General features: G+C 39.2%; 1 protein-coding gene across 1 annotated transcript; it reads right to left on the reverse strand.

Moving 5' to 3' along the window:
* Positions 1 to 10,032: 10,032 nt before the first annotated feature.
* LOC103178501 (E3 ubiquitin-protein ligase pellino homolog 2) lies at positions 10,033 to 55,663 on the reverse strand. The gene is made up of 6 exons (XM_007893290.1): positions 55,539 to 55,663; positions 37,730 to 37,828; positions 20,748 to 20,849; positions 18,350 to 18,547; positions 16,346 to 16,534; positions 10,033 to 13,192 (listed from the first exon to the last, which is right to left on the reverse strand). The coding sequence occupies exons 2-6, from the start codon at positions 37,739 to 37,741 to the stop codon at positions 12,626 to 12,628; spliced, it is 1,068 nt and encodes a 355-aa protein (XP_007891481.1). The 5' UTR covers positions 37,742 to 37,828; positions 55,539 to 55,663; the 3' UTR covers positions 10,033 to 12,625.
* Positions 55,664 to 72,089: the final 16,426 nt, after the last annotated feature.

Below are 72,089 nucleotides of genomic sequence, written 5' to 3' on the forward strand. Positions count from 1 at the left end.
CTGGCGCTTCCTTCCTTCTCCCATCTTCTTCTACTCTAGTCTTCCGCTTACTGCTGCCCTCAGCTAACTCCGGCCTGATGAGTGTTCCTCGCCCTCTCTGAGTGACCATCAGTCATCAAACCTTCCGTTCCGATTCCCTTAACCCCTGGAACTCCCTCCCTCTATGACTGTCTCTTCCCTTCTCTTCCATCTTTGAGCCCCGTTTCAAATCCTATCTCTTCAAATGTGTCAGTGGCCACCTCCCACTTTTCCCTTGCTTGGTGTCCAACACAATCCTTGTGAAGCACAGCAATATGGAGGGTGCTACATGAATGCAAGTTGTTGTTGTTATAGGAAGATGTCCTTGCAGAAACATCCTTCACGCTCAAGGACAGACCTGCTGAAGGCCACGATACGCACGGTCGTTACAAGCTTCACACTTACATAACAAAAAAAACATTCATTCCCAGCAGCTGATACCGAACGGAATGACCCGCTCGAGTCCTGTTAATTAAAACATCCTCTGGATCAGATTATTCCAATAAAAAGAATCAATATTAATTTAAATGCATTGGTAGCTAAGAAATTGTCCCTCTTAATGAATGTTCCCATTAGTCATGCTCTAAGAAGCTACCCATCAACACTGCTCTTAGCGAATTATTACCTTCATAGATACAGATTTCAGGAAGGAAAGTGCAAAACGCTTTTGCAAGTCAATGAAAACTTTGAACCTTGTTGCCTTTGATGTGATAGAAAAAAGCATGAATTTGAACTCTGGAAAGGTGGCAAATCTGCTTGCAAACAAGGGTAATTTCTTTAGAAGAATGTATCCTTTTAAACACTTATCATCGTTTGATTAACACAGAACCAGTCGTTTAATTTAAGTATCTACTTTGAGGCATTGTTACGACCAGACATTTATCTCCTTATTATGAAAAAAGAAAGGCAACCACAATTTTCAATGCGTTAGTATAACCTGTAGCCATTACGCTCAACATCCACAGTTTTGCTGGTTAGTAGCTGCTTGTCAGCCTCTATCCACTTACCTTGCAAGTGCGAGGAGTCAGGTTTGTTTCCAGGGCGGGGCGAAACCCTCGGCATGCTTCCTTACTCCACACAACTCCGTTTACCTAGCAGTATATAAGAACCTGGTTGTGAGTTGATCAATGGATCACTTTCCATGGGTAATAATTCCCTCCCCCTAAAAAAATGTGGTCACTCAATCCATGACTGTTTATGGACACTGCTGTGCACAATTGGCTACCACATTTTGCCCACAAAATGCACAGTCAATTCACTTTATATACTTTGGAGACATCTCAATGATATGATAATGCGCTATATCAAATGCAAGGAATATTATTATTATTATTATTATTATTATCCCCTACCATTCAGCAAGACAGAAGCCATTTAATAAAAGCATTATATGGAACATGCTCTGTGTAAATTCTGCTCTGCTAAATTAACTGCGGGTCTTAATGCAAAATAATAGCAGGCATTACAACAATGATCTTTCTTTGAGGAGCTTTTTATTGCATCACCCAGTAAACTGAAATTAAATCGTATCAGTGGATTTTTTAAAGATAAATTTGCAATATTTTAAAATGATTGCATTGATTTAATGATCCTTGCATGGGATGTAGCGCCTCATCATTTTTAAATGTCTCAAGGAGCTTCACAGTTTTCTGTAAGGTGTAGTGACTGTGCATTTGTAACCTTATTGATTCAAGAAATCACAGATAAACCTAGGGTTCTTTTTGCTATGAAAAAAGCAAGGAGTTTGCCAACCACCTACTTTCATTATGTAACCATTATTAGTCATTATATTTTAATCATTTCCCACCATGGAGGACTTTGGGTTAAAAGAAAATGGTATTCCTCTAACTTATAGGTAGATAGGAATTAAACACAGTCAGCCTGAAATTCCACCTAGTTGTAATACACAAGATTATTTTGTCTTATAATTTAAGATTGCGCAGAATTGGGCTCATTTTTTAAAATCATAGAATCTTACAGCACAGAAGGAGGCCATTCAGCCCATCATTCCTGTGCTGGCTCTTTGAAAGAGCTATTCAATTAGTACCACTCCCCCAGCTCTTTCCAGTTAGCCTCGCAATATTTTCCTTTTCAAATATATATCCAATTCCCTTTTGAAAGCTATTATTGAATTTGTTTCCATCACCCTTTCAGGCAGTGCATTCTAGATTGTAAATATTTTTTTTTCATTTCCCCTCTGGTTCTTTTGCCAATGATTTTAAATCTGTGACCTTATTGCAGGCTTAATTTGGAAGCCGGTTTCTTTTTAAGAACTGCAGAAATCCAGCTGCCAAATTAAGACTGAATTTAAATACTTTTTCACAACTCTTCAAAATCTTACATTTTAGTCAGAATTGTTTTTTGCAGGCTAAGTCCAGGTGATGTTTCAGGCCTTTGTACCTTGTTATAAATTTAAAGGAAGTTAGGTTTTGAAAAATGTGAACAGATTATTCCATGAAATATTAAAGCACTTGATATATCGGACTTGTCAATAGAAAAAAAGGTAAATTTAAGGCAATGGCCAGAATTTTAATGCTGCAGTATCTGCATTGTGCACAGCTTTTTTTCTTGTGCCATCGCAATCCGTGTTTCCATTATAATTTTGGAGTACTGTACAGATAAGAATGGAGCACACCATGGGAGGAATAGCTGACTGAGCATTATAAGCACACAGCTATATTCTCCCTTATGTTACACCATTTGATTTTATCATACTATCCTTCCAATTGATATAGTGCCTTTCATTTGAGGGGGAAACATCTTAAAACATTTCACAGGATTTACAGTTAGTGTAGTGACTATGTATTTTGCAGGTGAACGCAGCCAATTTACACACAGCAATCACTCACAAACAGTCATGAAGTGAATGACCAATTTTATCTGGGGGAATGTTGGCCAGGACACTGAGAGAAATGTTGTTTTTCTTTTCAAATAGTGCCATGAGATCTTTAATATCCACCTGAACAAGCAGACAGGATTTCAATCAAACGCCTCAACCGAAGGACTGCACCTCCAGTGCAGTTAACCGCTCAGCAGTGCACTGGAGTGTCAGTCTAGACTATGTAAATTCAAAGTCCTGACAAAAGTCAGGACACTGAGAGAAACTCCCTTCTCTTTGCAAATAGTGCCTCAACCATCTGACTTAAGTGGCAAACCTGCTACCAATTGAGCCAGACTGACACCTAAGAGACCCACAACCTAACAATAATAATAATAATCCTTGCATCTGATATAGCGCTTCATCACGTCATTGAGACATCTCAAAGTGCTTCACAGAATATACTGTATTGGTTACAAAACACAGCAGCCAATTGCGCACAGCAATGTCCCACAAACAGTTGTACATTGAGTGACATTTTTTTAAGAGACTATTACCCAGAGAAAGCCTATCGACTAACAACCAGGTTTCTACTCACTGCTAGATATCTGGCACAACAAGTCACAAATTAGTTCTCTTTATATATTTTAATTTTAATTTGCAATGTGTGAATTGTGATAGTCTCTTTTGAAATGGGTCTTCACTTGGTTTTTAGGCAATTAAGATGTTTGAAATAACAACAGCACAGCCAGCCTATTATTTCAAAGTTGTTTGTTAGTGACATACATTAAACATTTAGCTGGTCACAAACCTACTGACATTCAATAAAATGAGCAACCGGCTGAGTACAAATCAATTCAGTGACAGTAAACTTACACGGTCATCAAAGATGTGGATAAATTAGAAACCCTCTCGCTCTCTGGAAACAAATACATACGTACGTGCTACAATCTATTTATTCAGAGGATCATAGAAATTACAGCACGTGATGAGAATATACAAAGCAGATCTTAAGATTGTGCTAACTCCTCCAATGTAACTGCAATAATAATATTCTTGGCATTTGATATTATGTTATTTGCAGTACAGCGCCTTTTCAACTACGTGATAAGACCCCACAACAAATTCAAGGATTATTATCATTATTGCAGGGTTTATTGTAAAATGCAATGACTGTGTATTTTGTAAGTGAACACAGCAGCAACGGCATTGTTCACAAGCAGGCATGAAGTAAGGACATCAGGAGAAACTTCTTTTTTGCACAGGGCTATGGGTTCTTAAACGTCCATCCGAACAGGCAGACGGAACCTCAGGTCAGGGTGAATCCTAATTCCTTGCTCTTCTCTTTCAAATGCTTCCTGTTTATATTTATGTATCCAATTTATTTTTAAATGCTATGGTCTCAGCCACAAAAGCTATTTTGACAAAGCATTCCATGTTCTAACAACAATAAAATTGCACAATTCAATTTCCCTGCAGCCATTTTCGGTTAATCTACAGCACAATACCTTCAAGACAGGATTCAAGCATTTGCTGCGATTGTGGAATAGCTCCAACAATTTTGTATAGACATTAAATGCTTTCAAAATTCTCATCAAGTAAAGTGCTTAAAATGCTCTTTGTGAAGACCAATGTATAATTGAAGGCTCCCAGGAGCAGGTAAGAGTATTCAGTAAGGAATGGATCCTGTAATTATTGGGTATTAATGGATCTCATCCAAGTGTAAACAAAACCATTTAATATAGTGTCAAACCTTATTTTGATATATTTCCCTCCTTTGATATACTGGCAGCTATTCTCTCGATACTACTTTTTCAATTCTTAACACTTTACGTATTACGCAGTCTGCGATTTGAAACAGACAGATGATAAATATATTCAAAGCAACACATCAGCACTGGAGGACTAAATGCTTTGTAGCATCATACGCTATTTAGCTGGCCAGCAACTTTCTGCCACTCAATGAAAACAGAGAGGGCAGACAAACGAATGAAATTCTCTGTGGATATTCGGGAATTTGGGAAGGGGAGGGAGGAAAGAGGGGTGAGGAGGTGCTGAGCAGCAGCAGGAAACTCAGTCATGTTGCTAGACAAAGGCGAAAAGCTGATCAACTCATTGAGAAGAAGAACAGACATACCAAAAGCACAGCCTTGGGGCAAAAATGTTTTATGTATACATTCAAAGATTGGTTTCCTCAAATGCTTAGATTCTTTCACTTTGAAATGTGTCCAGCATCACGTCTCTACAATCTGGAATTTAAACACACAAAACAGTGTCTCAATACAGATGGAGCTTTTCGAGTTGGCTCCTCGTTTAATTTGACTTTGGCTACAATTCCTATAATGGTAATAATAATCCTTGCATTTGATATAGTGTCTTATCACACATCGTCGAGAAGTCTCAAAACGCTTCACAGGACATATTGTAAAGTGGATTGACTGTGGGCGAAATGCAATTTATCAAGCAATTTTACAGTCAACCTTCAAAAATATTCAGTGTTACAAATACTTTGACTTCTGTCTTCATCTCAAACATTCCAGTGGTTAGGCAACAGCTTGTCTTTAATTACAAATTCACAACTACAGTAATTCCAAGCCTTTGGCGTAAAAAGCATTATTTCACAATTCCAACACATATATTTGTCTGGGTTATTCTTTTAGCAATTTATGTGGTGCAGAATTCATTGAAAATGACTTAAGACTGTTTCAGTAGTTGAAATAAGCAGCTGGGTTTTGTCCTGACTTTGGTATCAGAAGCATATCCTGCCTTTGATCAGAATTAACTGCTAAGATGTCTCAGTGTGTAAATACAGTCTGAACTGAACTGGGACATCTTTCCCATGTGAAGGGCGCTATACAAGTGTAGCTTGTTGTTGTTGAACTGCACAAAACAGGAAAGGCAACGTTTCCATTCTTGATCTTAGCAGCTGTGGTTGACTCCAGGCCACAGAAACAGAAGTCAGCTGAAGTTATCACTGTTGATCACTGTATAATGATCGCCACTGGAAAGTGCATGAATGTCACACAAAGACTGGATCATGCTCTTCATAGAATCATACAGCACAGAAGGAGGCCACTCGGCCCATCGAGTCTGTGCCATTAAAAGAGCTATCCAAATCAATCCCACTCCCCTGCTCTCTCCCGATAGTCCTGCAAACTTGTCCTCCCCAACGTCTACATGTGCTTTGGCTTGGCCCAGTAGTAACACTCTTGCCTCTGAGTCAGAAGGTTGTGGGTTCAAGTCCCATGTCAGGGCTTGAACTCACACACTCCAAGAACTTCACAGGATTTTACTGCAAAGTGTATTTGTATTTTTTGGCCAATGTGGCAGCAAACTTGCAATTTCCCACAGAGAGCCATGAAGTGAATGACCGATTTTACAATAGAGAACAACTGCTGTAATAAAAAGAACACTAAAGGATTTGGGGGATATCATCATTTTTTTACAGTAGAACCACATTTGATGATTAGAATGACTTTTAAGACATCCTCCCAACACTTTTAAGAACTGAAAGGGAGCAGAGAAAAAGTCACACATAAACCGTGTATAGAATTGATTTGCCTTTAGTGAAGAAATCAAAGATAAAACTTTTCATGTCTGGGAACTATGATAGAAACCAAAACTGCTCTGTCTGGGAATACAAGCTTCCAACAACTGAGAACCGCTGAGAGTGTAAAAGTATTCTCTTTTGGACAGCAGAATTACAACAACCAGCGAGCAAAGTGCTGCTATCAACTTATACAGTCCTGATATGTTGCAGTATCACAGCTTATAAGGTATCCTTGTTTATTGTGTGTAGTATAATTTTATTAACTCTGTCTGACTCTGCCAAGCACTGTAAAAGTGTGACCATCAGCTACTACACAAGGCCTCAAATCTGCCCCAAACTCTTTTAATGGTTCGAAATCATCTAACACATGGCCATCCCCGTTTCAGAATAAAACTCAGGAATCATTTGAACTTGTACCTGCAAGTTTCTATGCAATAAAATGCGGCAGCAGCTGCAACATTAAGCTGCATCAACTTCCCAAAAGCAAACACTCAAAAGCAATCTGAGCCCTGCTTGTCAAGCAAATGGCGCTCTCAGGTCAAGAGCGTGAAAGAGGAGTGAGAATATATTTTTAGAGGTGTTGGGTTTATTTTCCCATTGAGCTCTCCAGTTTGAATTTGTACCCAACATAATTTAACATAAATACCATAATAACAGTATAATACAACAACAACAACAAGATTCCATTTATAGAGCGCCTTTCACGTCAGGAGGACGTCCCAAGGCACTGTACAGTTGGGTCAGGACCCGAGCAGGGGGGAAATGGTCAGGGTGAGGGGAGGGAAGGGAGGGAGTGAGGAGGGGGTAGAGAGTCGAGAGGGGAGCCGAAGGCTCGGTCAAAGAGAAAGGTCTTGAGACCGGCCTTGAAGGAGGAAAGGGAGGAGGCAAGGCGAAGGCACTGGGGATAGAGTTCCAAAGCCTAGGGGCTGAGAGGTTGAAGGCCCGGCCACCGATGGTAGGGCGGTTGGGGCGGGGGATGTGGAGCAGACCGGAGCCAGAGGAACGGAGGGTACGGGCAGGTAGGTAGGGGATAGTAGGTCAGAGAGGTAGGAGGGAGCAAGGCCGTGAATGGTCTTGTAGGTGAGGATGAGGATCTTGAAATCGATCCTCTGGGGGATGGGGAGCCAGTGGAGGCGAGCGAGGGTGGTAGTGATGTGGTCCCGAAGCCTGGTGCGGGACAGTACACAAGCTGCAGAGTTCTGAATGACCTGCAGCTTGTGGAGGGAGGTGCCGGGAAGGCCGGCGAGGAGAGATTTCCCATAGCCCAGCCTTGAGGTGATAAAGGCGTGGCCCAGGGTTTCAGCAGCGTGAGGGGTGAGGTAGTGCCGTAGTCTGGCATAATACCAGCAAATTTCAATATCTGCCACCATTGTATCGTTCTGATATTCATGTCCTTGCACCATAGCCTTGCTGTGCAATCTGCTCCATTCAAATTCTCATGCCCTCTGCTTCATCCAACTCCCACTTGCTGCTCACTCTTCACCTCCCCGATAGCACCATTTCTGACCAAGCTATCAACCACTATGCCTCCCCACATCCCTTTGTCTCATCTTTAAAACCTCTCTAAACCTCTCACTTTGATCACAGCTTTGATAGTATTCTCATCATTCTCATCTTTGAAGAATATACATTCTACATATTCTCATCTTTCTTTCCACCATTCGGTGACCCACATAGTCATTGCAAAGCACAAATAAATTATCCTACCTCCAAGCGAGTAGAAGAAAGGTGTTTTTGTAGATTGGCTTTGCTGCATAGCTGCACATTGTGTGACAAAGGGAGAGAATGTTAGTTAAAAAAAGATTGATGGTGAATTTTTGTGCTCATGAGGGATGTCAGTGCTGGGGAATAAAACACTTTTATGTTTTCAGTGCTTCTTGCTTCGGAATACTAAAGAGTACATTTAGACTGGGTTTAAGGAGGAGTCTGGGAATGGAACCTTACTTTGCCTCTGACAAACCTATTCTGTGACTTTGTAAACACATTTTGAGAATAATAATCCTTACATTTGATATAGTACCTTTCATATCAGGATGATTCTCAAAGAGCTTCCCAGGATGTGCTGCACAGTGACTGTGTATTTTGTAGATGAACGCAACAGTCAAATTGCCACGGCAATGTCCAAATTGAAGTGTGTGACCAATTTGATTTGGGGGATTGTTGGCCAGGATTGTTGGCCACTGGGAGAAATTTCCTTCTCTTTTTGGAGTTTTTAGTTACCTGAACAGGCAGACAGACTTTAACATCTCATCAAAAGGACGGCACCTCAAATAATGCAGCAAACTCCCAGCAATGCAAGGGAGTCTCAACGGAGATTATATGTGTTCAAATTCCAGATATCAGGCTTTAATCCACTGCCTTCTGACTCACTGGTGTGAGTGCTACCAACTGAGACAGGTTGACACAAAAAAGGTGAAGAACGAAGACTGATTGCACAGGATACCACAAAGGTTGAAAGATTGTTAGAACAAATGAAATAAGAAATCAAGAAGTAACTGATGACAGGTTTGGTTGCAAATGTCCTTGTATTGTAAGAGGTAGAAAAGATTGTGTTGATAAGGAAAATCGCTAAGCGCTGTTGGAATCAGATAAGCAATATTTCTATTTAAAATGGACATAAATGACCCAAACAATTACAGGCCCATTAGCCTAAAACTGATGTGTAAAATTATGGACACGATTCTGATAAAGGACAGAGGAGTACTTTCACAGCAATAGATTAAAAATCTGCCATTATAGATTTAGGAGAGTCACAATAGTCATAATCTATTAAGAGCATAAAATTTGGTGAACTAAAGAACTTTCCTCATGTGATATACTTACAGAAAAGTTTCCCCATCAACTCGAGCAAAGGGTTCCCATTATTCAAGAAGGGTGACTAAACATGCAAGGGACTCCTTTATAAACTGTCAGTGGGTATTCAGGGTAACATGAATGTGGATTAGTAATTTGATAAATTAAATTCTAAGGAAATAGAAAGTAGTTGTAAAGACAGCTAGGTTGAAATGGGAAGAGTTGATTGAGGTATCTCAGTGGTCCATGATGGGCCTGGGAACTCCTCTCTCTTGATATATTTACGTCCTTGATTTGCAAACTAGGTACAAGGTTTGTAGATGATCCTTAACTGGGGTGAGTGTGGAATCAGAGGAGGCAGCCAACATCTTACAATGACAGCTCAGTGGGGTTCATACTTGAGCCAATCAGATATGCATATATGCATATATATATATATTATACAAAGTGTTCAATACAACAAATGGATCAGGGCAAAAATATGAGGCACAGGTACTCTGTAAATGGACAGATCTTTCCAAGAGATAAAAGACCTATGATTGTGAGATGACTCATTTCTCACCTTGTCCTGTATAGGGCATTAATAAACAAAGCAGATAGAGACCAATAAATAGTTGGAAAGGGTTATTAGAGAGGGTGGTCAAAGCCAGGGCACTGGACTCATTTAACAGAGAGTTTGATACTGTAATTAGAAGATGGAAGGGTTGATGTTCTCAAATAATGCAATCAAATGGGTCGAAAACCATTCTTCATCCAGACCTTTCATGATCTTTATGAATTATATGGAGCAAGTACTTGTACAGTTGTGCAACAATAACCCAACTTCCAAACCAAAATCTATCGAATACATAAATATTTCTGGAAATGCCTTTATTAGCAAGTGATAATACATCACAAGAAATCAGTTAGCATTTGAGGCACCAGCAAAATTATTTCCAAACCAGCCTTATGTAAAGCTACTACATTTTAACTAGAGAAATCTCAATGGCACACACACCTTGAGGCAATGGTCTGAAAACTTAAATCAGAAAGCCCTTCATTCTGTATATGGATAGAAATTAACATCTGGTGTGACAATTGATGAAAACACTCAAAAAGGCCATATTTCCACTGAGAATATTATTTGTGTTCTTTAAACTAGTAAACAAAGGTTACAGATTGAGTTAGGTGAAAGTCATGTGACAAGGTTGACAAATGCGCATAAGAGTAACAATTTAATAAGTAGGATGAATTTCTTCCGCAAGATTATTCTCTAATGCTTTTATTTCCTGTAATTTTGCCAGCAAAATCTATCATAGCATACGTAGTTGAGCGTTTAATACTTTGGTAAAATACTCCATTAGTAACAGTGGGAATAAATGCATACAGTATCGATTTTAAAAAAGGATGGAGGCAAGAATGCTGTTAGTTTTGTAAATTTGCTTTTAACAAGAAACCCAATGGCTACATTACAAATGACTTTGTAACTTCTTGTAGCATGATGAGTGAATGATCGTAAATTCACCTGAATTTTTGTGCAAGTAATCAGTTTCAGTTGTACCGAAAAGTGCCAAGGGTAGTGATAAAAGGTTAAAAAAAAATGATTCATTCGTTAGGGTAAAATCTTGTCACTTGACTCATGAAATCAACAGGGTGCAATAGAAAACATGGACAATCGTCAAGACCTGAAGCACATGATGAATGTACATGGTAATATTCAAGCCAAATGCTTACAACATGAAGCATCCTTAAAAATATTCTGTACACAATAAGCAAATAAAATAGCACAGTTGTAATATATTTAAAGGAAGTCGGTGCCACCCAACCTATAAAGTCTGTGTTCGGAATTCAAGACATCATAACTGCAAGCATCTTACATAATACCAAAACAAATTTTATAAATTAAAATAGGTCAATATTTCACTTATAGGACTGAGAGTTTCAAAACAAACTGTTTCAGGCAAGGACTTGGTGAGGGTGACAGTGATTTTTGCATTCACCAAAACCACCCCGAAGTAAACACAATAGGTGGTGGGGTGGGGGGAGGGGGATGTGTGGGAGGAAGCAATGTAAATGGTTTGATTGTGTCACGAATTATAGCTTATCCCAGGTTACTTTCATACTAATTTTAACAGAGATGCATTAAACCGCAAGTTACAACTTAGTTTTTGCGAATGTCTTCTCCAAACATTTACGAAAAAAAACATTTCAAAATGAGTGGTCTAAAAAAAAGTTATGTTTGTATTATAAATAAATACTTTCATTACAAGACAATTGTTAAGAGAATTTTGAATCCTGGATAGTTTTTCTACAATTTGACTTTGCAAACATTCCAGTTTATCACAACTTGCTTTAGGGTTAATCCACAGCTCTGGTGGCATTGATTTTCCATACTGTTCAGTAATATTAAGTACAATCTACCCTAGGATTAGTGAACCAAATAAGGAAACCATTACTGATCACAACGTAAATCAAATCAATGACTTTTCCACCTCGAGTTGCTCCTGACTTCTTTTGGTAGTTTGGTGCAATAATGTAAACTGATCTCAAAGGGGTGGAAGATAGAAGATTTGGGTAATAACACTGCACAGCAGAACTAAGCAGTATACTGAACATCACAGAGCCAATAGACTGGAATCCAGCAGCAATTATTGGTATTCTAAAAAAGTATGTAACATCACACACAAAAAGATGTCACAGGAACTTGAGAGAAAATTGTTGCACAAAATGGAAATTGATAGTCTTATTTTCATTTTCGGTTAATTTGTAACAGTTTTCTTTTCTGTTCTGTGAGAGAGATGGGGGGAAGGATTAGGGGCCGCTCCTAATTATATCATTCAACAATCCGATGCAAAATGCAACATTGCTTTGAATTTCAGGAACATTTCTTTGAAAAAAGATTTGCAAAGTTTTGAAAAAGAATATCTCAGCATTTAGTGATCTCTGGAGTAGAAACTTAACTGCTCAACATTTACGTGTGCACACCAGAGAAATGAAGCCAACTGACGTTGAATCATTGCCGAATGCCTTTACTGAAGAAAAGAACATGTCTAAAGAAAGGAAATACTTCACCTGCTTAGATTACGTAACAGCCATAAAATAATTTACAGCTATATTTGGACAGGCCAATTCAAGTACAGTATATACATAATATATTAAAATCATATAAATTATAAAACTATACAAAGGGCACAGTGTAGCAAAATAGGTTAGAATAAAGGGATTTTTTTTCTATTTTAAAGTAGTAGCTTTTAAAAATGACTCCTCCGAATCCTGCACCTACTGAAATTTCTGAATTGTTCTCAGAAGTACATCAGAAGTACCTTGTGTTCCTGCAATCTCTAGCGTCCCTACCCTTCCAAAACAAATGGTGATGCCAATCATCGAGCAACAGTGGCAGATCATTTTCACAGTATTTCCCCCTAAAAAGGATTTTCTTTTTCTTTGTGTTCTCCTCCAATTCCACATCAGTCAATTGGTCCCTGGAAAATTAGTTTAATGATGCCCTGTTCTCCATTGAGCTGTATAGCACAGAAAGGGCATGCTGCATGGAATGCATGAGTACCATGTGGTAACGGAATCTGTGACCAGTATTTTCCTGTTTTCTCAGAACACACGTGTCCACATGGGCTAAATGTATGCGTTGGAGGGCCTGCGTCCACGTAAAATCCAGCCTCGCAACCTAGCCAAAGAGGCACATATGGACCAACTGTTCTGCACATGGGGCACTCTCGCTCATTGGCTTCTGTGTCACTGCGATGTCCCCAATTGTGGTAACCGTGAACATGGCCACAGCTGAGATACGCCCAAGGCTGTTTCTCTTCTACGACATCCTTGCGATTGATGCTGGGAAATGCTAAAGTATTAAGCCCAACCGGGCACTGTGGTCTAGCAGCATTTATCTCCTGTCGAAGAGCCTCAATGTGTTTTTGAGTAGGCGTATGGAACAGGCCATCTGCCGTTCTCCACAGAAGCGTTGCTCCGCAGAGATCAACGAGGGAACCATCTTGAAGAACATTAGTTTCATTCTCCACCTAAGGAAATGGGTGCAATATGACAGATATTAAAAATTCCATTCTTTCAGAACAATCTCACCTAACAACTTTGCAGCTGTACCTTCAGCAGTGAAAAATAAAGGATAAATCCATAATCTTTACTACTATTTCTTACCAAACCTAGTAAAAATCAATCTCCTGATTGATTTCGGAGGTGTTTACAACAACAACAACAACAACATGGTGAAAGATTTTGATAAGGTGGATTTTGATAGGCTGTTGTTGTTGGTACGTCCAAAACAAGAGAACATAAATATAAGTTAGGTAGTGGATTGATGTAATAGGGAGTTTAGAAGGAATATCTTCACATACAGGGTGGTGAGAATGTGGAACTCTGGAAAGAACTGTGGTTGAAGCAAGAGAAAATTTAATGCATACATGAGGGAGAAGGGAATAGATGGGTGTAGGTGAGGGGAATAAGATGGGTAGAGGCTTGTGTGGAGTACAAACACCGGCACAGACTAGTTGGGTTGAATGGCCTGTTTCCGTTCCATGTTACCCTCTGGAACTCCTTTAGGCATGCAATGGCCAGTGTATTACAGCAGTGGTAAGCCCATATTACTGAGTTCCTGATCTCATTCAGAGGAGCATTCTGCTGAGTGGAGGCAACCTCCCCATTAGGAAGGAAATACAATGGGAGTTTCAGCCTCTTCATTCTCGCAATCTTTTGTAGAAATCAGCCCCAGTAGCAAATCCTTGGCACAAAATGTGCCCTCATTATCATGCATGGCCCAGGAGCAAAAGTTTAGTCTCCTAAACCATTACAATGTAAAAATCAAACAAGATTCATGTTTTTTAAATTATTTTTATGTTAAAACCAATTTTATTTGAACCATGAGAGTTAATAATAATCATAATAATTCTTGCATTTTATACAACATAAATTGACTGTATATTTTGTGGGCGCGTGAAAGAATTATTGGGAGGAGTTATTGGACCATACGTATGAAGGAGCTGATGCACCCTGGATTAATGACCATCTTTGTTAATTAACTGCAGCTCAGTAACTTCCGACATTAAATGGTGGAGCTGGTAGCAATCGGCAGTTTGGCAATTTGCCTTGAAAATGATCAGAAATAGAAACACAGAGAGTACAGGTCTAAACCTCCTGGCTTTTGATGCATGCAGAATCTCGGTAATGTAGCACATAGCCATTTTAGGTTACTGTGGGGAAGTGGTCATTTTTTGATGTTAGTGTAAATTGTTATTGTTGATTCAATTCAATTTATAATTTGGAATAGATCTGTGGATTTACACAAGAGAGCTGAGTTGATCCAATTTACCACAAAGATTTATACCACTGAGGCTTTGATCAATGCAACTGGCACAAAGCATGCAATTTAGACTTTAAGGTATAAAGTGAAACATGTTGGGCAGTTCAGTGAAACACTTGTAAGGTTTTTTTTAATGTTATTAAAGCAACCGTCTTTTACTATCTCCTGTCACTGGAGCGCTGCTAACTGGGTTAAGTGTAATGTTGCCAACGCAAGGGCAGTGGCTTTGTTTAATGCGGCTTCACTGTGCGCCAACATCCCTGATGAGCCATGGGCATTACACAGGGGGGAAAAAAAAAGCTTACACAGATGCCCATTTGCAGCCTAGAATTCTCAGGCTGCAGAATGCTGTCCAATTTATTTTAATGAGGTCAAAGTCCAATGTCATGTACCACATTTGCTCAACACCAACTGTTTAATCCAGTTACTCATTTAAAGGGCTTTGGCTGAGACATGAGCTCCCCATACAGCTGATTCTGCTTCCAGGGTATAGTGTTAATTTGGCCCCTGCTCTACAAAGCCTTTTTAACCAAGGATCCATATTCACATTGAGATGCCTGGCACATCTTCAGTTAATGTTCACAGTATCACCTGCAACCCTACTCCCGAGCAACTCCATCCGTTCTATCAATTCTGGCCTGTTTTGCACACATTCCCCACCCCACCCACCACTCGTCCCCACCACATTTGCGAGCGAGCTTCCAGCCACTTTACACTCATTGTCTAGAATTCTCTTCCTAAATCCCTCTGCCTCACCCACTCCCTTTCACCTTTCAAAACTAGTCTAAATACTTCTCTTTCCCTGCGCTTTCAGCCACCTCCCCTCCACCTTGGGCACTGCTCAGCATTTGCAATGAGCTTTGAGATACTCTCCTTACACGAAAGGCTGCTATATACTGCTCTTGTCGCTCCTTATGCTAACTGGATATTAGTCAAAGGACTGACGAGAAACTTGAAGGCTTGGGACCTGAGCAGCTGGAAGGAGTTACCTGGAATTTGGAAACACTTGGTCTCCTGCCTTAGATGGTATGCAGAGTGCTAAGCAACTAGTATTCCATTTGATGGGATTCCAAATCATGGTCTGGAGGCTCGATGCAATGAATTTGTCCCCTTCATGTTTAGTTGTGTTACCACAGCCACAAAGTTTCAAAAATAGACCATTTATATGGCATGTGTATTTATATTTATCACGGATTCAAAGTCCATGAACCCTACAGCTCCGAACTGGTTTTTGATCTTCTGAATAAGTCCATTAAGAAAATGAATTTAACCAAGGCCTAATCGGTAGGAAACAATTGATTTTGCATTTAACCTGCGAGTTCTGTGAATTAATGCCAATCTTGATGAGATATATCCTGAAAGCCAATATTCCATTATCAATTTAAACCCCGAACCTTCACCTCAATCTAGTAAGAACAGACTCCTGTAACAAGTCTTCAGAGTAGAATCAATTTGTTGTTGAGAATTTGCAAAGGTTCACAGTTGGCGTCATGGTTTGTGAACTAACCGAGTAACATTCAAATAGCATATGCAAATTAGAACATAAGAAAGCAGACAAAAGTATCATTCCTTCCGCATACCACACAAAACCTAATACGGAAACTATGGAATAGATCTAATAACAATCAAATTAGCAGTTATAAAACATACACATTCACAGTTTTTTATTTAAATAGTTGATATAAGAATGCTCATCCTGGTAGAATACGTCTATTATGCATTAACTACCAGAATACTACCAACCAAATATGTTTTCTTGTCTGCCATGTTAAACAGATCTTGTGCATTTCATGAGTTAACTGGTGCACATAGCACATTGGTGGACACCAACATGTTTATTCCAGTAATTTTTACATACCAGTTTTCCTCTTTGCTGAGCTGATCGTGTTTCCCTTAGTGTGTATACATCACCGCAAACAGAAATTTCCCGCCACACTCCAGGTTTAGACTCCTCTGTAAATCCTCCTCGTGGATGCATCACTAACACTCCATTAGTTGTCAGCCCATCCATGTGACCATCAGGATTTTTCCACTTCGCAGCTTTCTCCTAATAAAAGTGTAAGAACATATCCATCTGTAGTGAAAAATGTCATTCTTCATCGACAACTCTCCAATGCCTTCTTCTTTTATTAATAATGCTGGTTTTGAACTGTTACAATTTTTTATCTCTAGAAGTTACATTTAAATGTCAGGCGATGAAAAAAAGATGAGACTTGTGTGAGTGTTTGATGTGCATAATAATAATAATAATAATTATTGCATTTGATATAGCGCTTTTCACGTCTTCTCGACGTCTCAAAGCTCTTCACAGAATATGCTGTAAAGTGAATTGACTATATATTTGCAGGCGAAATGCATAATAACTAATAACAGAATAACGCATAAACTAGAATGTGACTAGGAAACCAGTTGTAGCAAGCACTGTATGAAGGTTCTCTGAGCAAAGCCTGGAATACATGAACCTGATGAAAAGATGATGAAGAAGCATGAAAAAAAGCCACATAGCATGTGGGATAGAGGGAATTGAGGGATGGTGGATGCTTGTAAAGTAAAAGATGCCCTTTGATACCAATTACATAGTAAAACGGTCAAGAATACTTTAGTTATAAAATGATGGTAGCGAATACCAGAGGGACAAAGATTCTCATGGCCTGAACTGCACATCCTACAATTTAAGGTCATGCAGAATTACGGAGAAATTGGTAAATTCATTTTTAATTTGGAATCCAAACTCTTCACCTTGGACACTTCACACCACCCCCTCCCGCACCACATTCTAAATGCTGCTGAAAATCCTTATCCATGTCTTTGTCACCTCCCAATTGGGAGGTTTCTGATGCACTCCTCACCTGTTTTTCCCCCAGCTCCGTTATCAATAAACTTCAGCTCATCCAAAATTCTGCGACTTATATCCTCACCCGTACCAACCTCTGTAGGTCTAGTCTTTGCTTTGCTAGACTCCACTGGTTCTCCGTCTTCTCGCCCTCACCTACAAATCCCTTCAGCTCTAGCATTTCCCTCTCTTTCCTGCACCTTCTTTGCTCGTCCCCTCTGATTTGCTAACTCGGGCTTCCCCAGCCCTACCCGTACCACCATTAGAGGCTGAGCTTTCTACGCTCCTACCTCTACAACTCCCTCTTTCAACCCATTTGTCTCACCCCTTTCTATCTGTTTTCAAGCCTCAGCTTAAAAACCTACCTGTTCGACTATGCCTCTGATCATCTCTTTCTAACTTTTTCTCTCTCCCCCACCCAGCACAGAGTCTGTGTTGCCAGTGTAAATGGGCTCTATGTGAAGAGCGCTATATAAATGCAAATTTGTGCTACAAGTTCTGAAAAAGAACTGAGGGAAACTGGCTTCCATGGTCAGATTAAATTTAAGAATTTTCCAACATTTTGTCTAATTTTAAGACAGTAATCGTATGCAAAATGTTAGGCCTCCGTTGTACAAAATATCATTTCATGAATTAAGTAAAGATGATTCTTTTGAATAGTAATGTGCGAAGATTTAAAATGGAATTTGAAAGGAAGTTCTCTGGGTTTGGCTTCACTATTAATGTTTTCCCAGTTCACATTTGTCTGCCTGTTCAGGTAGGTGTTAAAGATCCCTATTCAAAAAGAGAAGGGAGTTTCTCCTGGTGTCCTGGCCAACAATCCCCCAAATAAAATTGGTCACTCACTCCAATGCTGTTTATGGGATATTGCTGTGTGCAAATTGGCTGCCACATTTTGCCCATAGTCAATCCACTTTGCAGTATATCCTGTGAAGCGCTGCAAGGCATCTTGACAACGTGATCAATTGCTATATCAAACGCAAGAATTATTATTACAGTATTACTGTTCAGATAGTATTCTGTACTTACTCCAAGGAATATGTTTTTAGATGAATCAAATCCTGCTGCATAAATCCGTGCAGTATATGGAGGACTTCTGTCGCAAACTATCCTACATGCAAATCTGGAGATGGTGCTTTGGGTGATTTGAGTCTCATCATTACTCTGACTACCAGAAACAGTGTCGGTCACAACAAAGTCAATGGGGCTTTCTGTGGACCTCCCGATCTATGGAAAAACAAAGACACAAACAAATAATGGAATCAGGAAACTTCAATGAGATACATTTGCTAAGTAATGAAAAAAATGCAGCAGGATATTAAAACAAAAAGTGAATTTAATTCCGCTAATGAAATTACACAAGTGCAAATTGTTCTTCCACCTTCCTGCCACTGTGTTCCTTTCCAAATCGTTAGAAAGGAACACTAGAAAAACAGAGCAATAGTCAGAAAGGTATTATATTCCAATTATGGCTTATGTGGATGGCAGTAGAGTTGGTATAACAATATTTGCCTCTCATCAAAATGATTGTAGGTTTCAATCTTGCCTTCCCCTCACAAGGGTATTATTGTGGAGTCCTGTAGCTCAGTGGTTAGAGCACTCGCTTTGCAAGTGAGAGACCTGAGTTCAATTCCAGGCAGGGCAAAACCTTGGGCAAGTTTCCTTACTCCACACGCCTAATAATAATCCCTCCAAAAACTAAAAACAATAATAAATTGGTCATTTTCAATCTACGACTGTTTGTGGGACATTGCTGTGCGCAATTGGCTGCTGTGTTCGCCCACAAATATACAGTCAATTTACTTTACAGTGTGTTCTGTGAAGCGCTTTGGGATGTCCTCCTGACGTGAAAAGCGCCATATCAAATGCGAGGATTATTATTATTATTATTATTATGTTTCACTTACCAGAGGTCTGAAATTCCACCCATTCTTATTGTTAAGTAAAATTGTGTTGAATTGTGGAAAATTGTTAAATTATTTAAAAATTTTAATTTGAAAGCCGGTTCTGCTAAGAACTGTGGATGTCTGCTCCCGAATTAAAACAAAGTCTTTTCTTGAATTCTGTTATCATCTTAAGTTTGAAGCCAAAATGATCTCACAAGCTAAGCTAAGAATAGGTGGAATTTCAGAGCTCAAGTAGAAGTCAAGAGCAAAATTTGTCCATTCTTGCCGGTAGCTATATGGAAAATTGACTCCAGGTTTAGCACACTCCATGCATACAGATCAAGGAGTTTCAGTAACAGTAGTGTGTAAAACCCAGCAAGCAAATCCGGCAGGGAAAGGGCATTGTGGACAAAAGCGAACATGAAAACAGATGTTTGAATGCTTGCATTTCCTGTGAATAAACCCCCACACAAAACTTTTCATGTATTAGCAACAAATCATATTCCAGAAAGCCTGTGCATAACAAATTATATGTATGTGAGATCAATTTTTGTTTCTAAAATTTCTACCACTGTAAGCTCTACAGTTCAGTGGTTTAAAACTACAGCAAGTGCAATTGGCTTAGTTATGGACATTGATCAAATTAACAATTAAACATCGTTATTTAATGCTTCAAACTCCGCAAATCTCAAATTGGATTGAAACGCATCGACTTTTCATCAAGCAGTAAAATAATTGTTGTATAAAATCATTAAGTGTATGAAGTATAAGCAGCTCAATGTCAAGTTACACCTCAAACCTATGTTTCCTTTTGAATAGTCTCCATCTGCTCCTCCAGTGAAGGGAGGGATTCAGTTTGAGAATACGATTCCTCAGATCATACGTTCAAGGATGTCAGCCTAGAGCCCTCTCTTCATGTCTGAGCCTGGATAATGAGTGTTCCCAAACTGATCAAGTGTGGGAGGGGGGAGGGGGCGAGGAGAACCATTGTCAAACCCAGATCCTCCTACTCCTGGCACTATTCACTACAAATTATAAGCAAGAATAGAAAGAAAAGAATATTTGCAGTCGTTTCCAACCCAGCACAGGGATATTGTGCATTGTGCTCTCCCTGCCGAGATAACCTCATCATAGACCAAAGATTGAACCTGGACCCAATCCAGTCTATATGAATCATTACCATACCACATAAACATTTCTCCGCAGAGCCACTAGCAGAGCTTACAATATCGATTGTAATGTAATTTCTTTGGAAAGGAGCTGCTAAGCTCATTTGCAAACCTAATCAGAAGTGGTGTGCTGTTATTTACTCCTGGAATGGAATGTGTTAGGAGTCAATAAAAAATAAACCGGGGCAGAATTCACAGTTAACTTAAGCCCAAATGAAAACCTGAGCTAACAGAATCTCGCTACAGTTTGGAGAATTCTCTCCAATTTGGCAATATTCAGAAAAACATGTTATGCAAGTCCTGAACGTTTAAGAACCCAGACCTTAGAACTGTTTAAAAACCACCATCGCAAAAAGACTGGAGAGGTCTTACCTGAAACATGTCTGTGTCCTTGTCATGTGTGTACTCCACTACCACAGTCTGGTTCCTGGACAAGGTGTAGGAGATACTATGTTGCCCCTTACAGCTGACCGCCTGTAGGATAGTGCAGAATGGAACATGAGCCTATTCCTCTAGGACTTGCAACTGGTGTACGTATCTATGTTATTCCTTTTTCAACACAACAAAGTCCAACAAAATGATTTTCCTTAAGATACAGGGCAACTCCTTTATAACACGGTCAGCTGTGGCCAATATATCAATGGCAGTCTTATAAGAGAAGACTGAAAAAATGGCTAACTTGGTGTAGACTTGATATAGACTTGGTCACCTGGCATATTATAATTTAGGATAAATTTATAACTACACTGCACACATTTTCCAACACTGGGAGTTCAGCTCCTCTATCAGGAAAGATGCTTAGCAGAGCTCAAACTCTTCTCCATTGGGAGAGAAAAATATGATCACTCCTGTTGTACAGGGAGATTGGCGAAACTGTGCAGCTATACCGGAGGCCTCAGTGCTAGTTGTCTGCTCGTCTCGATTAAAAAAGTACAGGGAACAGAATCTTTTATAGTGATGCAAAGGAAACAGTTGTGATGCAAGGACTATATAATATATATAATTCTTAATAATCCTTTCATTTGATATAGCACCTTATCACGTCTTCGAGACGTCTCAAAGCGTGTCACAGAATATACTGTGAAGTGAATTGACTGTATATTTTGTGGGCAAAACGTGACAGCCAATTGCGCACAACAATATATATATTATATATAATATATGAAGCATCAAGTACATGCTTTTGAAAACAATGATCAGAATATAAAAGAACTTCTCAAATAGATTTTCCTTTCCTAATAAAACAATAGAAACAGACATCATGATCTAAAGTGCAGCGCATTCCTGAAAGAAAGCTTCGATATGGGAGCCATTACTTGAACACACAAGCTGAGAAAGTTGATGGTTCACTTGGGAATCCACTCATCAAGGTCTATTTCAGAAGACAGGGCTAAAGCTTTAGCGGGTAGTTGCTATTCATTGAATACGACTGCGGAACTTCAGAACCAAACAAAGCTCAAAGTCAGAGGGGTGGAGGTGGGGAGAGAAAGAGAGAGAATATTTTTGCAGAGGAACAGTAGACATGAGTTGAATGGTACAGGTTTGAAAGATCGAACTGTGGTGCATACCATTTGAAGATCAGAGAGTCAATAGAAATTTCCCTCAGGAGATGAAACGCATTATGTTGAGCCCATGACAGAGTTAGTCATAAGATGAGCAATCTCTTCTTCCATGCTTTCTTATGTTTTTCGGAATCGTACAAATCTGAACCAGGTGGTTGCTTGCAGGATAGAAAGTCTTGTTTTGCAAGTGTGAACTGGCAAGTCTGAGCTTCCTCCATGGAGAGTACACGCTCCAACAACTATGTTACCACTGTATCAATTGTACATACTGCGACACCTTGTACTACAATTAATTGCACTGTTGCACAAGTTACAGATGTACCAATTATTACTGCTGCTCAATCACAACACGGTATCTGGAGAACAAACATGATAGGGTAGCACTAATAACCCCCAGTATTGATGTACTTCACATGAACAATCTTGTGATATGTTCAAAGATAATCCAATTTGCATTTTACATTTTCATTTTATAGGATCTTTATTGAACCGAAAATGTCACTCGAATGGAAGAGAAAGCTTCAACATCGATAACAGGAGTATGGATTCTCTAGTTAATAGAAGGCCACCTGTTGCATTATCTTTATTTTAGATGGCAAGACACCCAGTTTCAGACTACGGTCAAGATCATACAACGTGTAAAGAAAAACCCAATTTAATACTGCAAGAGGCTTTCCACGAGACATGGAATTATAATAACATCCAACCTTGCCAAGAATATAACGCCAAGAAGGTAAAAATGTCCCTAAATGCTTCACAGGTAAGTATTGTTGTGTGAGGTGACTGTACATTTGTCAATGAGCACAGCAGCAAATCTTGCACCTAGCAATCTTCTACAAACAGCCATGACGCGAATGATCAATTTATCTGGGGGTATGTCCACCAGGACAATTGCAGTACTGTAGCAGAAGATGTAGAAGTGTATTTAAAAAAATCACAAAAGATGTTCAGGTGAAGAAGGCCCTTCGACCTAATTTGATCTCACCTTTCCAAAATAACTACCCGAACGTCCTTCTACTACAGATTCAGCTGTTTCTTAAATGAGTCCAGTGTCCTAGCCTTAGGTAATCTTCCTTATAACTCGCTTCAGCTGTTAATTCTTTTCTGTATAAAGAAACACTTCCTGGGGCTTGTTCTGAAGTTCCGATTCACAATCCTGAAACTGGGCACTGTTTTTCCTACCTTGGTTTATCTGACAGTTGTCATTTTCATTGTCCTTTAGTAAAGATATTGTCACTTCTAACCTGTACTTACCTGGGGGAATACTTTGCTCAGTACCTTCTGACATGATTCTTGATCAGAATCCTCGTACCTTGTGGCACCTTACACCAAATTACGATTACCAATGTCTCGAGCCCTTTTTTTACTCTCCATATTTATGGACGTGCATCTTAGCAGTATTTAGTTGGATGTTTGCCAGTCTCTAAACTACAAGTTGCAGAAAATGAATAATATGGGGGGGGGGCTGCACAGGATTGTCCAGTGTTGACTAATGCACTGCTGACAAGCCGTATTATTAATTGTTATTAATTGGGTGAGATTTGCAAAAAAACATAACCCAGAAGGCTGATCATTGCTTGTCTGAATTTATTTAGAAAATAAAGATTCTTCAAATGATAAACAATAGATTAAATGCAAATTTTAATTGGAATTTTATGCAGAATGGCAGCCAGGATCTGAAACCTGTAAAAGCACCTCCTGCGAGGAGAACACTGACTTCAGCAGCTATGTGAAGCATCCCTCAGGGGAGGCACTAGCACGAGAGACACCCAAAAAAGCCTACAGCTACACAATGTTTTGAAGGGCCTCCAAGAGTGTAACGTGGCGGCAGCTAACTATCACTTAGACCCAGGTGTTCTGTGCAATTCTGGCTTACAACGTGGACTGGCCAGCTTCACTTCACTGGTCACAGGTGTACCGAGCACCCAGTCCACCTATACAAGCCATTATTGCAAGTTCTGCATCATTGGCCTGTTACAGATTTTCCTCCAAAGCCAAGGGATGTACAGTAACCCGAAAGAAACTATGCTCATGCATAGTTGTTTGTGTGTATGTTCTGATGTGATGGAATCTGAGCAAATGGGATGGGTTCCATGTTGTAACCAGCCCAGTATGTTACAGAGTTACTTCTGATTGAAGCAGTTCTGATATAAAAGCATGTCAGCAGACAGCTGAAGGAAACTTGTCAGCAGCAGCTGACCCCGTTACAACAGTGAAGCAGATATGGAATTAGTTTCCCAGCCAGGGGCTATGTCAGCACTGTTGGAAGTGGAGACTTTGCCATCTCACTCTGTCTGAAATTTATAGAAAGTCAGGATGTTGGCTCAGGTCATTAAGTAACAAAGGTTACTGAATATCAGCAGAGCTAATTGTCAATGTTAGTGGCTGCATTTTAGAAAATAGCAAAATTAAATTTGTCGTATACATTTCATCAAATGCATCCAAACTTTAGTTTTCAAAGCAATAAATTAACAATGCTTATGCCATCATAATCACAATCCAGAGATCAACATTCTAAATTATTTAAATTAATAATGATCCTTGCATTTGTTATAGTGCCCTATCACGTCTTCCAGACGTCTCAAAGCGTTTCATAGGATATACTGTAAAGGAACCCGTAAAGCCCACACTGTATACTTTGTGGGCGAAACATGTCAGCCAATTGCACGCAGCAGTGCCCCACAAACAGTCATGCAGTGAGTGACCAAAGTATTATTATTTTTTTAAAAAATAAGTGATTATTACCCCCAGAAAAGCGATCCGCTAAACGACTAACAACCAGGTTCCTACTTACTGCTAGGTAAACAGAGGCATGCAAGTAAGGAAACTTGCCCAACATTTTGCCTTCGCCGGGAATCCAACCCAGGTTGCGAGGCAAGTGATCTAACCACAAAGCTACAGGATTCCACAAACTTTTGTAAGAGAGGACTGGCACAATTATCAGAACAGAGTCCAATATAAACCCAGGATGGAGATTGTTGTCTTATAGGAATTCATACACTAAGTTAATGCTTTGGTATAACTCTTCATCAACCTCAATTTTAATGACAGATCCTAACAGAAACAGAATCCAATTTTTGCTCTGTCAGGTACTGTTATGCCAGCAATGCTTTGCCAGCAGTTTTTATTTTCATAGCAAGGTTTCAACACTTCGCGTTTTACTAAAAATGGATGATTGCTTTCAGGAGCAATGCAAGCAAAATGTTGCGTTCCCACCCCCACTAAATTATATTAACACGTTATTAAATCAGCACCACTTCCCATTTCCTCACATTAACTTATTCTTCCCTTTCAGATGACAACTATGATACGGTATTTTCCATTTCCATTCTTGCTCATTTTGAAACGATAGTATCAGAACTAGAATATTTCAAAACCTTAGAAAACAAGGAGCTGAGTACATTTTGCACATGAAAATAGAGCAGATTTTGTTTTCATTGTTTCTGATAAGTTTTCACAGAATGAAAAGAGATGTAACAACCAACTTAAGATTCATCCCAATCTTCCCATTTTCCTTTCACAGAGTCCAAAAAACTAAGTGCATCTCCAATATAGATCCAAGATAGATATTATCAAGGTTTTGAAACACAACATGGGTTCTGATTCTAAGACTTTCTGTTGCTCGCTACTTTCAGTGAATGCAGAGATTAAAAGGGGTGTATTTTTCACCCCAGAACCATAATCATAGATTGCTGCAACACAAGAACCAGGCCATTTGGCTCATCAAACCTGTGCCAATGTATTTTTCACCACACTACAACTAATCTAGCCCACGTTCGTGCTGGCTGCCCTTACCCTTCAATGTCCTCCCTTTTCAAGGATCTACTTAATCACCTTTTAAAAGAATTTATGGAGTCTGTCTCAGCAAGTTTGTGGAAATGAAATCTAAACTCCACTAATACTTTATCTGGGGATGGAAGTTGATTCACGTTAGTTAAAGAGAGCATAATTTTATGTAAAGTGGGATGGCAAAATTTATGACCCCTGACACAATTTTGATACCGAAATTGCAACTTAAGCAATCAGGTCTGCCTGCAGTGCACAGTGAGGCTCTTTGATAAGCCTGGATCATAACAGATCATGTAAGGGTTAAGGCCACAAAGGTCCCTTTTTTTGAATCGCCTTGGCTGTTAACACTTGAGGGCAGTCAATTATAGAACTTCCTGTAAACTTGAGGATAATCACTGCACAGAAACGCATATATATTGGGATCTCTCCAGTTGTTGCACTTCATTAGAATGTTTGCCCATGTGCAAACCCTTTGCTCCGAAGTCAATCAGCTTAATATTTAAAAAAATTAAATATAATTTCAGGCACTTCGGCCTAGCATTCTGTGCAATGGAAAGCGATTTCAGTATAGCCATCGTCGATCCCAGTTGTAGAGTTGCATGCACACCAAGATGAACAGTGATGTTGCATAAACATGTATTAGGAACGTGCTTATGAGGCAAGAATGCAAGATAAAGGAGTTTCAGTATTATCATGCGTTGTTTGGCAGAGAACTTATTGATACGTTTGTAGAGAAGTGCAATTGCAGGAAATCCTATTGTAAGCGTGCAACAACAACACTGCTTTAAAGTAACAAACATCATAAGATAACATCCGTTAGCTTAATGTTTGTGTGTTTGAACTTTGGCAACACAATTAAAATGTTTAATAAAATATAATTCAGGACTTTGGTATTCACATATTATATATTGACTAGATTACAATTTATATTTAAAACAAATATTTGTCATAGAAAGAAAATAACGGAAGTGGTCTCTGGTCCCCCCAAAAATTTGCCACTTTTTTTTATGGATGGATGGAAGCTCATATGGAGTGCGAACCCTAGCATGGACTAGTTGGGCCGAATGGCTTGGCTTGATTCTGTAGATTCCATGCAATTCTTACCCATTTGGGTCAGGAGAGGAATATCTATTTAGATGATTTCCTATTTCAAAAGCCTCAGCTAGCTAGCCTTGAATGTAATGGACCAGCAAATCAGAGGTGGACTACAGTCATGGAAACTGTGCATTGTGAGCAACATGAGCATTTTAATGAGATGAAAATTCTCACATCAGTCAGTAGCTTACAGAAATAATGAATTTAACCTCACAGATCAATTTTATACTGAATCAGTAAAATACTCTGCTGAGAGTAAGTGTACACAACTACAGTTTATCAGCTGCTCACAAAGCTCTCCAGGGAACACAAAACACATAAAAAAAGCTGGATGCTGTGCAGTTTAACATAAAAGTGCTTTCCAAAACGCAACTGCAACAAGATGTCAAACATGCGAAAGTGTATTTGTACAGTTCATAACCTGTGAGGTACCTGATGTAAAGCATTAAAATAAGGACTAAAGGAAGGGAGATATATCAAGAATCTTCTGGAGCAGTATTGCCAATAGAAATTGCTAACAAGCCACAGGTGTGAATACAGTGACACCATTTTAGCCACACACACTAATTTTAGTAGAAAACACCTTACATACACTCACACAAAACTGGTAAATTTACTTCACATGTATGTGTACATGTATATTTACCATTCAGTGAGAAACTTTGCAGTCTTTTCTTTAATTTTCCTTCGCGAGATACATCAGACCAGCCCCTGCACTCCATCCAGGCAAGTTGACTAATGCTTGCCTTTCGCCATTACATGCCCTGTTGGAGCTGCTTGTTATTTGCTGGGCTTTTGTGATTTAAACAGCTTTTGCCTTGACTCTCATGTCCACACTGTACTTTCACCTCTGCAACTCTGATTACTCATGCCACATAAAATGTGTTTGTCCAATATTTGCCTAATTCCTAGTCAGTATTGAGTCGGTTACTTAGCTGCACAGGATGAAGGGTCCAGATGACCACACGAGAGAATAATGGCCAGTTAAGGATCACTGAAGCATTTATTCTATGCAACATTAGTGATAGTAGCCGTTAAGGCATTTCTGGGCTGTCCCCCTCTCAGTAGTGGGAGGACAGCTTGAATGTCGAGAAGTAATAGTCATGAGGAAAGAGAAAATAGGTAAAGTTATCAAGCTCAGACAGAGAACACATGTAACCCTTGGAATGAGATATCATAAATGAATACAAGATGTTGCAATGTGGGCGTTAGACATATGACAGCAAGGGTCTTAAAGGGAATCGTAAAAAAAAGGAAACTGATAAGAAATACAAGCACAATAAAATAATAATAATCCTTGCATTTGATATAGCGTCTTATCTCGTCTTTACAGAATATACTCTAAAGTGAATTGTCTGCATATTTTATTGGCGAAATGCAGCAGTCAGTTGCGCACAACAGTGTCACACAAACAGTGTCGACTGAGTGACCAAATTACTATTTTTTTGTTAAGGGATTATTACACCCGGAGAAGCGATCAACCAATCGACTAACTAACTGACTGCTGGGTAAATAGAGGTGTGTGGAGTAAGGAAACTTTCCCAATGTTTCGCCCTGGCCGGGAACCGAACATGGGTCTTTTCGCTTGCGTGGAGAGTGCTCTAACCACTAAGCTACAGGACTCCACTATAAATAGTATAAAGTACTCAGAGGTATCCAGTGGATTTCCTTGAAGCTTTATAAAACTACATAGATTGAACTTAAGCACTTAAATCACCATGGGTCTGCCTTTAAACATAACTGAGGAAACTGCAGCACGCTTATTGAGGTAAGATTCAGTCATAATTGTGCTTTGAAAATATCTGGCTTTCGAAATAGGTCAGGGTGAACTAAACCTCTGAAATTTTGAACATATTTACTCTAAGATCCATCCTCCCCCATCCATTTCACTCTCTTCTGGTCTTCGAGGCTGTTCACCACATACTCCTTCCAGGCATCTGTGATTAATCCAAGAAGGCTTGCAACTCTTTCCCTGTTGAAAGGTAAAAACCCTCCTCCAGCCTCAAACTGCTATGATTAAGAATGCATCAGATCGAAGTGGCCGATGAAGTGAGAAGGAAAAAGAAGGATCTATCCTTCCTGGTTAAGAAAATGACAACTTGTACTTTAGCAGAGTTAATGCATACAATGTCAGAACATTAACGTTATGACAAATTGTCACTTGGCTCCAAGGTAAAGGACCAGCCAATAGAATATTGGCACCAAGTGCATCCTTTGTGGAGATTCGGTAGTCGAGTTCCTGAGCCACATGGGTCCATAGTAGTCCAAGGCACTGTTGATGACAGATCAGCCAGCCTTGTGCCTTGATTTCTCCAATGCACTGGTTTCCCCAATCCACCATTCACAAAGTCCAGTAAGACTTGAAGGGGCAGACGAATTACTGGGAGTAGGGATTCCTCCCACTCAGCTCCCGTTGGTCTTTTGGACAAGTAGCCAAATGTTTGCAAGATGGCAGTGCTTCCATGGGAAACTATGCAATTTTAGCTGGTTGAACACCAGGAGTATCTTAACAGACATTCTTGACTCCCAAGCCTTGTCTCCTGTAATCTGTGTCTAATACTCTGCAAAATTAGGTGAGCAGAGCACTTTCCTCCAGGGAGTGCACACTCCATTCCAGAGACAGGGAAATTTCCATATATGTAAACCTCTCAAAATGATTTGAATACTTCAAGCATGTTGGCAGGTTTCTGTCCAGCTGACCCCAAAATGTTTTCATAAATTTTCATAAATTCTTTGAACAAACATAATAGCACTGGACTTCTATTCTTCACTTCAACCTACGTGATGGAATATATTTATGGATACTCCTTGAACGATCAAGGTACTTGTTGAAAGAAAAATCATACACTACAGGTTCCAATAGATTAGCCTTTATAAAGTGATAAGTCACATGGTTCACAGCAACCCCTCTTAGTTTCACTTTCAGTCAGCAATTATCTTATTCACCATAGAAGCAATGACCCTTTTACGCAACACTACACTTTTAGTGATTGGCTCCAGTATAACAATGGTTTCAATGAAAAATAATAATAATCCTTGCATTCAATGCAGTCCTATCACATCGGGAGTACGTTTCACAGGATTTATTATATAATGCACAGTGACTGTGTTGAACGGCAACATCCCAATACAGCCATGAAGTGAATGACCAATGAACTGCTCAAGTTAAAAACGTTGTCACGTTTCAAAGTTCTTAAAAGCAAAGTAGTCTGTAGTAGAAAGGGGGACATAAGCCTCTCTGCTAATAAATTGTTTTTAAGTTACCTTGGTTGAGTGCAGCTATAATCCTGGGCAAAGAGAATGCCATAACCACTCTGTTTCAAGTAGCAGTCAATGAATCACAACATTTGCGTTCTAAAAAGCACTCCTGGAGTACTTACTTACTTCCTTCCCCCTCTTATCCTTGGGTCCAATAGTCAGGTTTCTTATTTCAGATGTTTCTTTCGAAAGCAGATTTAGATGAAAGAAAGCACCATTAAGTACAACCATTTCAGACACAATTTTACTGTCTCCCCGGAAGAACAATAACCATCCTACCTCAAGCCTGGCTCCCATTCTTCCTTTTGAAATATTTAAAGCTTCTCTGCCCACAATAGCAAAATTGTAAAAATACACATTTTTTAAAAAAAACTCCACTTTTTTGCCAAAAAACAACCAAATCTTTGTGGTCAAACCACATTCCTGCATGTCTTTGATAATGAAACAATTGCAACACACTTTCCATATATCAATTCCCACCAGCCTTCTAACCTAAGGTATTATAATGGAGTTATATACATAATGCCAACAAGTATGGCTTTGTGGGGGTGGGGGGTAAATTGGTTACTTTAGCTTTCCTGCCTTTCGCACACTGCTGGCAGTGTGATTCCTAAAGAAATATTAATGTAATATTTTTGAGTGCCTGAATGAATGGGAAACAGCTGCTTGTTTTTCGAACAAGGGCAGTTCTGGGGAAACTGTTCACCAAGCGTTCCCATGAGCTAAACAATGTAGCCCAATGGACACTATCTGAAACATTAACGTCAGCACAATTTATCCAATTTCTGCGAAATGTAACGAAATGCAGTCTCAAATTTTTCTAAATGCTACTTGTGCTGTAGGTAGCAATTAATCCAAACAACCTTTACAGGTTCCAGCAGCAACTGTGTTGCATTAACCTAATATAGAAAGCTCACAAAGCAAATCCTGTAAACTTTTGGTAACGAAAAGTGTTGTTAACTTTATGTTTTGAATCCTTTTTCATTCCTTTCTCCTTGGCTCAGTTAATCATCATTGCAAACATAAAAGCATACCAGCCTAGCCATTTTCAAAAGGAACTGGCCAGCTGAAAGGAAACCACTTTTTGTTGAAATATAACCTCAAACATTTCATACGGTATTAATGAACATGCAGTGAGAGTCTCCAACGTGCTTCTTTTCACGGCACCACGGTGAACCGCATTAAATATAATGGGATGTTGAGACATGTTTTTAACTGCTGCAGTAAAAAGTTCACGCACGCAATTAGAAGTACAGGGCAAACCCAATTTTCCAAAAAGAACTGACGTGTTTGATAAAGAGGATGTAAAGTTTCTTGGAATACATATTATGCCCTTAAATGAGAATATGGTTAGTACGATTTCAAGCAGGAGTGGACAACTGGCCTAGATATCTAACTTCCCATTTAGAATGGCCTCCATAGCAAGATCCAAGAGGCTGGTTGGTGCCAATAGAACTGTAGCCCAACATGAGTCAGTTCTCTTTCATAAAAGGGATGAAAACAAAGTATAAAAAGTCACTTAATTTATTTCTAAAAAAAAGATTCAAAGGAACGTTTGTTTGATCAAATAACGTTTTAACACTGAAATGTTAAATTCATAGCACTGAAGGCTATCAATAAAAATGCTGGGAGGTACCAAAGTTTATATAATTCTGCCTGTGTCTTGTGACTTCTTTAGTGCCTGCCCGGTTATAGATCTCATGACAAGGACTCATCTACTGCAATGTGGAGTCATTTGCTACCAGTCCTATCACATGATCATTTCGTTTGGAGAAGCTACAGAATTTCCATTACACACTCACAGAACTGCTGGTAATGAAAGCCTCCAGTTACAAATGTTTAATGTTCCATAATGCAATTATAATACTGCGCATTTTCAGAAACTTGTACACAATTTGGTTCTTAATTTATCCTGCTGCCGACGGTAGCCTGTAATAAAATATATATGTAGAGGGATTTTTATCTCCAGGGACGCTTACCAGCAACTAAGGTGGGTCTTTATCTTGCTGTCAGTCAGCCCATACAAGGCCCACATGCATTTCTTATATTGCTGGCATGTATGGGCCTTCCCCAGAGATTGAGGAAGATCCACAGCAGCAAATTCGAGTCACAGCTTGAATATTGGAAACAGCTGTTTTGATATTGCCACCAGCAATGTGGATTCCACTCAACAGAGTACTTACTGTAAGTGAGGCAGGATCCCAGCGGTAACAGCCTCAAGGTACCTCAAAGACAGTTCATGCGCAACAACCTGGAACGTGAATATCATTGTACCCACTGTATCAATGGAACATGCATAATGGATATGTTTATGTGTGTACAGTATTGTTTGAGGTGGGGGAAGGGGATAATTTAATAATAATATCAATCCAACTAACTATCCAGTTTTTACATTCTATTCACTGGTTGCTTACTTTAATCATGATAGCTGGATCATGTTATAACAAGCTTCTGTATAGCACAGGTTCATTTATAATACAAGTGCTGAAAAGCTGCAAGCAACAACCTCAAGTCGTGCAAGACATTGCAATCTTATCTACATACAAGTCTTGAATGGAATTGTCTCTATAGAGCTATTTAAAATGTTAAACGGGTTTGAAAAGTAAATCCAGAACAACACTTTTGATGCAGTAAGATGGTAGAACAAGACAATATAGAATTCCAAAGTGCAATTTTAAGGTAAGCACAAGGAAGTATTTCTTTGCCCAGAGGGTAATTAATGACTGGAATAGGGTTCCAGGAAGGGTGGTTGAGCCCAGGACATTGGATTCATTCGTGGATGCTATGATGGGAACACGGTAAGGTGGGTATTCTGGAAGATAAGGTCAAAAGGGCCTTCTTCATCCAAATTAATCTTGTGAAGTTTAGTTCTTCAAATAACTTTTAAAATTCCCACAATTTTGTATCACAATTTTTTTTAAAAAAATGTATTGATACACTTTTGTGCTGGATGGCAGATTTTCATCTACTTCCACCTAAGTACAGCATTACCAAAGACTAAATAATGAATAGACTCTGATTACATTGCCTGTTTGACAAACTCAGTAAGGAAGCAATCCTACCTCTATGGACATTCACTCTGTTTTTCCAATTATCAAGAGATTGAGTGATTTTCCAGTTAATGTTTGGGGAACCAAATTTCTGACGTGTACAGATCATTCAGAGATTATGATTCAGTGTGTTAGATCATACTGCCCTTTTGAGAAAAATAAACCAAAAGCTGTCAGTTGCATAACATGAGCAAATTATAGCACAGTGACGAAAGATCAGTGCCTGACAAGCCCCTGATTATATAAATGCACTTGAATTTATTATTTTTTAAAAAGGCATTTAAACAATTACGTCATTTTGCTCTAGATTTTCATTAAAAAGAAAAGAGAATCTGAACTTGTGTGGCAAAAGATCCAAAATGGCAAAATAATAAACACTTTAACAAAAACAATAAGAAGTCACAAAGTCAGGAGCCATTAGATGGCAAAATAAAATTAAAACCACTCCTATTCTTTGCAATCTATACTCTGTGCTCACCCTTATGGCTTCCTGGAAGTGAAGACTATTGAACGCAAGCCAGTATCAACAAAAACTGTTGCATAAATACCTATTAAGGAACTTAAAGCCCATTTAAAGCAGGAGCTAAAACATTTTTATCTTGCGCAAGTGAAATTACTCAACCGGCATGCAAGTACTGCTCTTTCCTAACATTTTAAATGCAACATCTTCCCTCGCCACTGCAGCATTGTGTTTTTTATTGAAAGACAACATATCTGGGCACATTCCGCAGTATTGGTTTCCATCTATCACAACCATTAACAACTTATAAGAGGCATAACAGTTTATGGAATACAATATTACTAAATTTGTTTCTTTTTATTGGTCTAACCCTTAGACCCACTTGCAGATCTCATCCCACAGAACAGGTTTTGTAAGTCTCCAGCTCACCCATTAATTAACCCATGTTAATAGCACTATGATATTATAACAATAAAGCAACTAAAATGTTAGGATTGGGTTTATTATCATAATACTCCTAACCTACTAAGATAAGCATTTAAAATGCGAAGTTGCTAAAAATGTGAAAACATTCATTCCAATTTTTCATCCCTTTTCACCTTGTTTTCAATTCCCTTTCAGTTATTTTAAATTCTTATTTTACTTGTTTCTGCTTAATCAATCTACACTTTTTATACTTTATGATTCTTAACAAAAAAGGGGAATATAAGTCAATATCGAGTATGACTAGACTAGTATAGCACATAGGGAGCTAAAATAGAGATACTTTAGTTATTTGTTTCAAATAGGGAATCCCAGTGAACCCACTCCAGATTAATGGATTGAAATCTTCACTCTGGTGGCTGTCAAATTCCTGCATGAAGTGAAATCAGTCAATCTAATCTCAGTTTCTAAGGTTTCAGTGCACAGCGCAAAACCTGCGGTGACACTCAGAACAATTGGAAGATTAGGACAGTGTGGGAGTGAACAGTTCATGTTGGCGCAATGTTGTCTGGACAATAGAGTCAGGGATGTATTTAAGACAGTAAAAGGAGCAGCTACATTTCACTCTAATTGAAATTGAGATTCTAAAGCAAAAATATGTTCCAATCCCCAAAGTGATATTCCTCATATTAATAAGAAAAAGATAAGCCAATATCTACCCTCTCACAGCACTACAGTTCGTGTTTTATCATTAAATTAAAACTATGATTTTGATATGCTGACTCTTCTTATTGAGCCAGTCAGAAATCCAAATGGCCAATTTATATACTGTCTTTCACATTGGGAAGCTATCCCAAGGCACTGGACAGTCCAGGGCTGGCACCCAAATTTTGGGGTGGAAGCCGAAGAGATGGGTAGAGGTAGTGGTGGGTAAGGAAGTTGACCAAAGGCCTGGTCAAAGAGAAAGGCTGCTTAATTTAATTTAATGCAATTGGCTGCCGCATTTCACCCACAAATGTACAGTCAATTCACTTTACAGTCTATTCTGTGAAGTGCTTTGAGAGATCTAGAAGACGTGAAAAGCGCTATATCAAATGCAAGGATTATTATTATTATTAAGGCGACTGTGAAAGAGACGAAGGAAGAGGCAAGTCATAGGAACTCAGGGATAGAGTTCCAAAGAGTGGGGGCCGATAGACTGAAAGCTCGACTGTCGATGGTGGGGCAGGTAGGACGGGGAAAGTGAAGCAGACCGGTGTCCACTGAGCGGAGAGAACGAGTAGGTTGTAAGATTTGAGAAGATCACAGAGCTTGGGTGGGGCAAGACAATGGAAAGATTTAAAGCTTAAACATTTCTAGATGGTTATATTTGAGCCTCAAAGTCGGATGATAGCATTATTGCAATTCGAAAAACATAGACATGGATTGTAACATTTACTGAACAAATTACCAAAAGGCACATGTTTAACATTTGGCCTCAATCCACTGCTCTAAATATTAATAATATGTAAACTACTTTCGAACATTCTTTTCTCAGTTTTTATCAAAATTGCTTGAATTCCCTTCTGATAGCACGGTTGTAATTGTAATATCTGCTCTCATGCCAAGGATTTTTCTGTGGCAACTATGAACAATTTGTACCGAAGGTGGAACTGCAACAGGGACACAATTGAAGGTTCAAGATATGCTCTGAGGTTGTGGGAAATGAGGGTCACCTTTGAAGCCTTTTTTCAGTTAAAAATAAAGTTGAACCTCAATTAGAACACAAGTGGGTAGAAGTTCCAAATGGACATGAAGTGAGCGACCAATTTTATCTGAGGGACTGTTGACGAGGAGAAACTCCCTTTTTTGAATAGTGCCATGGGATATTTAACGTCTACCTGAAAAGCAGGTGGGATCTCAATTTAACATCTCATTGAAGGACAGTACTTTCAACAATGCAGTGCTCCCCTAACATTGTACTGCATTATCAGGCTGGACTGCACGTTTTTAACTAAATTCAAGGTTGAACATCAGATATTGTTCATGTGCCTGAGACTACTTAAATTAAATGTATTGGTAACAGATTTCAATAGGACTTTTTGCCAAAGGGAAAAGTTAATTGGACAAAAGAGAGAGATACTCTAGGGATGGAGTTAGCTGGCTTCATCTTGAGGATCCTTCTTCTTGACTCTAAACAAGGACACTTACTGTTCACATTTCCCAGTTTCACGTAGAAGAGCAACTCTTATGTTGGATCTTAATTTTCAGTGACAGTACATTTAGATTTTGTTTTCCACTATAATTGAAGTGGGTGAAAAATACACCCCAATTCCAGACCCTTGAGGAGCGGAGGGAAGATTGTAGAGACAGACAGAACTCACATTGAATGAGACTGTAACTTGACGTGCAGACTTGAGTTTATAAAATCTTTGAAAAAAATTGCCACTGGGATAGCTCAAGCAAAAGAAAATATTAGCTGTTGGGGAGTTAACCAAAGCAAGTAAAATCATTTACATTTCCTACTTGAGAAAAACAGCCCCCAAGAGGCAATTTTTAGCACACAATGCTAAATAACAACAAACACTATGCCAATACAAGAGCCAGCGGATGACACCTGTAGTACACACTAGAATTTTGGTCACCGCCACATAAAGTGACTGACTTAAGTCCTTTAGGTAGTGAAAATAACAACAAGGCTCACCCACAATATTAGCTTTAACGACAAGATAAGATAAAGCACTTCAGGGTGGAATCTGAGAGAAATAAATAAGACCGTTAAGGGAACAGGGTAAATAGAACTAGAACAATACTTTCAGATTTGCCAAGGCAACACAAGAGGGCATAGGTTCAGGTGTGTGATGCCACACACTGCGGATACCAGAAAGTATTTCTTTACACTGCGCATAATCAACAGCTGAAGGGGGCTATTTAAGAAACACTTGATTCTGTAATGGATAGAAGCTAGTTTGGGTATTCTGGAAGGGTGATATTAAAAGACCCAAAGAGCCTTCTAAATCCAAGCATCCTTTCCACCTTGAAGATTCAAGAAGACAATAAAAACTGTAGTCCCATAAAAAGGTAGGAAGTGGGGGAGAGAAGGAGCGGGTGGAGGAGAGAGGGAGTGGGAGGGGGAGAGAGGGAGGGATGGAGGGGGAGAGAGGGAGGGAGGGAGGAGAGAGGGAGGGAGGGAGGGAGGGAGGAGAGAGGCAGGGAGGGAGGGAGGAGAGAAGGAGAACAGAAAGAGAAGCGTTTTCATATGCCCAATTACTTGAGTAATACTGCCTGTTGTGTGCAAGGAGCAAATTTTAAAGAATCAATGCCCTGAGATTTGTTTTAGAAGCAGCTCTGTCATGCTGTATAATATAAAGGCAGTATACATTTCATTTAAGACTCCCACTTTTACAAGTCAAAATGTCATACATTAAACGTATAAATCATCAACAATACACTTACATCTTGAAATATACATTTCCAAAGCAATAGTATACATATCAAGAAAATGGGGCAAAAAAAGTAATATTACCTGCCCCAGGGAATGGTAGCAGTTTATATAAAAGAATTTATGCAAGCAAACAAGCAGACATCTATTAACATGCACCTGGAGACTAATTAATAAAGAAACCTTAAGTCTTAAAATGCCAGTGTAGGAAGGTAAAATCACTAATAATGTAATGTTATCACTAGCAGACTGTTTTTTAATATAAACATTTAAATAGAGGAGTACGGCTGTCTCACCAGAGCTGTCATTTTCAATCTAGTTGGCCCATGAGATTCAGAGTTCAGTGTCGTTTCTGTCACTGTGTCTGTCAGTACAGAGGACTCATTAAAAATACCCTAAGGAATGAAGAAAGCAACTTTACATGAAAAATAATTCAAAACTTATCATTTAAAACTTAAAAATGTATCATCAAATCTTTAAAGGGTTTTGGTGAGAAGAGCCAGTCTGTCATGTCTGTAATATTTTTAGTGACTATATTCACTGAAGGGAAACCGAATCAACAGTTGATATTATGCACTTCTCACCATCGTATGTGTGGAGCAGGACATAACATTCAAAATTCCTCATTAAAACATGCAGCAAGTATCTGATTTCACAAAAGGGCAGGAAATCAACTGACTGTGATCCCAAGTATTAAACGTGTGTTGCCAATTCTACAGTGGGAATTCTCTAAACCCCAACAACCAACAACAATTTGCATTTATATGGCGTCCTTCCCATAGGGTAATGTCAGGAGCGCTGTATAGGGACCAGTTGGATGCCAAGCAAGGGAGAGGGGATAGTTAACAAACAGACTCATTAAAATAAATCAGTAGCCCAAGCTAATCATAAATCATCAACAATAATATATTCATATATTTAAAAAAGTAACATCTTTAGTCCATTTTAATTAAATTGCAAATCAAGAATGTTTGCTTGACCTCAGTTTGATGATACATTTTTTTGGCAGTAGCATAACTAGTGAAAAATGTACTGTTGCGATTCTATGACACTAAAATCTTGTGCTCTGTTCTGTTTATAAAGTGACAATGAGGATGAAAACAACCAGGCATTAGAACAGACAGCATATAATTAATACCTTAAAAAAACACACAAGCATCAATATCTCCTTTGGAATCCAAATCTCTGCATTAATCAGTTTGTATTATTTAAGCAATATAATTTAAGTCCTATATTGCTAAAATCTTATTGAAGGTGGCATTATCAATGCCCGTGTATTTTTCCAATATTCAAACGTGTTCTTTGGAATTTGTTATCCCAGCAAATGAAAGGTATCAAACTCAGAAGCATCTAAAAAGGACAATATTAAAAAAAAGTTAAATGTTGTATCTAATGCAGTATATTTCACACAAAGCAAACAGAGAAACACAATCTTAGACATGCAATTCATCCGCCTACCTGGCAAGTGGGGCAGAATACTTCAAGGATGTCACCCAAGTCAGGTATTAAACCCAATGCTTTGATCACAGATGATTTAAAGCACACCGTTAAACTTACATTTTAAATTAAGGAGTCGGACAATCCCGCCCCCTAAAGATTTTTCACATAACTGAGTTGCTAGTGGGACTCTCAGTACCTTAAGAATCTTTAAAAAATAAGTGAGTGGAGCTGTGTTCTGCTTCATGACCACTGATCCCACAGCCATAGGGGAATCACTGACTGTAGTAAAACTGCATCAATAGATTCTTAATGAAGCAGAGTATGGATCCACTCAGGAAATACCAGCAATAGTAAAAAAAATAGAATTTTAGGTATACATTTCTTTGCTTTTCTTTGGATCGCTTGGATTAACCTTTACCATTTGCCAAGGGGTTCTTATCCAGCTAAATAGTGTAGCAGCCTTAAACAGGCCACTGAAGAACAATAATGCAACAAAACTACACACAGAGGGCACACAGCTCCATATCCTGTGGCACTGACCCAGTTCACTTTGTTCTGGAATGTAATCTTCCATTCTATCTGCAGCGTATCTGGAGAATGTATCAGAGCAGATTCAAATAGCTTATTGTCTGAAACTGCAGTATCTGGACTCCCTCACCAGAGAACATCAATTTGCATGTATACAACCACCTTTCACATAGGGACGCCTCAAAGTGCTTTACAAAGCCTGAGCTATAAAGGCGATTGTGACGGGGCCTGGGGGCGGGGAGATAAATAAGAGGGGGCTGAAAGCACAGTCAAAGAGATAGGTAATTAGATGGGTTTGGAAACCAGAAAGGAAGGGGGCAAAGACAATGGGATTTAGGAAGAGTTCCAGAGTGTTGGGGGGGAAGTGGCTGAAAGTTCACCCTCCGATGGTGGAGTGAAGGAGAGGAGAGTATGAAGCAGACCACAGTTGAGTGGCCGGGAGAGTAGGTCACCTTGGGACGTCCTCCTGATGTGAAAGACGCTATATGAATGTTATTTGTTATTATTTGTTATGTCTCTGGATATCACAGAACTAGGGTGGGGCAAAGCTTTGGAGGCATTTAACGGTAAGGTAAGGAGGATGATCTGCGAGTGTTGATGGGTCCGCGAACCCAAGTGTGAGAGATAATGTGGGCTACTGAGGTTTGGGTGATCTGGAGCTTGTTGATGGAAGGAAATGGACTTAATGAACAATTTAAAAGAGAACTGTGGGTTGAACATGATGCCAAGTCTCTGCACAGTCTCCACAAGTTGGAATAAGCAACAGGGGAGGTCGATAGAGTCACCATTGCTAATCACCATTGTTGGAAACAAAATGGCTGTATCACAGAAATCTGGAACACTAGCAGTCAACAAGCAATAGGAATTTATGTGTCAGAATGAATTTGGAATATGTAGTACATGAGTGTTTAAATCATGTCTGTTCAGGATTGCTTTTCTCATTAAATCATTCGTTTCAGAGGAAAGTGACCTCTTGTGCAGATTGATGGGAGAAGAAAGGTAAAGCGTGAAGGATGTCTCTGTGGGGACTGGAGGAAAATGGATTGTGGGAGCAGTAAATGTGGAAAGCTTGGTAAGAACATTCTCTGGCTCGAAATAGGCACATATTTCGTTGTAGGAACTGCAGCACAATTACTTCTTATAAAGGAAGGTTGTGGGGTGTATTATTTTGGCACACAAGTTACCTTTCACTCACCAGTTCCTAATGGCTCACATTTCTTCAGATTTAGCTTTGGGAAACTACATAGAAACTATAATTGAAACTCTGAATGTTTAAGGAGTGCATAGGTGATTTTAAATTTAAATCTAAAGAGCTAATGTAACTGGGTGTGCTTATCACCTTAGACGTATTCGATTTTTAAAACTGAAGAGCATTTGATTAGTGTTGTCACACAACAGTTTTCTGATACTTAGTATAAAACGGATTTGGTTTATAAATATTTATATCATGGCTCCAACTTGTTTTCGTGAAGACAAAAATAAACAGCTTGCAGCAAAGGTTACACAACAGGAATCAAAGATTTCAGAAAACACAAAAACACTGAGTTAGTTCAGCTGATGTCAAGAGCTTTTCCTTTATAATCTGGATACACGTCAGCAATGCCTGGTTTATGCTATTACAAAGTAGTTCTATAGTTTGGGTAAGATAAAAAGCGCTTGAGATGGATTGCATTCTGATAACATTCTAATAATAATAATATTAATAATAACTTTCATTTATATAACACCTTTCACACTATAAATAGTTAACCTCATTCAGCAGCACCCTGTTAATTGGCTTGGTATTGCTGTCATAACCTCTACAGGCTTTTGTTACTAATACGCTACATTAATTTTGTTGGAAAACCTTCCACACAAATGCAGATAGATAGATTTTTATGAAGAATTTGGAAAGCAGAAGTATATACTGTATTCAGTTTATATAGAAAAAATTATCTAGCCACATATCTACAACTGATACTCAGCATAAAGACTACTTCTTACTTTAGTGTCTTTTTGCGTAAGTGTCAGCTTCAGTGTCAGTATGCACCCTTTGATGTAGGTCAACTGCATGCTGACAGCTTGCTCAGCTGGCAGACTGGTAAGAAATGCTTTGTTGCAATTTGTGGTTAACCACCAAATAATGGCCTTGATTGATTGTTCACAGACTGAACAGAATTGGATAGGGTATAAGGTAATAATGTTGTCATTTGTGTGAGGTTCAATTGGTAAACCATACCACATACAGTATCTAGTTCCGCAAGTTCCCTCAAACACGAAGGAATGAGCACAGATTTTTGCTTTCAGAATCATTGCGGACGTCACTTATTCCTTGTGGCATAAATATTTCTGATAAAGTTCAGTTTTAATTTTTTTTAAATGCTCTTTTGAGTTATTATTTAGAGAAGTTGCATTACTTTTAATTTTCAGGGCAGTGCTACTTTATATTTAACTCTAGTGATATTCTGCAGGATTGGAGATAATGTATTAAATGCAAAAAGAATGACAGATCTGAGCAATTACATGGCCACCAGCCTATCGCATATTTCTGGTAAAATAACTTCTAAATGTAGGATGAAGGTGTGGGTTTATGGCAGTAATTTAGTAAGAAACAGAAGGGAACAATCTAGTTTGACAAATCTCCATGACTTCTTCAAGAATATCATAGCCAATGTGGATGGTTAGTCTCCCAAGGATAGAATTGGACTGTTTCAGAAGCTTATAGTAAATTACTATTTGATAACAATATTTGCACTTCTTATAGTTCCTTATTGCCTTGAAAAGTCAAATGCAGAAGCTAATCTATACCAGAAATATCCCACAAACAGCAATGATTTAATTTAATTTGCTTTCAGTAAATGTTGGGTGAGAATTTAATATTGGTTAGAACACAAAGAGAATTCCCTGCTTGTCTTAGTACCTTTAACCTCCATTTGCTCTACTAGAACAGGAAGATAGGATCTCAGCCTGTTCAGTGGTATCACTCTTGCTCTGAGCCAGAAGGTTATGGGTTTAAGCCCCACATTGGGACTTGGAAACACTTTGTCTAAGATGACACTCCAATGCAGCACTGGGGTGGGTTGCATTGTCGGAGGTGTCGTCCTTTGCACGAGATGTTAAACCAAGGTCCCGTCTGCCTATCCAGGTGGACATTAAAGATCCCGTGGCAATATTTGAAAAGAGAAGGGAGTTTCTCCTGGTGTCGTGACAACAAACCCCCAATAAAATTGATCACTCACTCCATGGCTCGTTGTGAGACACAGCTGTGCACACTTGGCTGCTGCAATAGTTTTTTTTTTAAAAAAATCCACAAAATAGACAGTCTCGTCTAAAAGCACTTCCAACACTTCAGCTCCAACGCAGCACTTTCTCAGTAATGCACTTCACTGGAGTATCAAGTAGATTATAAACTCAGGCCTTGAAACTTAAAACACCCAACCTGTTGAGGCAGAGATGAAAGCACTACCAACTAACTTAATCTGACACTGTAAAACCTTTCTATTAAAAATGATACCGATCCTTCAATCATACACTTGACAATCAAAATTATTCCACTTTCCTTTAAAAGACCCCAATTAATATTATTTTATCCTTGCACAAGGCCAGCAGACAATTGTTGTATCTTGCAAATACCAGAACAGACTAAAAGACAGTAAGTTCAGGAGGGCAGGAAACAAGACTTGCAGTCAATGGTGTTCGAAAAGCACTCCTCTTACAAAGTAATTTTGCAATTAGTGCCTCCTGGCTAGAAAAAGGCTCTTTCAACAAACTGTGGTTTGCTGTAGGGAAACCGCTGTGTGTGACTTGCAGCTCCAAGATGATCTTGGGTCAGAGACAAAGTCTTGTGGATGTGACGTACAGTGGTTTTCTTGCAAAAACTGCGGTTAAATACAAAGTGTTTTTTTCTGACAGGCAAGGTGCCAGCAAAATTAACTTTTTCAAAGAGAGCATTTTTCCTAACTCAGTAATAAAATTGATCTTTTTTAAAAATCTAATGTATCTAATAAATCTGCGTCAAGAACCATCTAAACCACCTACCCATCTATTCAAAGACATTATCAAACCTATTTCCTCCAATGAAAACAAGTTCAACTTTGCGAATCTCACTTCAGAGTTTCATGTCCTGCAATTTCCTTGTTGCTCCTCTCTGAACTCTCCCTAATTTATCAATGTCCCTCTGAAGGTAACGTGCTCCAAACTGCACATAATATTCTAAACATGGCCTCCCCAGTCATGTGTGCAAGACCCAAATAATGTCTTTTAAATTCTGCTCAAATGGCCTTGAGATAAATGATTTTCAAGAGACAAGTGATTTCTCCATTATTAGTTGTTGTTCTTATGTACAGCACTTTAAGGATGGAAACATAAGTTATTTAGGTCACTGAAGCAGATGACATTTGTAGTTTTGTATCATGTAGTTACAGGAAGAGCCAATGCACAAATGCAAGTGATGCAACAAACAGACCAGTCAGTCCTCGTGTAGTCCCTCACATCAAATCTTCGTACACACTATTGTTACTACTCTTCTTGAGGCTATGGTCATCACTCTTCCCAATGGCCTAAAATAGGAACCTTTTCAGAGAAACGTTACATAAACATGTGCTTATCTAAGCATTAATCCCTTATTCCAGCACTGATAATATATGCCCCAGATTAGCAATTTGTCCCCATCATCAAAACGTTAATATTAATTAACATTGGATGAAGTTATTAAGTTAGCAATAATATTCATGGCTGAGTGAGCAATGCCTGGAAGAATACACATTCAGTGACTTTACTTTACAGTAAATCCTGTGAAACGCTTTAGGACATCCTCCTGAAGTGAAATGCGCTATACCAAATTGAAGGATAACGATTATTTCAAAACTACAAGAAACAGAACTAATACCTACACAGTCAATTTGAATTAAACAAAGTAGCTCAATCTAACCCAGTTCCATTGATTTTTTGGGGGAGTTTTGCAGGCCATCCACTGCAGACATAGCACCACAGAACAAAACTGCCTTGAATGTAGCACCGATTTGGCATTCACAATGATTTAAAAAAAGAAATTAAAGAGAGCTTTCTATAAAGGTTGGAATATTTCAGATGAAATACGTTACATGTATGATTGTTTTGGACCAAAGCCTAGATAGGCCAACAACAAGGGATTATACTTCTATAAATGACAGGATGGTTCCCGTGACAACCTACAGAAGTTGTTTCACATACTTCAGGAATACAAGCCAAGCCACAGTTTAAAAAAAGTAAGGTTGTCTCAATTTAGAACAAATGGGTCACTATAAGACCACAGCAACTACATTTTCAGCGAAGACAACCCAGTATGATAAATAAATGTATAAGGCTATCCAAACTCCATCACTTATTGAATTTAGAATCTAAGAAGAGCGTTCTCAAATTCCAAAACTACACTGTACAAAAAAGGTATTCTGTTGTATTTAAATATAGACACTTAAATTCTAGCCTCTAATATTTGACACAAGTATTTTTTTGGTACTTAGCAAGCATCCCGAAGCCTGCATACAAGAACATTTATCTCTGCAAATCCATTCAAAATGTTCCCACTGGCACAAACCTAAGTTGCTTGACATAAGTAACACTGACGGCTCTATATTATTTTACCTGTTCTGACTATGAGTAAGTAGCTTCACAGTTTTCATTAGCATGACAGGCTTTCAGCTCCCATACATTCAATACAGGTAAGATGTACACACAATCTGCAATTGGATTCAGGAAATGAAGAAAACAGTCATTCAGTGCGCCAGTTTCAATCTGCATACAACAACAACATGGTTTTCCCCATATAATCAGTTTTGCATTGAATATTGTGGGCGCAGGAACATTTTCTGTAAACACTGTTTAACACTGTGTGTAGTTAGATGAGACAAAATGCTCACTACAACTGGGAAAGCAGATCGCGAAAGGCTGGACAGGTGTTGAAGGGATGTAAAGGTAAGAAAAATATATCAGTACTCCTGGGTTTATAAGTGATTTGGCAGCACAACACTCCTGCCATTACACTTAAACCCTGGCTAGCAGAACTAATGGGGGACGAGATCCAGTCTGGGCACACTAGATCTAGCTAAGCGTAATTGCAACGCCGGTACCGAAAATGCCAGTAGCAAAATTGTAATTGTTTGAATATCACAAGCAGGAGATAACAAATAAGCTAGCTTCTGCTCACGGATTCAAACAATCTGAGCCAATGTCAATATATTTGGCCACTGTGAAGGCCAGCAAGGATGGTGTGGCTGTTCAAGTGGGAGTGTTGCAGCGGACTAGGAGAGTTAGGAGTCAGGAGCCCACAGAAATATATTTTGGGTATCAGGCCCAGTCCAGCTAGGTTCAAATTCCAGATTACTCAGACTCCAGTAAACCGATGGTTTATATGTGACCAAAAGTGAAGTAGTGGTGGCCTACTTTACAAGTTCACCCTGTCATTCAAGAACCTGCCAACATGCAAGTGTTGAGGCTCCCATATGAATAATGATCATACAAGCACAGAGTTTATAGCACTAACACCACCAGTAGATGGAAAGAAGCAGTCAAATGCCTTTAAAGGAGGGAGAGGAGTAAATTAGTTAGGAAAAATGTAAAAATAGCTGTTCTTTTATTTTTAAATGTTTCCTGCTTGAGATCGAAATACGATGTGTTTATTGCATTATACCATTGAATCACAAAAATCTACGACACAACAGGAGGTCATTTGATACATTTCATTAGTGCTGGTGTTTACTCCTTCAACCATATGCTGGCTTTCATAAGGAAATACTGAAATCCTAGCAGCGAATCAGCAGGCCAAGTGACAGGCTAATTCCCTACAAACCTGTTGAAGAGAATGCAACCAAAGAATCCTTCATCTCCATTTAAAATCTAGGGGATCAGGGAGGATTTTCACTGAAGCGCTTCCTATCTTCCTGTTCTCAACATGTGTTCAGCAATCAAGCACAGCCCTTAGAATAAATCTCCTTGATGATTCGCTTAAAATATCAATATACACCATGCTTTCAGCTCAGCAGAAGGAAATTCAAACCAATGCCAATTCGTCAGTTGTTTTTTTGAGACAAATGACACCTTTCTTTAACAAAAGGCTTTCATAACTGGCCTGCAAAATATCTGAGCACTTCAGTGAAATGCTCTCATGTCAAAATCCTATTCAAAGAGTTTGGTCACTTACCAGAAGATGGCAGAAATTATATAAACAGCAGATTGAACATCAATATATGTTAAGTTCCGAAAGCTATTGAGAAGTTCTCAAAGGGAACCAATGTTTTTTTTAAAGATCCAATTACTCTGCCATTAAAAGAACAGGAAAGGTCTTTCAATAAAGCACACAGACGCAATTCTGAATCATTGGCTTAGAGGATACAGCTTCTGCTTGGCTCTCATTTCAATTCAAATGTGTTTTGGTAGCTGACATTTTTGATGTGCTTATGGGAGTCATAATGATTATAAGGTCATTCCTAGGAACAATAAGCATGAGAAACCTTGGGAGAAACTCTCTACTTTGCTTTCCAGAAACAGCCTACCAGGCTGGAGTTCTTGCTCTCCACAGTAACCCCAGTATTTGGCACTGTGGATTGATGTTGACTTTAATTTGAGCTTTACACAAATGCATTTAAACAAGTGCAAGTGTTGATGGCTAGCAATGTCTGTTGTTCCAGCAACAAACAACAAATTACATATGCATAGCGCCTTTTATGTCAGGAGGATGTCCCAAGGCGCTGGACAGTCAGGGATCCGCACCCGAGTTGGTGGTTGGGATTAGGAGGGGTGAAGGGCAGGGAGGGTAGGGGTAGGAGGGTGATGAAGGCATGGTCGAAGAGGGTTTTGAGACAGGTCTTGAAGGAGGCAAAAGAGGAGGCGAGGCAGAGTGACTGTGGGATGGAGTTCCTGAGGGTACAGGCTGTGCCATTTCAAAATACCAGTTCCTTTCCAGTTTAGAGTGTGCATATAGTTTGGTACCACATGTATATGGGCGAAACTTGGCATTCAACAATTTACCAATGTACCAAGGGATTTTACTCTCAGCTTGTCTTCCTGTTCCTTGGTTGTTGTTTTCTTACAGGCCAGTTTGATTACAGGATGCATCAAGCTTTCACCCATTAGATACGTGAGAGTATCCCACAGCCAGTGAAGACAATTATTATCAGCCATGAGTGGTGGGCAGAAAGGCAGAAGCAAATGAGGATCTTTAAGTAATGCCAGTTATTTTTCAATGCAAGATCAGCTTGCTACAGCAGGGCTGCCCTCCACATCAATAATGTATTTGTTTTTAATTATGTAACACTGTTCAAGTAGAAGAAAGTCTCAAAATGCTTCACAAAAACGAATAGTTTGAGACGGTATGAACATTATACAGGCAAAAAATCTGAAATATCTTTTGAATTGTATAAACACATGCCTGAGGGACACAAAATTCCTATTTGTGGAACTCCTCATATAGCGCCATTCAGACCAGAAGGTCACAGGTTCAATTCATGGATCAATTTGGAGTTGCTAATCTCAACTGGAGAACCAATTTGGTTGCTATGATTGGCCTCACTATAGCCCCAGGCTAGACACTAAAAAAGGAAATTTTTAAAAAAAATTATAATTAGGGGTTCGGTTCCTGACAGTTTTGCAGTGACCCCTCCAGCAAGTATCTGTGGACACCAGCTATGATAGCGCCCCCACCCCTACACCATCATCCCAAAGATCCTACCAAAACTCACAAAGAATTGTCCGCTGGTATCTTTGGAATTGTATCCTAAAACAAGTCAGGGCATTCAACAACAACAACTTGCACTATATAGTGCCCCGCATGCAGGGTAGTGTCCCACTTCATTCAGAAGAAAGATGAATGGATAGATCTCCCTCCCCACCTCCTCCCATAGCAGTGCACAACTTTATAAATTGTTTAAAAAAAGAAGTTATGTTCTTTCTCCAAATGATTGGCTGCTTGTGGCACATCGCTGTGCTCGAATTGGCTGCTGCATTCGCCCACAAAATATGTAGACACTACATTTTAAGCACTGTGCAGTGCTTTGAGACAGTCTCCCAACACTGTGTGAAAGACTTTAAATCAGATGCAAGGTTTGTTATTTTTATTATTAATTATTATTATTCTACAGGGTTCTTGTGCTAATCTTTGAAATGCTAAAGCACATGAAAATAATGCATACTAATTTTGGGATTGATGGTCAGAGTGCTGAACCAAGCTCTAGTTGAAAATAATTCATGAGAATTTGATGGTATAATGCATTTTGGCACAAACATGCAGTGCTGAGTGGTGGAATGCAAGGATGACCTCTCCTCTGATCTCCTGTCTGCTGCTCCAGGGAGGAAGATAAAAAGAGCAATTTTTTTCTTTTTATTGGGACATTCTTACTCAGCTCCTGGGAGCTGACCAAACATAATCAGCAATTATCGTGAGTGAGAGCATATTTTAAAACAAAAAATATACAAATCCAGTGCATATTCATCAGGGGAGTGCTTTAGAAAGGACTGCACAGCAAAAGTGCAATACCATCAAACTCTCAAACTTATTTTCAACCAGTGTTTGGCTCAGCACTCTGACCAACAATCCAGAACTAGGGGGGTAATTTTAAGATTAGAGCTAGGCTAATTAGGCGTGAAATCAGGAAGCAGTTTTTCACCCAAAGCGTAGTGGAAATCTGGAACTCACTCCCACAAAAGGTTGTGGATGCTGGATCCATTCACGTCTTCAATTGATGTGGATGGCTATTTGTTAGGTCAGAGAATCAAGGGACACAAGACAAGGGTGGGACATTGGACTTGAGGTACAGATCAGCCATGATCTTATACAATGGCAGAACTGACTCGAGGAGGGGCTGAATGGTCTATTCCTGTTTCTATTCAGAGGGAAGGAGGGGTTGCAGTCAATCTTGAAGCTAGCGTAGTGCTGAGCTTGGTGTTCAGTGTGACCACATTGCTGCACATCATTTTCAAAAGGCAGAGCGCTCTAAACAGAGGTGTAGTAACACTGATAGACCCATTCTCCACATTAAGGCAATTGGTGAGTTAAGGAATAAAAGAACCTAGCCAGTTAACTTTCAATTTATACTTAAGCATATGGCAGACTTACAAGCTTCAGAGGTTAAACTGCTCTGCAGGAAGTCTTCCAATACTTTCTACTTATAATGAGCTTTTCTATTAAATATATGAAACTATTTATTTATTTGGTGAGAATGGGTGAGACAGTGGATTAGACTCCCTTCCTAGTATATGTAACCCTTACCTTGATGAGCGCAGAAACAGTTCTCAGAAAAATACCAGTCTGATCAACAAACAAAACATTGCGCTAACTGCTTTCTTTCAGTACACCAGAGCAATCTTTACCCAAAGACAATCTTATAAATGAATGAGTCTAAGTATTTAATCTTGCTAGAACAGAGGAGAAAAAAATCACATCCTCGTAGCACCTGTAACGTCGAATCATCTCAAGTGTTTTACAGTGATTGTTGTCAAGTTTAATGATGCTTTTTGCAATTCTATACAGCAAGGTTAAACTTCAGTGAATAACTAATGGAAAGTTGGAACTTTCAAATCTGCTGCTCAGCTTTCAAAGCAGGTTTTGGATGCACTGTTGGCCCCTGTGACAAGTTTGTACTTCATTACAAAATCTTGCAGTGCATTTACTTTCCATCAGATTCAACTACAAGCCTGCAACATTTAACCACATTATTGCCCACTTCTCTGTGTAGAAGCATCTTGTAAGGACACTTAACACTACACTTACACAACGACAACGGCACTTGCGAAACATGTTCAGTTGATAGATTTGCCGCCTTTTGGCAATTAATGTATTTTATTAATCAGAACAATGTTTCACTTCCAAATTTCTTCTATTGGCAAACTGGTCACTAATATCTATTGTAGCCATGAGCAAACATTTGCCATCTATGAACAAAATTTACCTGGAATATGCTGTGAATCTGCCTCAAGCTTGAGAGGATGGTAACCTTTGTGTTTAAGCTGAAGTAAGTATTGATGTGTACAGTACAGAACCCTTCTCAAGCATCTCCCTGGGTTATTGCGAGCAAAAGAGCAGAACTCCTGAGAGTTACAGCTGTAACGATCTGGCAGGATTCTCAGCACCTGCTTTCAGTTACCTGTTCTTGCACAATGTGAATCATCAGGGAAATAAAGTGACAAGAGTATGCTTAAAATGCACAACAAGTCACTCAACACTTGAAAAGTAAATAGAAGCCGCGCTCTACTTCCAGGGCTCAACTATGCAAACTCACTGCTTGTCGGCCTCCCCAACTGCTCCCTCCACAGGCTGCAGAGATCCAGAACTCTGCAGCCCATGTCCTCTCCCGCACTAGGCTCCACGACCCTATCATCCCCATCCTTGCCCAACTCCACTGGCTCCCCATCACGCAGAGGATACAGTTCACAATCCTGGTCCTCACCTTCAAAGCCCTCCACGGTCTTGCTCCCCCCTGCCTCTCCGACATCCTAACCCCCTACTACTCTGTTCGTTCCTTCCACTTAGCGGGCTCTGGCCTGCTTCACGTCCCCCGCCTTGCTCACCCCACTATCGGGGGATGGGCCTTCCGCCACTCTGCACCCACCCTGTGGAACTCCATCCCGCAGTTCCTCTGTCTCACCCACTCCCTCACCACCTTCAAGACCCACCTCAAGACCCTCCTCTTTTACTGTGCTTCCCTCCCTGCCCTCTCCCACCCTGACCCTTAGCTCGGGTCCATAACTCTGTCTGTCTAGCTCCTTGGGACGTCCTCCCGATGTGAAAGGCACTATACAAATCTAAGTTTGTTGTTGTTGGATTACATAGAATTACATAGAAAATACAGCACAGAAACAGGGTTTCAGACTCTCTGCCCCCACACTCTGGAACTCCATCCCACAGTCCCTTCGCCTCGCTTCCTCCCTTGCCTCCTTCAAGGCCGGTCTCAAGACCCTCCTCTTCGATCGTGCCTTCAGTCGCCCTCCTACCTGTCTGCCTTCCCTCACCCCTACACCACCCCTCCCGCATGCTCGGGTCCTGACCCGACTGTCCAGCACCTTGGGACGTCCTCCCGACATGAAAAGCACTCTATAAATGTAATTTTGTTGTTGCTGTTGTCAAAGCTGAATCTCTTCAATCGTGATCTAAAAGAGGGGAAGGAGGGGACAAGACAGAGGGATTCAGTGAGACAGAGAGAGAGAGTTCCAAAGCTTCGAGGCGTAATGGTTGAAAGTGCAGTCACAGATGGTGGTGCGGTGGGGATATGGGACTATCGGGAGGCCAGCTGAGCAGAGGCAGCCGGTAGTGAAGTGAGGAGAGAAGAGGTAAAAAAGGTGCCAGGGCATGAAGGGATTTGTAGATGAGTGAGAGGATCTTGAATTGACAGATGGTGACGGCCTCTTGTGTTTATGTTCTCCAGAAGTTGCAGCAAATACATAGTTGTAAAGAAGTAGTGCTTTGACTAACGCCTTGCAGCTATTTTCATTTTCTGCGAAAAAAAATCCTGTCACCTTTTTGGATTACATTTTGTCAGGGAACAACAAGAGAACTGTTAAGTATCTAGATCATGAGATTGCACCTATTAAAAATCCTGCATAAGCATGGAATCAAAAGTAGAGGTGGTTGAGGAGAATAATATCTCAAGCTCATAAAGGAGCTACAAACTCGACACTGATCTTATTTGCTATCACTCAAACTCGGCAATAAAAAAATAAAAAAGCAATCCTTGCATTGATAGAGCACGTAGTACTTTGAGAAGACATTCCAATTTGCTTTATAGGATTTACTATAAAGTGTAATAACTGTATTTCGTTTGCAAACACAACAGCCAGTTTGCCCACATTAATGTTCCACAAACGACCACCAAGATCAATTTTATTTGGGGGATTGTTTGCCAAAACAAACTCCCTTCTTTTGTGCCATGGGATCTTTAATGTCCACCTAAAGAGGTAGATGGGAACTCTGTTTTGCATCTCATTCGGTACCTCCAACAATACAGCGCAACCCTGGCATTGCATTAGAGTGTCAACCTAGGATAGGAGAATTCAAAGTCCCGATATGGAGTTTGAACATCCTTCTGACTCGGGAGGCAAGAACGCTACCAATTGAGCCAAGCTGATCGCTGATAGCATAAGGGTTGCAAACCTTAACAATTACAATAAACCTTTTAGCTCATTATTAATTAATGATATTTATGTACATTTAAAATGTATAGCTACCACAAATCAATGTTTATTAAGTTCTTTGTGAAAGTAAGCTCTGGTCTCATCCTTTCATTATTAAAATCTAGCTAACAGAACTTAGGTCTGAAATTAAATAGCACATTAATATTTTAGCAGTCCTGACCTAGCTTTTGGCTTTCTAATCTTTCCTTAAAGAGGGAGTTTTCCCATCAGTATAATTATTCTTAAACAACCAACAACATCATCAATTTGCAATTATGTTGGCCTTTCATTCAGGATAATGTCTTGGGAGGACTTTACAAAAGCAGGATCACACACTGAGCAAAGGTGACCAAATGTGCAGTTAAAGAGATAGGTTTTATGGCAGGATTAAAGAGAGGGGATGGGAGACAGAGGAAAAGCTGGAGGGCGTTCCAGAGATTAGAGGCAAAGTGAAAGCCAACTGGTAAGAAACAGATGAAATATACTTTTGCTTTAAGTTGAAATAGTGACTATTGAAAATAATGTGGGATGGAGGACGAAAAGTAGGCTTGGTGTAGGTACCAAGTTAAAAAAAACTCAGATGAAATGACAACTTGAAGCCCCTGGCTTCGCAATTATCACTTTTTGATGCTGCTATCAGCTATCAAAACCAGCTTTCCACACCTCATGTGCATGAATACTTTGGAGGAATGGAGGGAGGAAACAGAGAGAAAGCGCACCTTATTACTCCCACGAGTAAGTCCCTTTGCCAACACAACTAGCAATGTGAACAACTTTCTTTTAAAAAATCCTAACATTTTCTTATTCTCTTGCATTCTCTTTATTCTCTTTAGTTTTTTCTTGCCCTAATTCTAGCTCTAGCTCCAATTATCGCTCCCACCCACTTGCCAAACACAAAGCTCACCTCTTGCCATCGAGATGGTGGATACTTGTAAGATTTGCTATCTTCTGAGAATTTAAAAATAATTACAGAGTAGAAAACTCTCTCACATTGTACAGTTTCGGAATGCCCTAATGGGAAAAATGCTACAGGAGGGAAAGAGAGAGAGAGAGAGAGAGAGAGACATACACATAGACAGGGTTGACAGCAGCTGAAACAAGACATATGGTGTACAGATCCAAATGCAGAGAGGCAACAATAAATTATCATATGAGAATTTGGTGGAGTAGAAATCGACAGTGATGTTTGAAAGTTGAAATCAAAGCAGCTGCCAACTGAAAAGATTGACCAGCTTTCAAAACGACCCATCCCAAAGACAGAACATGGAAGTATTGTTTACGTGATTGAGTAATATCTGAGACCATTAATATTGCAATGATCATTAGATTAAAAAAAAGTCAATAAGGACTATATGGTTTTACTGCTCACATGGCTATGCTATAATAATAATCCTTGCATTTGATATAGCGCCTTACCACGTTTTCAAGACATCTCAAAGCGCTTCACAGAATATACTGTAAAATTAATTGACTGCATATTTTGTGGGCAAAATCAAGATGTCTTGTTGAAATAGTGCAAAGGTAAGGTTTGGGTGACTGATCAGTGGAAGAAATGTATCGTCATGCACTGCCAGAAACAAAAGGGGTATTTGTTGCTTTTGGAGGCAATGCAACAAATTATTCTGCTCGAAATCTTCCACTTACTCAGGTTGGCTTTAAACATCAGCCTCCGCCCACGGAGATTGCACCCGTCCATAAATATTTGAAATGCAGCATAAGGTGCTGTCACTGTATGTTACCATGAGTCTAGTTAGAAAAGTTTAGTTGGCTAAAAATGTACTTGTTAAATTATTCAGGAATTATTTTGCGTGGAGTGTTTGAAATCTTGTGCTCTGTAAATCTTTGCACTTAGTAAAGCACCTTTCGCTTCAGAAGCACATGTAGGCGAACATGCCAGCTAACTTGAGCCCAGTGATATCCCACAAACAGCAGTGAAGTGCATGATCAATTTTATCTGTGGGATTGTTGGCTAGGACACTGAGAGAAACTTCCTGTATGACTATATGAAAGCGGTATCAGTAATATCAGAACCCTCCCAATCATAAAGCAAACTCCTGTGCTCCTAAGGCAGAGTACCATCACTGGCAAAAAAACTGAATCGGCTGATAGATCAGTTAGTTGAATCTTCAGGGCTCAGGTTTTCCAGGTCTCAGTTCAGAATAATGTTCATTATATGCTTAAAGCACATTTATCACTACAAACCTACAATTACACTACAAAAAAAACGTTGTATTGTACAAACTCTGAATTTATGACCAGAATCAAATTGTTCTATTTCATGTTTATCTTCATTTAGATAAACTGCCATCTACTTGTAGTTATTACCTGTACAGAATATCTATACATTAACTTGTAAATTCTGCAGGTAAAGAATATCAACCACAAAAGAGGTAGCTGGAACAAAAATGGCTTTTATAATACAGTGCAATGCTAATACATTATACTGTATGTTGAAAAGATAGGTTACAGGTTTGAGGCATAAACATTTAACCTCTGATCTTAGTAGCATTTACGCAGAAATCACTGAGTAGAGGCCAAACATTTTCCCACTGAAAAGGAAGGAAGCTATTCCTAAGGCTACCTCATCTAACTCATTTAAAATCAGCTCAGGTTGCTTAACATACCCCTCTCAGCTCTGAGCAATGCAGGAGGAGAATATAATTGAGGGTAAATATTCTTCCCAATAAATGAATAATACAATAAATCTTTCAATTCAAAATTCCTTGCAATGTAGTCAGTCAACTAACTCACAGCGTTAATCTTTGCTCTTAGTGTAGATGCCTTGCCAGCAGCAACAAAATACAGAAAGTGAACTTATCAACACAGGAGCTCATGCATTTTTTATTTGCGTTAAGAGTATCGGCCACTGTTGTGCCAGTAATGCTTCTGTCAGCTAGAAATGAGTATGATTGAGAGAGAGGAAATTAGATCAACAAGGCAAATGCACAAACCAAGTGTCGCAGTATAAACTATTGGGGGTCATAATTTATCACATTCCCACCAATCCACACAGCCGCATACCTTGGAAGCTTGGGGAGTGGAAATAACATGCACGGTGCTGGGCTTGACTCCGTTAGGTTTGGGTCGTTTGTACAGAGCAAATCTGCTTTTTCTGCGTCCTCTGTCTCCATTTGGAAGAGAACCATTATACCTGTGAATAAAATAGAAGTGACATATAAATCACCATGATTAAGTTAAGCAATATCTCAGCCTATATATATATATATATATACACACACACACACAGAAACCTGAAGTAATGCAAGTCATTAATGTTCTATAAATGAATCATTGCAAGATTTCCGCTCAATGTTTGTTTCCATAGAGGCCTCCCTACAGAGTGGCCTCTTCACATTTCCAGCAAGCTGGTACTATGAAGCACAGCTTATTACATTGCTGTTAAACTCGTAATTGAAACAGTTACATAACAGTTGTAGACTGTTGCTAATAATCTCACTTAACTTCTCATGAGAAAATGTTGCAGATCAAGAAAGCTACAAGAACACAACACAGTATCGGCATTAAACTACAACCACAAAGGAAGGACCATCTTGCACAGCATTGTATTGACGATTCACTGAGACTAAGCAAAAAAAAATTCAAATATGGTTAAAGTAGCCTTCATTCATTTTTATGGTGCAATTTTGAAGTTGGTAATGTAAGAATCCTACAGTCAATGTGGAGTGTACCAACCATGTGTGAAACTAATGAATCCACAGATTTTTCCAATGTGGAAAACAGATACAAGTTTTGTTTAAATAAATTCATAGGAATATATTAGCTTTGCGACTTACACAACCTCTGCACAAGCCTCAGCTGTTCCCCAAGTTAATGCGGTGGGTAGTTTGAAAATTTAAACAGGTTTCTTTACTGTATTAATTATATTAGCACAGGTTCTACTGATGGCCCATAGGCAAAAGAAGTACCAGAAGTATGCAGTACGTTTTATAAATCACCATAATCACATAAATCAGCATTGTAAATCAGTAAGGTGTGAATTTGATTCTTGGCTGGGGCTCAGCCAGCTGATTTTAGAGACTTTTTTAGGTTTTAAGGAAGTTGGTTAATTGCAGTGTTAAAAATCACCAACTTTTATTGTGACAAATCTATACCATTACCAACCTCTGTGCTCTCATTCATCTTCATGGTCAATCTTGCCCATTTGCCACTAGGCATGCCCTGATTGATGTTAATGTTCATTGTATATCCTATTTGTCCAATATTCCCTTTTCTTTCCAAAATACCTCATTATACTCTGTTTTCAGTGAAGCCTGCTAAACTAGCCTCAGCATCGCTGGGTAAGGGAGGGCTTCAGGGAACATGAGCCAGGGTTACCATTGGTATAACTATCCAGTGACACCTACTGGAAAGTGTGCATTGGATGTGAAAAGGATCAGATCAAACATTATTAGGTACCACAAGAAAGCGGGTGCTCATGCAACCAAGTCATGCAACATTAGCACTTTCATTCACCACTACAATGTGCATTTATGCAGTGGCCTTCATGTTGGATAATATCTTGGGAGTTCTTTGTAAAGATGGAAATGAATGCATTCAGTGCATGTAGCCATGTGAATTCACAAGCAAAATTCTCCACTAAACTACAAAATGATCTGAAACTGTACCAGCATTTTCACATTGCAAAGTAGAGAACCTGGAACGTAACTCCATGTCGCTTTCCCCGTCAGTTAGCTCAAATGCAAAAAGAACAGAGACCTTTAGGGGCAGATCAATCCATGCTCTTTGCCAGGTAATAATCCCTAGTCTTTCAAAATAGTGCCATGGGATTGTATATGCTCACCAGAAACAGACATGGGTTATTATCTCATCTGGACAACATAAACAATCTTGTATTCTGAGCAGTTAAATGGCAACATAAGTTACAAACTTACTGGTGTGGGACTCCAACCACTATGTTCCTCAACTGTTACCAACTCAGTTGTTTTTTTTTAATTGTAAAATAATAATACCGAAATTTGATAAAGCACCTATAACATCAAAACGTCTCAAAGAGCTTCACAGGTAATTGCTCTCATGTTTAGTGGCTGTATTTGCTAAAAAGAAAAACATGTTTTAATTATCTGGATTTCCCATTATTAAACACGTTACAAAATGTTTTCTAAATGTAGCAATTTACCTGCTCGAGAGACCCTGAAAGGATTCCAAATTAAGATTTGGGTGACGGATTGGATTGATCAAAGGGCAGATCCTTTGGCTGCTGCCTGAGACATAATCTCACGAGTCGGTTTTCTAGGTACGGGCTTTATTGTTAGCTCTTTGAAGCTGCTGATCCCACAATCAAAACATGCCATTATAAAGATGATAGAGGCAACCTAAGACTGCATGATACTGGTAAGCAACTGATAACTGCCGAAAGCTAGAGAAATATTCTAGTCACTATGTGAAAGTAATTAACTATTTTTAGGTCTATTCATAATAGTCTACAAACTGCCTCGTTGATAGAAGATATTGTCGTCGTCGCAAACTTGTGCTTCAAAGTGTTGGAATTCAACTTCCATCATTGGATTTCTTTTTCCAAAGTAATAAAATATTAGGTTACCTAACTTTTATATTGTCTTCCTCATTCTTTGAGTGTAATTCAACCTATGCTCTGTTCTTTATTTCACCTGGAGCACTTGCTCAGCTTGGATTTCAAAGGCTACCTGGACTTTGAAGCCTCGTTGACGGATTGAATGCCAAGCAATGTCATCCTAGCTTTCAAGATCAACTCTCAGGATTTCAAACATTTGCAACAAGAACCACCTGACAGTGTGGAGCTAGGTTTGTAACTGTAGTATTCACGAGGTGGTGGAAGATTGGAAAAGATGCACAAGTTTTGAATCTGGGTACCAGCATTAAAGCCATTTGCTAACTTCAATTACCTTACTTGCACTAAAACATGCAGGTCACTTTTTGATATATATATATATATATATACACACACACATACACACACATATACACACCACGAACACGCACGTATTTTCAAAAAGTTGCTCTTTACGACAATTGATATCTGGAAATATATTTGAAGCAGCTGATGCAGATTTTTGAAGACATATAAGAAAAGGTAGAGTACAGATTTAATTGCGACAAAAGACATTGATTCAACTCTCCCTCATTCCACAGGAAGAAACTGATCTTTTTAATATAAAAATAGATTCTCCTGCCTTATCTCTTCCCCTAGAAAAGATATTCTATAAAAGAACTTGTAGTGCTTCATAGGTAATTGCCGTCCCATAATGGTAGCTGTATTTTTAGGCAAAAACATTTCTCGGTTCCAAAATGAATCGTAGGACCCAAGAGATTCTGAAACAAAAGTATTTTAAGGGAAATAAAGGGGTAGGTTAGATGCCAAGCAATTGAGTGGGTTGAGTGGAAGGGGAGGCGGCCTTGAGTGCATTCAAAGCTGCAGGATTTGAGGTGAAACTTAAAGAGAGGAAGAGAGGGGCCAAAACAGAGTGATGAAGGGAGAGTTCTAGAGGTTGGGTTGGGGGGTGGGTTAGGAACTAAAAACCGAGCCACCCCTTCTCTGTTCTGCTTTCCTTGGTCTTTATTTCTAGTCTTCTGACATTTCTTTTGTTCTTTCTGTAGCAACAGGTTTTAAATACCTGAAGAGAAACTTCTTTTTAGATTACGTTCTCCTTTTGGAAACCATTCAGGTGCACATGAACAACTATTTTCACAATCAAAAAATTAACTTGCATATAATACATTGTTTGTATATTCAATTCCAACTCAAGATTGTTCCTGTTGCTGCCTGAAAAATAACCTAACAACCAAATTCAAAATGAGAATGAAACTCTTGGCACATTACAAAAGCCAAATCAGACCAGATGAGAGGAACTATTTTTTTTAGTTCCATATTTTAATAAATAATAATCCTTGCATTTGATATAGCTTTTCACGTCTTCTAGATATCTCAAAGCGCTTCACAGAATATACTGTAAAGTGAATTGACTGTATATATTGTGGGCGAAACGCGGCAGCCAATTGGCACAGCAGTGTCCTACATACAGTCGTGGATTGAAGTGACCAATTTATTATTGTTTTTTTTCTTGAGGGATTATTATCAGGCGTGTGGAGTACAGAAACTTGCCCAAGGTTTCACCCTCACAAGAATCAAACCCAGGTCTCTTGCTCGAGAGTGCTCTAAGCACTGAGCTACAGGACTCCACATATTAATTTGTTCTGTAAGTGTTCTGTAGTTTCCAACATTCCAACAGTGGTTCACGGAATTCAGCTTTTTAATTCCACTGCATACGTCGTACTAAAAACATTAATTTTGTTGTGCACAGTAGAGATTATTGGCAGAAGTTCTTTTTTGCTTTAGACCAGCGACCTTGCCAGCTTCTGTAGGTGGAATTTTGAGCTCCAGTTCTTCAAATGACTAACGTCAATGATTATACAAGACAAACTGCTGTTTCTTTCAGGATGACAAAGCAATTTTTTGACTTTCTGAAGAGCTCGTTTCAATCTCGAAAGCGTTTGCTGTGCTCACCATAAAGAGTTTCTACTCATTTATTAGTGACCGTCAGTGCTGAGAACTAAAGGCAATTAATGTAAAAGTAGCGTAAGGAATATATAGATCAGTTACTAAGATCAAACTAATTTTTAGAATATCAGCAAATTGATTCATCCTTGCAGAGAATCCACAGAAACTGGTACAAATAATACTGTAACTAATCAGGATTTTTTTAATGTATAGCATGCCATTACACGAAAAGCTCATTCACCCTAAAATTGGATCTCGTCGACTGATATGATTAGGTTTCCATACCAACTTGGAACCAACAATGTAAGTTAATTGTTTTTGGGTGGAGAGTGAAGGGAGATTCTCTTCTGCCAAGTTCCTTATAAGTTACAATTACCAACACGCATCTGGGTGAACTTTAAAGTGCAAGTGACAAATGCTACAAATATTTGCTTCGGTTAAATTTGGTCAATTAATGCAATCTGGAAAAGGTTGATAGGTTTTCTAGTTTTCTTTAAAAAATAAAAGGAATATTTGTGAATATGGAATGCATTATCAGAAACTAAGTAGAAAATTTCCCTCAGTTTCCCACATTTCCATGCGGATTATAGTTTACTACTACAGTTCATAAAAAAAGTTTAATTTACTCTTCAGAATTTGACTGTATCTCTTAAGAAACATGTCAATCATCTGCTTGAACATGCTTTCTCTCCCCAGCATAAAATTTTAATCTGACTAGATATTCATTGCAAGCATAAAAGCCTGACTCCTGTTCAAAGAACTCCCCCCAGCTCCAATAGAAAATTACACAGTTATAATTAGTGGAGAGAATTTTTTTTATATATAAATAAGCGTATTGTGAAATCTCAAGGGCTAGGTTATTTAGCAATGCTACAACAATTTCCTATACAATATGTAATATAGCAGCTACACAAACTCAGTATCAGTAATGTCATCCACATTTTATGTACTTACACCCCCGCCCCCATAAAAAAAACTTTTAAAATGTCTGTGTGATATTTCTCAATTCATACAACACAAGAGAATGAACAGGGCTTGATGCCAGAATATTATCTTTGTCATCTCCTGAGGTGTTTTTGGATCAAAATCAATAGCTTTTTTAGCCTGTATTTTCACAATTCTAGCCTGCAATAGTTTCTTAGGGATGAATGAGTCATCTAATAGCAATAGGCACATATATTTTATTAAGGATTGAGCTGTTTTTTTTCAAAACAAAACAGCAGAAAAGCCACATTTTTCTTATTGATAATGCAGTGCCCTGGAAGATCACTCAGCTCAGAAAGCGGAGGGCTGCTGCGCAGGCAGAGAGGATGGTGAAGCAGAGCCAGCTGATCTCCAAGCTGCTACACCTGGAGATAACATGGCTGTCCCAATGCCAGCAGTAAACAGGGATAGAGGGGTTCCCAGGGACATCCTTGGTGTCATCAACAACAGAGATATAGACATAGACCAGTACAAGATAAGCCAGCATCTTGAGGGGTCACTATTCCAGGAATTTGACCTCTGCTCATACCGTTTGTTAACAAAGACTGCATCAACCAGGAGAAATCAGTGTCCCCCCCGTGAAGCTGTCATTAGCCAACTTACTTGTGGTGAGCAAGGCTTTATGAAGTGCAACTACAGCGGTCAGAAGAAATGTCAAGACCAACCGTTGTAAATGCTTCAAAGCAAAGCTGAATTGTAACTCTTGGTGTCATGGAAGCCTCAATTGTGCTAACAAATGAATATTTGACTCTAATATGCTGTTCTTTACAGAACTAATTTAAACTTTCACATAGAGGTGACAAATCCAATGCTTCTCTTTCTTCGATATATATATTTTGAGTGAAGTTCTTCATCAGTGAATGAAGTTTTATGGTGAATAAAATAGTGATTTTCATAATGTGTTATTTATACGTTGCTAATGCTAACAATTATCAAGGCAAGGTTATCAATATGGTGAAATTATCACTCGCCATTTCACAAAATCCCTGACTACTAATTTCAGTGACTTCATGAAATCTCTGAGTATTTTAGAGATTTCATGAAATCCCCGGGTGAAATAGTAATTTCACAAAATCACTGAAAATTTCAGGGCTTTCGCAAACTCCTTGGTTTCGCAATTTTGTCTCAGTATTCCCAAGCTAGGAAAGGGGAATGCAGACAGAGTTCCCATTTATGATCACACCAGTGAGCCCTACTCGAACGTATTCATGTTGGGCAAGTTCAGGATTAGGCTCGGCCATAATTCTCCAATAGACAAATGGCTTTGTCACGAGATAAACACTAGCCAAAGATCACACACTTAAATTAGGCCCCAGAAAGGTAACTTTTTAAAAATTAGACAACTTGACGGATTTTGAAATTTTTGGGCAAGTGGAGACATCAAAGACAGAATCATAGAAATTTATAGTGCAGAAAGAGGCCATTCGATCTAGGGTATCTGCAGCAGCTCTCAGTTGTTTTTTTATTTTTGATAAAGAGTTGTTATTTTTATTATTTTTCTTGTCTTGATTAAACTGGGGACTAGAAGAATTTTGGGGGAAAAAATCTAGCTGAAATATTCAGCCTTGAGGCAGGTTTTATGAAGCTACCAGCAATTATCTGCAGAAGTCATTGGTTCCATTTTTCTTAAAAAAATCCAACTCACCCCAGTTCAGCGATAATTGATATGAAACTGCAGGAGAGAGACTAGATGACAACAGATTTCTTATCCTGGGTTTTCAAGCTTTAAACCCATTCAGCATGAAACAGGCAGATGGTACTGGAGTTACACAAATATGCATGTTTTCAGTATCTATATCCATATCCTGTATCAGTGCAATTTAAAACTTATTGAAGTTAGATCTCTTTCATAATACTGGAAACCGATTGCCCGAGAGAAAACCTCATAGCCAAAATGAGAAGGGAACATTAAAAGCTTTTATCCGTGCCAACCAATCTTCTTTAAGAGAGATTCATGAATCACACATATGTGCCTGAAATTTCAGAGTAGGTTATTCACAACTCACAGTGACGAAATAAAAACTATCAATGTTTGGAAAAAGAATGGCACTGGTATATAAAAAGCACATAATAATAATAATAATCCTTGCATTTGATATAGTGCTTTTCACGTCGGGAGGACGTCCCAAAGCGCTTCACAGAACACACTGTAAAGTGAATTGACTGTATATTTGTGGTTATAATACAGTATATATATTTGCTTCAAATACAGCTTCCAGCGATGAGTTCCACATTCTCAACACCCTCTGCATGAAGATGTTCCTTCTGAACTCCCTTTCAGATCTGTGAACTCGATTGCAAATCTTGTGAGAAAGAGTGGCAGAAAAGTAGCCTCTTTCAAAAGACAGTTATTTTCATTCCTGCTCAAGTACAAAAATACCACTATATACAACAAGCTTTTATTCAATCACTTAGAACATTCCATGTGTTACTGTTTTTGGCAAGAACAGAATTATTATGATTGCAGTTTTCTATAGTATTAAGTATCGCAGCTGAACTGCATCAAGAGATTTGTGGAATTTGAAGACATATTTCATGTCATTAATTATTACTATTATACACAAATTGAAACAGAGTGACTACAGCTACAATTTGCAAGAGAAGAATTACATTACTCTAATACATGGTGGTGGTGGGGTGGGGGCGGTGGGTGGGGATATATTGTCAAACATACTGAAAATAGGGTGCTTGCATCACAAAATATGGAAGTCAAAAAATACATTGACCCTGCTTTAGCACTGCTAATAGAATGACTATGATATCTGAATACATTGTGGAGACCAGGTTCTTAAATATCAGAAAAGGGAGACTTCAAAGGTCAATGTAAATTATGGCTAATATTAGTGTTGTAATACTGCTAAAAATATTGAAAATGATACTAGACTCACTGGAGCATAGAAATGAGAAAAGTCCATTACGCCTACAAAGTCACGCTGTCCACAGTCGACATAAAATTCAGTTAAACAATGACAAGATTGAGGTTCTTCTGCTCCGCTCCCCTCAGTTCCTTCTCACCTCTGTCAGCCACGGCATTAACCTGCATGGATGCTCACTCCACATCACGGAGCTGGTGTGGAATCTAGGTGACTTGTTTGACTCCCAACTATCCTTCAAACCTCACAGCCTTGTTCTTACCCACTCAGCTCTTCCAATCACCTCTGAAACACTGTATGCCTCTGCCACCACCTTGCTTTGATTCATGCTTTTATCAAGTGCTGGGATGACTCCACTCTGCTGCACGGATTCCCCAGCTTTTCCCTACACAGGCTATCCAGAACTCCACAACCCATGTCCTTTTCACAAGTCTATCACCCCCATTCTCCCCTGGCTCCTCATCCACCAACGGATCGAGTTCAAGATCCTCGTCCTCACCTTTAAATCCCTCTACATCCTAGCCCCATCCTAATTCTGCAACCTCCTCAAACTGTGCCAGCCCGGACGTTCCCTTCACTCAGGGGACATCAGCCTATTTTCATGACCACCACCCCATTATCGGTGGCCAAGCTTTTACCCCATCTGCCCCGACTCTCTGGAACGCCATCCCAGAGTCCCTCCAACTCGCTAACGCCCTCACCTCTTTCAAGGATCATCTCAAGACTTCCATGTTGATGGAGATTTCAGTAATCATTCCCCTCCCCAACCCCATCTCCGGTGCTAAGACAGAACTGCTAAACACCTTGGAACATTCTGTTGACATGAAAGATTATATAAATTAAAATTTGTATTGTATTGAATTGTGACTGCCTCATTTCGGATGAGTCAGAAGTTTATTGGACAGCCAACACGATTTGCCAATCCTAGATTTAAGGGGATTTTTGCCAGCTTTAAGCTTAGTCCCTTTCAACTTTCCTTTAGAGCTGCTTGTCTACATCTCAGCTTTCAGTCCATTTAAAATTTCAAAAAAAAAACTTTAAAGCCTAAGGTATCAACATTGCTGCAGAAGTAAGCATAGCCTTTTAAAGGAATCTGGCAACGACACTTGTAAAAAGGTCTCCTGTTTTTAAGTTTACATCAATGGAAAACGGCCAGTGGCTATTTTGAAACACAGAGAAGTAACTTAAAAATGTCTTGGCATCCTAACTGCCTTAACGCTATGATGGCTAGTCCAGCAAAACGGAAACGGATAGTCTGGAATTTTGGCTAGAGATTAGTTTATTTCTGCAGTTGGCTAATCGAGGGAATGGAAAGCTGTGCATTACCTCCTGACAAAGCTACTGTTCTGTATTGAACTCCCCAAATAATTCTGGTACATGCAAAACTGTAGTAGCAATACTGCACAGACTTTTTAATGTTTCTATTAAGAAAATACAATTGGATAGTTGCAATGACACTATTTTTAATCACAATTGCTCACATTGAATTCCTCCCCAGATTTACAGTATGTCCATCTCAGTCAAATGATCAATCTAGTGCACAATAACCTCAATATATCAATCTACCTAGTGGGGTGCTCCAGTCAGTATTTTCTCCCTCTCGATCCTGATCCCAACCACCAGCTATGGTGCAGATCCCTGGCTGTCCAATGCCTTGGGACGTCCTCCTAATGTGAAAGGCGCAATACATATGTGATTTGTTGTTGTAATACTGCAGCAGCACAAGTGTCATTAATTCTAACAAACTGAAATTTAATGAGGTCCATTTGAAAACATGGTGATTCTATTTATGCAGTTACCTAGCCTGAGTATACCCACTTACATCTCCAAAGTTGCGGTAGTTTTTAAAACAAGAATACAATCAGGCTTTTGGTACTAATCACACAATTTATAAGGTTAATCTGAAACTGGTTTCAGTATATTACTAATTCCTTTAATGTTCAAAATGCAGTTCTTTTGCAAGTATCAATGGGTGCCTGTGGTCAGAATTCTAAAAGATAGTATTTAGAATATAAAAAGACAGTTTAATGCCTCATCTGAAGGATAGCACCTCCAACAAACACACAACCTAATGACCCAGAGGCAAGAATATTACCAACTGAGCCAGACTGATGTAATCATTTTAACAAATAGTTTTGCACCCAGTGAAGTTTTTTTTAAGTTCTTTTGGTGTTTGAACCCTATCAGAATAGTATATTCTCTTTTCTCCTAGATTTCAGGTTCCCATGCCTCTTGTGGTCAAGAAGCCAACATGGGGAATATGCTTGTTACGCACCACAGAAACGGCATGAACAACACCCATCAATTTCTCTCTTTTTGAGAGTGATGTTTGACCTCCCTGTGAAATGTGGTCAAGAAATGAAACTTGGCAAATTGGCGTTGGCAAACTATAATCTGGGCTCTCAGTGCTGCCCCAATATTGGAAATATTTAGCAATAAGTGCAAGTAAAGATGTGTGCTCAGTGGCTGAGACTGGTGAGTGATAGAAACGAGTGATTTTAAAGACTAAGATTTAGCCTACTTCATACTTAAGCAGATATGGAAGTGAACGAAAGACAAAATGTTTTTATATTGGAAAAAAAGGTACTGTTTGTCTCTGACTAGTCAAGCTTGGAGGAAGACCATGCAAAAGAACATCTGGCACCCAGGGGAGCCTGACGTCTGTTCCTATTAGCACAGTGTAAACAATCCCTCTCTTGTAATTATTTTCTCCCCATTTTTAGATTTTTTCCTGCATCACTTCTGCATAAAGGGTGTACTCACCTCTCAATACTGTTACCCATGAGGCTTTATGTAATTGAGTGCCAGAAGGGAAACCAGAGTGCTGTAGTCTGACATGTCCTCCAATTTATTTATTTCCCTTTTCCTCTCTCTGAGGAACTCTCAGCCCTGGCCGGCGTCTAACCCAAAGGCCCTGTTTAGATGGTGATAAATCAAGGGGGTGAGACTGCATCTGACTATTGAGCATTGCTGCATGTTGGAACATCAGTGTACACTCTGTTACCAGGCCAAGTTTTAAAATAACCAATTGTCTTACCCCCACCCTCAAGTATGCAAATAATTAATTAACCATGAGGGTTGGATCTGCTCAAATTCTGAATGGAAATCCAAAGAGCAATTGACAAAACAGCAAGTACAAAAATACAATTGTCCCCGGCAAGACAGCAGCTCACATAGGACACTTTGAAAACTAAAAATGTATGCAGATTTATTAAAAAATGCGCGATAAAATGCTTGTCATGTCTTGTGCATCATTCAGAAGAATTCAGAATTTTCAGCTCCAGTGAGCAGAAAAGGATGCACATCCATAATAATCCTTGCATTGATATACTGTGGTGGGAGGACGCTTCAAAGTGCTTCACAGGATTTACTATAAAGGGTAGTGGTTATATTTTGTAGGTAAGTATAGCAGCCATTTCCACACTATAGTGTCCCACAAACAATCATTAAGTGGATGACCCATTTTATCTGGGGAATGTTGGCCAGGACAATGGGAGAAACTCCTTTCTTTCTTTCGAATAATGCCATGGGATCTTTATGTCCATGTAACCAGGCAGACGGGACCTCAGTTTAATGTCTCATCCAAAGACCAGCACCTGCGACAATGTGAGTTAGACCTAAGACAATGTGAGTTCAAAGTCCCAATGTGAGTCATGAACCCACAACATTCTGACTCCAAAGCGAAGATGATGAGTCAGCTGACAGATGTATCCAATAATCTCGGAATCCATATTTTAATTTAGTTAGCAACATGTAGATGGAAAGATCAGATACAGCTGTATCTTTCTTATTCTAGCACAATTCGATGAACAGCCCTGAATTTCGTGCTGCGCATCTGTCACTTGTGTGGTATGTTTCTGCAATCTTAAGATTTTTTTGTGTTTAATGTGAAGGATGGTTTATTACAGAATGTGGAAGCTTTCATCCTTTTATGATACTCGTGCACCCATCCAACAAATCAGTCTATGATTTAGACATTCTTTTTTCATTTTTGACATTCTTGGCTTCATTGACGCCTTTGATCTCAAATCAAATATTCAAATCGCTATTGCTAAGGCCTCCTCAAAGAACTTTGGTTTCCTCTTTTGTATAAAACATTTACTTCCTGTCAACAGCTGTTAACTCTCCATTCTGGGAAGGCTCTTCCAGCACTCCTGGACAAGATACTAGACAGTGACCTTATGAGTGAAGCCTCTCTCCCCTCCAACAACAACAACAACAACAAGATTCCATTTATAGAGCGCCTTTCACGTCAGGAGGACGTCCCAAGGCGCTGCACAGTTGGGTCATGACCCGAGCAGGGGGGAAATGGTCAGGGTGAGGGGAGGGAGGGAAGGGAGGGAGAGAGGAGGGGGGAAATGGTCAGGGTGAGGGGAGGGAAGGGAGGGAGCGAGGAGGAGGAAGAGAGTCGAGAGGGGAGCTGAAGGCACGGTCAAAGAGAAAGGTTTTGAGACCGGCCTTGAAGGAGGAAAGGGAGGAGGCGGCGAAGGCACTGGGGGATGGAGTTCCAGAGCCTGGGGGCTGAGAGGCTGAAGGCCCGACCACCGATAGTAGGGCGGTTGGGGCGGGGGACGTGGAGCAGACCGGAGCCAGAGGAACGGAGGGTACGGGCAGGTAGGTAGGGGGTAAGTATAGCAGCCTCCAGCCTCTAAACTCTCTTTATTAGTAACTTTCATAGGAATTAGGAGCAGGAGTAGGCCAGTCGGCCCCTTGAGCCTGCCCCGCCATTCAATAAGATCATGGCTGATTTTCTAACCTAACTCCATCTGCCCTCCTTATAATAATAATCCTTGCATTTGATATCCCTTAATCCCTCTATCCTTAGAAATCTATCAATCTATCAACTTGTTCTTTCTCTTTTTTATGGACAATTATTATGGTTATTGCTCCACTAAACTCTTCTCTCTCTCTCTCTCTTCCTCCCAAACTACAAATACAGCTTCCTAATAATAATAATAATCCTTGCATTTGATATAGCACTTTTCACGTCGGGAGGACGTCCCAAAGCGCTTCACAGAACATACTGCAAAGTGAATTGACTGTATATTTGTGGGTGAACGCGGCAGCCAATTGCGCACAGCAATGTCCCACAAACAGTCGTAGATTGAAAATGACCAATTTATTATTGTTTTTGGTTTTTGGAGGGATTATTATTAGGAGTGTGGAGTAAGGAAACTTGCCCAAGGTTTCGCCCTGCCTGGAATTGAACTCAGGTCTCTCACTTGCAAAGCGAGTGCTCTAACCACTGAGCTACAGGACTCCACTTCCTACATGGTCTTCTTCTCTGCATTCAAATTGAGACTGATACCACTGTTTATTACTTTCGACTTATTCTTTCCCAGGAATTTGGAACTGAAATTCTTTATCTCTTTCAACTTTGCCTTAATCTTACAATTTATAAACATTTTAAAAACCCAAGCTTGCCATCAACTAAGCATTATTACTTGGTTTATACAGTCTTCTCCTGCTCTTTTCAATTTGTAAGACATCCTGCATTATGGGCTTTAAATCCTCACCTACAAATGACCACTCTTTCCATTGTCATTCAAATGTCAGCTGTCCACCCTTCATCAGATTTGTTCAAGAATAAATATGCTTTATAACTTTACAATGTTGAAAATCTTAAAAGTATCATGAGAAAAATACAGTAGTATTTTTATTCTATCTCTGGATTTGTGGGCCTATTCAGAACTAGAATGAGTCAGAATTTCTTTCATTGTGAACTGAAAAACTTATCTGTGAACTCCAAACTGCAGCGTATCTATGATTACAATCTTGCAATCAATGTTTTAGCTAATATTTGCCTTGCAGCGAAGCATATTAAAGCTAATGAATTCGTTGAAAAAGTGTCGTTCTTGTTGCAAAGCGCTGATGCAGCAGTTTTGTATCACGACTATGTTTTTCATTGAAGGGGAGATCATTACTATTTTGCATTCTAGCCTAACTCCAAACTGAATACAACTTAGTATATTTTGACTTTGTTGCCAATAGAGATGATTATTGTACTGTTTGTGACAGGATAACCTCAGTTTTCGGCAAGAACCCAGTTTCAAAATGCTGTATTAATTAAGCTTGAGGCAAAGGATGGTTCTCATATGTGAAACATTTTGTTGAATTGCATAAACAATGCCTTAGTGCCCTATTCTTGAGATTAATTGAGATTGTCATTAAATTACAAGCAATAAGACTTTGTTGTTCATCTTTTTGACTAAATGCATATTTGCATTGAATAGAAATGGACTCATAAAAATGAAGCTACATGAACCACAGCCAAGATTTTAGCAGTAGTGGTTTCATGACTGAATTAATTCAGTTGTAACTTCTATTAAATGATAATTGCAGCCTTCCAATGGACAGATTTACTTGCCAGAAGACCCAGTTCCACAAAGTTACATCACTTTAAAAAGATATGACTCTGCTACTGTCACTTATTTTTTCTGTTCCTCTACATGTCCTGCCATAGACATTTAGTTCCATGAATAATAATGAACTCATGTGACAAAATGACTTGTTTCCAAAAGTATGTGTAGTTTTGTACATTTTTAGTTTCAATAGATGGCATCAAATGTGCATGCATTGATAAAAGAACATAGTAAATGGATAAATGCTATTTAATCCAACAAACCCTACCCCATTTTGGCTAATTTCGCCCACAAAATACACCGTACTACACTTTACAGTATATTCTGTGAAGCTTTGAGATGTCTTGAAGACGTGATAAGGCGCTACATCAAGTGCAAGGATTATTATTTTCAGCCGTTCTGGCCCACTCTCTGGAACTTTATCTCAAATCCTTCTGACTCACCCCTCCCTCCCCATTTTCAAAACCTGCTTTAAGATTTATCTTTTTGATGATATTCTACCCCACACTTTCCCCTCACCCCCCCCCCCCCCCCCCAATCTTCTTCAGCTTCCCCACCTTTCAGGTCCCCAGCCAGCTGTGTTGCGGACTTTCTGTTGTGAAACCCACTCTATGCATGTAAATTGTATTGTATTAATTGCAACATTTTATTGCCGTTTCACCAAATGTCTCAATGCCTTTCTCTAGAAACCAACCTAATTGTAAGCTATTTATACTTTTTTTTCTTTAGTAGTCTTCACCGCTGATGTATTCCATATCTCTGTGGCTGTTTGTCTGACATAATTCAGCCTGAATTACTTGTTTCAGTAATGAGGAAATTGAGAGTAAAGAAATGGCTTTGGGAAAAGTTTGCAAAAAAAAAGTTGTCTTTGAATGAAAATACTGTATGGTTGTGAATGAATTAGTTGGCATAGTAAGTTAATTCTCTGAGCTTTCACCTTAGGCTGCTTGATTCAAATCCAGCCCAGACAGATGGGATGAGTGTCTTGTCACTGAAGTCACAAGTGAAATTTAATTTGTTCAGTTTCAACTCGCTTCCCCGTAGACATTTAACCAGAGGAAGAAAAAAGCTCCAAATCTGACATAGATTATTTATTCGTCTCTATCTGATAGAGTGGAAAATTGAAATGCCACTCTGGTACAGCAGGGGGTAGTCTTATTAAATTGCAGTTGAGGTGTACTGTTGAGTACTGTAAAAAGCAGCCTTTTGTTGTATTTGACCTGGGAGGGAATCAATGCTGCCCCTAGTTTCCTAGCTACAAACAGGAAAGGCAATGTTTCCTTATCTTTGCTCATACACAAATATTAAAGACATACAAAGTAAAAGATGGTTATTCTAAAATTCCACCGTGTGCCCTGTTGGATCAAATAGAAGCCACTAATTACTACCACAGTAAGAGGTGATTTTTATTTAATCTTTTTCCATTCCAAGTTGTAAAATAGTTTACTGATGGGGTTTTATGTGGAAAATTTGATAATGGTCTTCAGTGCAACATTCCTTCGAAAATTCAGCAGCTCAGCCTTTTTAAACTGCTTGTTGCTGAGCTAGGGAAGAAAACATTAGTCAGAGTTTCTGCTCCTGTGTGCTATCCAGTGAATCCTGCTGAAAAAAATGTGTGTGTGCTGTGGATGTTGGTGAGGAGAGGATTGGATTTGGCAGTGCAGTCCAATTGCATAGTCTGCCAACACTCGCTGTCTAGGCTTTCACATGAAGAATAGCAACTAGACAAAGTGGCAGAAGGCGGCCAATATCCGTGGAACCACAATCTCAGCATGATTCCCCACTTTCCGGTGTGTGTGTGGGGGAGGGGAGGGAAGGGGGTGAAGGAAGTGAGAGAAATACAAATATGTTATCCATA

Source organism: Callorhinchus milii, unplaced genomic scaffold, assembly GCF_018977255.1.
Source record: "Callorhinchus milii isolate IMCB2004 unplaced genomic scaffold, IMCB_Cmil_1.0 Scaffold9, whole genome shotgun sequence".
In the NCBI taxonomy this organism is placed as follows: Eukaryota; Metazoa; Chordata; class Chondrichthyes; order Chimaeriformes; family Callorhinchidae; genus Callorhinchus; species Callorhinchus milii.

Coding starts and splice junctions, on each gene's coding strand:
- LOC103178501 (XM_007893290.1), bottom strand. Junction 16,535..18,349: donor CTAAAAACATATTCCTTGGA/GTAAGTACAGAA, acceptor CACTTTTATTAG/GAGAAAGCTGCGAAGTGGAA. Junction 13,193..16,345: donor CTCAGCAAAGAGGAAAACTG/GTATGTAAAAAT, acceptor CCATTTCCTTAG/GTGGAGAATGAAACTAATGT.